This window comes from Cupressus sempervirens, chromosome 9 (genome assembly GCF_028749045.1).
Source record: "Cupressus sempervirens isolate cs-2001-9-10 chromosome 9, ASM2874904v1, whole genome shotgun sequence".
Classification (NCBI taxonomy): domain Eukaryota; kingdom Viridiplantae; phylum Streptophyta; class Pinopsida; order Cupressales; family Cupressaceae; genus Cupressus; species Cupressus sempervirens.
Genome location: NC_143126.1, coordinates 409380868 through 409452956, shown reverse-complemented (window position 1 = coordinate 409452956; position 72089 = coordinate 409380868). Strand labels below are relative to the sequence as shown.

Sequence of the window (72089 nt, the reverse complement as noted above, 5' to 3'; positions counted from 1 at the left end):
AGGATAATGGCACTTAGTGTATTTGACCTTAGTTTAAGGGTAATGTTTATATCAAGGGGCTCATTTAGAAACATGTAACAATTAAACCATATGGTAATGGAAAAGCTCAATATAGGAAAATGAATTAAATGAAATAAATAAGTTTATGAGAATGCATATATAATTGAACATGATGTTAAGTACGGAGGGTTTAATTAAATTAGTGTTAAGATTGTAAATTAGGATAGTTGGATGTACATATAATAGGGTTAATATGAAGTAAGTTGTCGGGATGATGGGATTGGAGAATCAAGGATAAGGATGGATGGTGGATTAAAATAATAACTCAAATCTAGTTTTATCTAGTCAATAAAGCACATTGATAGATAAGAGTTACTAGATAGAATTGAATGCATGACAAACCTGTGTAGATGTTGGATTTAATGTCAAGTTAATTTTATATTTGGCTTGAGGGAATTTTAGTTAGATAATGAATGTTGTGGATTCGATTGAAGATATTAGTAGAATATCAAAGTTGATAGAATATATATACCAATTTGAAAATGTAGTGTAGGAATAAAGCATTAGTTAGCTAGTATGTAGTAAGGGTCAATAGGCACGTCATTAGAGGTAGCTCGTTAGCTCATGTACCCTATGTATAATTAATGATAATATGATTCATGTACACCACATTTTACTATGTTAGTTGCATGAATTGATGAATACATATATGTCAGAACAACAAGGTATGTTATATACAAACCTTATTTATACGCTTGCACCTAATCCTTGCATAAACAATTCATCTAACAAATTTAAATTGACACACTCAATATGATGGTGTAGTAGGATGTGTTTAAATACATATCATGAATTATTATTGAGTTAAGTACTTTGAATTGGCCCTTAGACTTACTAAGAGTTCCTCATTTTATGTGCTTACTAATTCGTACTATGAAACTACTTTGAATCTTAACATGCTTTGATAATAATAATATTGATAGTGAGAAAGTGAGCTTATGGTGAATAGTTAGATGTAATAATGTAAAAAGTAAATGTAATAGTATAGTAATTATAGTAATTAAAATAGTAAATGTAAAAGCATGGCAATGTAGCTAGATTAGTTAGTAGTTGATGAGCTAGATAGTTAGTAATTGTCTTTTGTTAGAGTGAGTTTAATTTATGTATTGAAATAGTAATTTTTGTGTTTAGGAAATTGTAGTGAGTGCTAGTTTGGTGAGGAAGCAATGTTGATAGAATGCATAAGGATGACTAAATAGAGTAAAGAGGGAGAAAATGACTCAGTATTGGTCCAATCTTTGAGAGGACCTATAACCAATAAGATATGGATGCAAGCACATGATACATGTTTGGCACATAAAACAAATTGTTTATTCCATAAGTTTTGTAACTAATGTGTTAAATGATGGATACTATCAATTCAAGTGGCCCCTTCTCCATCATGTAGGCTTCGAAGCTACCTTTGGGGCGTATCTTTTCTAATTTCCAATGGTTAGATCCGATATAGTGTGGTAGATAAGTGCACATTTCCTTATTTGACTAAGGGTGCTCATGTGATGAGTACTAAATCTAAATTCTCTAGATATGTGTGTTTAATCAATTAAGATATACTACACTTCCACACCATATAGTAATTGTCACATTAATATATATTGTAATGATTAATGAATGTGTGTACATTGGTAATGAGGATAATAAGTAATTCTGATCCCCTTCCCTTACATGCTAGAATCATGACCTAGTCCATATGATACAACTGACAGACCCTAATAGAATATTAGTATCAGAGGCTTGTTAGGATATGAATTACCTCACTAATTTATGAGTGTTGTATCTTGAACTTGCTCGTTTGACTCGTGACGCTAACTTGAACTAGACTATCATCCAATCTATTTGAAAACCACTTGTGACCAAAATGTTAACACCTTCACACTATCCACATGAGTCTTGAACTCCTATTCAATGATAACCTTGTTTTACAATATGTAATTTCTTATGCGACTTCATAAGCTACAAAAAAAAAAAAAAAAATTTGTGTTTTTACTAGTAAAATTTAGGGTATGACACATGATCCACGATAAATTGAACAATACTAGATACTAAATTAATATGTATCTCATTGTGCACATAAATGACAAAAATATATATCAAAATACATGTATCCATAGAAAAAATTTTACACAAATATATATCAAAGATCATGTATCCATAGACAAAGTACTCAAATATATATCAAAATACATAGATCCATATACAAAATGTGGTTGATCTTGCCATCAGAATGTGTATAATATCAATGTTTCTGTATACAATGTGGCATATGCCATCTCAAAATGTTTCATGATGCATCCTACGAAAACTATACTATCCTAGAGTGCTGGTGGATGATCAAAATGCAACCTCTTCGCTGCACTAGGTGGATCAGATTCCTCCTACATAAACAAAAAAGGAAAACCCAAAGTTAGACTACTAAATTTATATGATTCTACATATCTAACATTGAATTACTCAAATGCATAATGATATTTTCCGTAATGGAGATTAATACTATCAAAATTTCATAATAAATACCTCTCTCGTTGACCTCCTGTGCCGGTCAGGAGTCCTCTCATATGCCCTCGGCAATGCTAGTACCTCTCTGATTGTGGATTGTATATGTTCAAATACCTTTGTCAGATGAATCTACACTTTAAACTATAACATTATAATTCATAGCATGCTAAATTTATAACATATTTAATCACAACTTACTATTGTAGGCTCCTCCTCAGGAGTGAGTAGCCGCGTCATCAAATCTACATAACTGTCCTATTGGACCTCATGTGCACTAGGAGTCTACTATGAGATACAAAATAGTAGTTGTTAATATCACGGAAATTAGTTTTGAATTTATTTATGAAGATAAGTGATGCAGGAGCATCCCATGCTCATCAGGGGAACATTGAAGATCCAAGGCATTACAGAGGTCATGGAATATCTCTTGAAGTCAATTGGGCAATCCTTGCACCAATTATGGCTGATGGAAGCATACAAAGTTATAATGTTGGACTCATATGTGGAAAAAAGTTGTAATTGGGCATGAGATAGGATTTTAGGATTTCACATGGTAGATGAGTCATTTGATAGGTTCATGTAGGTTGGCATGATCATATCTTGTCATTAAACAAGTCAAAACGTTCTAGAATTGAGTTTTGGGGTTTGAACAAGCAGGCCCTGGTTTTTAAGCCATTTTAAGGAGGGTTTTGAATTTTGGGTGTTTATGAGTGTGACCAAGACCTATAATCTTGAAAATCCTTTGATTTAGATCATTAATAGAGACTATGAAAAAGGATTAAGTTAGATTGCAAGTTTGAAGGGTGCTTGCTTTGTAAAAGTGGTCTAATTAGGCCTAATTCTGAGACAAACTGCCCTATTTTGTACAATCTTTTCAAAGGAGCAATATCTAATTTTTGGATATGTTATAAAAATCAAAAAAGGGTATCATAAAAGCTAGTTTATTTTCTTGGTGTTTTGGAAAGTTTGGGAGAAAAATTAAGAAAATAGGGTCCGCTAATCCAAAGAAGAGAATAGCCTAGTAAAGAGAAAAACTGGTCTCTTTTGTATCTACTAAAGATTTGTGGGTTTGGAAAACTTAGAAACATGTTGGTTGAAGTTTTTTAAGGTGTGTAGAGGTGGAGGGAACACTTGGTGAATGCAAATCCAAGTTGGGAGTCTTTGGTGGCATTGTGTGCATTTGGGAACACCATTGAAACATAGGGGTTGGGTCCATATTGTGCTTGAATTTGCAAGTTTGTGGTTAGATCCTCCATCCTCTACATCAAATGGTATCAGAGCATCAACAATGTCTTTTGGGAGTAGATAAGTTGTAGGTTTCATCATCATAGGAGTCTTTGTCATCCTTAGTGTACTGGTCCCTTTGTTGAAGCCTTGGTGTGTCTAATTCCTCCTTGTGTGTCCCAGAGTTGAAAGGTACATAAGTGGTGTCTAGAGATTTCTTGGTGGGGAAAGAAAGAGAATCAATGAGTTGGCCCTTGGGAAGGAAGAAAACTTGTTGTGAAAATGCCTCCTAAAAATCAAATGGCTAGAGAACTTGAAGAATTGAGAGAAGAGTTGGCAAGAGAGAAAAGAGAGAGGAGAGAACTTGAAGCATCTAGAGTGAGGGAAGAAAGACAGATGAGAAGAGAGAGGCTGAAACTTATTGCAAGGATAGAATCCTTAGAAAAGGAAAGGCAAGAACCTAGAGGAGAAGAGGTTAGAGGAAGAAATCATGGAGAGAACCATGAAGAAGAAGAGGTTGGTAATGCAAGGCAAGAGCATGAGACAACAGATATTCCTGAAGAAAGGAGATTTATGAGAATCATTAAGGCAGTACAAGGTAATGGTGGGAAGAATCATATTGATTTTACAATATACTAGGGTAAAATGGATAGTGAAGAAGTGCTAGGGTGGATAGAGGCCCTTGAGAACTACTTTGATCTTGAAGACATAGAGGCAGATAAGAAGGTAAAAGTAGCAACAACAAGACTGAGAGAACAACACTCACTTGGTGGACTAGTGTTCAGAATGAGAGAGAGGAAAGGTGGTGTAGGGCACCTAACCTATGTGGCAGGGGGGGACAAGTATCTATGTTGCCGGACACCTTACCACTCCATGAAAGCGAGGATTCAAGTAGATTAGGAAGTTGGAATAAAGGTTTGGTCCATATTTTACAATTTGGTCTATGTTTTGTAATAAAGGCACATGTAAGGCCCACAAGCATTTTGGTGTGGTTATAAACCAAGTGACTCCATGGGACCAAAAGGCCTTAGAATAGGGTATTTAGAGTCTAAACAGTATTAGCAAAAAGTGGTTGTTTGTTTGTTTTATGGTTGGGAACGCCTATATGGTTGTTCCAACAGTCATGTATACCTTTATATATGTCATATGTGGTCTCATTTGAAAGGGGGAGATCGGAGTGTACGGTGGTTTGGAGAAAAAACAATAAAAACTTGAATTTTTTGGAAATTTACTGGTAATCGCTCGGATGTTACCTGGTACAGATCTGTACAGAATTTTAATGATTGCTAAGTGTATGAAATAGTTTTAGGGGTGAGTTAGGAAAATTTTGGTTTTGGTTTGACTCAAAAACGAGTTGGGGTTTAAAAGTTATCTACATTTTAGTAGAAGGTGGTCTGAAAAGCCTTGTTTCCTAGACCCTTCCACAAATGCATCCCTAACTTGCATTCCCATCGGTGGGACCCTCTAAAACTGAGGGATATGCAAGTTAGGAGACTAGGCAACATAATGCTAGAGGTTGGAGGCCTGGAGAGAAGCGAAACTATTTTTCCAAGTCAGCCCTAGGTCAAGCAAGCCCATGTGCTTGACTGATTTTTGCAAGGTAATTGGTGACAGTCATGGCTGCAGGCACTTCTGATCAGTTTGAGTGTTGGAGTTGGATGCATTGACTGTGTTGGAGATTTCCTTAAGTGTTTTGGGTCTTGGGAACCCACCTTGCCCATTCTTCCTTGAAGCCCTAGCCTAACTTGATCAACTAGGCCTAGGTACCAAGAAGCAGTTTGGAGGGTGTTGGAGCAAGATCGGCCCAAAAGCTTTTGGATTCTTAGTAGGTGCCAAGAAGGGTGTTTGGACCTATGGAGAAGTCCCTATGCTATTAAGGGATACTAGGAGAAAAGTGCAAAGAAGCTAATTGGAAGGCTACAATGTTTGTAGGCCTAGAAGTGCAAAGGTGTGTTGGGAGTTTGGTGGAACCAAAAAAATTGATGATTTTGGGTTAGAATAGTATGTCCATGATTGTCTCCATTTTTGGTGACAGTTGGTGAGGCTTTTGAAGTGGGATTGCCTTGTTTGGCTTGGAGGTTGAGTATACTCGGAGTGGGTAAGAGGACTTGTGAGAAGTCCTAGAATCCTAAGTTGGATTGTGACAACCATTTATTGGCTTGTGGAAGGTAGTTGCTGCAGACTCTGCATCAAAAGGGGATTGAATAAGATTTCAAATTGGGAGAGAATGAAGACCATGGTAAGAAATCAATTCTTGCCATCTGATTTAGCAATCCAAATTTAAAGATAAGAAGGAACAATTTGAAACAGAGGGATATGGATGTCATGTCCTATACTGAGAAATTCCATACCCTGAGTATTAGGGGAGGACTGGAAGATGAAGATGAGAAGGTGGCTAGATACATTAATGGCCTCAAGTACAATATTCAAGATGAAATAGGATTGAGTGTACCAAGGACACTTGGAGAATGTTTTCAGTTGGCAATCCGGGCAGAGGAGAAGTTGAAAAGAAAGAATGAGAGGCAAGAAAATCAGAGAGGAGGTGGAACAATGAGAGGAAGAGGTGTAAGAAGTCAGTTTGACACTTCAAACAATCAAGAGAAAGATAAAGGAAAAGAGATTACATCTGAGACAAGAGGAAGTTTCAGGGGAGGAAGATTTGGAAGTGGAAGAGGTAATAGTGTTTTCATAGGTAAATGCTTCACATGTGGAGGAGTAGGCAATCAATCCTACAAGTGCCCAGAGAAAGGTGTGGATTTTAGGAAGGAGGAAGGAGAGTCACCTTGACCCAAGGAGAAGAGGAAGAAAAGAAGTACGATAATGCAGACCCTGAACTTGAAGGAGAATCTTTGATGGTGAGAAGAGGACCACAAATGCAATAGCAAAAGGAGACCAGACCATCCATTTTCAGGACAAATTGCATGAGCCATGGTAGGATTTGTAAGATGATAATAGAGTCTGGTTCCTTTGATGATTTAGTGTCTTATGAAATGGTAAATAAACTAGGATTGAAGAAGTATCCTATTGATGGACCATATAGGGCATTTTGGGTCAGTGATGTACAAAATATTCTTGTAAGGGAGCAAGCAATAGTGGATTTCTCTATAGGAGAATATAAAATATCAAGCTATATGTGATCACATTCTAATGACATGCTGCCATGTAATCCTTGGAAGGCCTTGGCAAGCCTCAAGGAACACTATTCATTTTGGCTCATCAAATTTTTATATAGTACACAAAGATGGTGTGAAGTTTAAGCTAAATCCTTTGATTGGTCATGATGAGGAAAGAGTTATTTGTTTTGGCAAGAAAGAGTTTGTGGACTTGTAGGAGCAGAGGGAGAGTAAACATGATATGACAGATCTGCCACTGAAGCCATCTCTTTTGGTTGTGAAGGATGAGAATGTTCAAGACAAAACTCAGAATTATGCTTACAAGTAGACAATGACAGTAAAAGGAGTGATGATAGGAAAAGTATGGTGTCCTTTGGTGACGAGAGTGAACAAAGAAGTGAACATATCCATTGAGGATAAGAGACAGGGTCAACATGACCTCAGACAACAAGTTATTCAGCCTTTGTCAAGGATAAAACATGACTGTTCACAATCAGCAGGCAGTAAGTTTACCATGATTGGTAACAAGGATCCAATGCTTTTTGTTTCTAATGATTTGTATGCAAGTGTGCAGGGTAATACATTGCAGGTGCAAAGTTGCAAACATCCCTCTAGAAGGATGGGAGGAAAGAAGATAGTACCCCTTAACTCTTGAGACAAGAGTTTCTTTGAAGGTGGGGTGTTTGGTGCAGGGGCACCTATTAAATCATCTAAGAGAGCCTTGGTACCAGATGAAGATAGAGGATCAAAGACATCATTGATTGTTAATTGGGATATATTAAAACCAATAATAGAATTATGTAATAAACAATGTACTTTGAAAGACAAAAGTCATAAAAGTCCTAGTAAGGACCTACGGGCAACATGATGTAAAATGGCCAAAAGAGCCATATGGGGTAGTCTTAGGATAGTTTCATACTTAGTTGCATTTAATAAATCCATATGACCAATTTTGAGTCAATGGAATAGTTTAGAAAGTTAGGGAATGCATAAAAACTATAGTTTGAAATTTGAATTTCAAATTCAAACAGTCATATTAGTTTTGGAGGGAAAGTAGTAATTTGGTATTTGTTTGATTAAATAAACCTTTGTAACCAACTTGGTCGGTTGGACAAGTGCATAGAAGCCTATTTAAGTTGTAATGAACATATGCAAGACATGAATCATTATTGGTATGGAAAAAACCACAGAAATTGTACGAAACAACAATCATACTTTCCTCTGCATCAATAAGAAAAATAAAAAATAAATGATACTTATACATACAATGGGGCTCTCTGTGCGAATGGAAATCCTTGATGATCTAGGATGCCGAATCTGTATAGGCTCATCGCCAGTAGCCACACCCTATATACAATAAAGTATGTAATTAAATGAGATTACCACAAACATTTTACAAGAATGCATCGATATTTAATCAATTAGAAAACATCTAATTACCTTTCCTTTGTCAGTGCATGGTGGCTCACCCCCCGCACTTTGTCCCCCTAGGGCAGGTGGTATCTACAAGATAAAAGAAAGATTAGCAACCATATACGCTACAATATCAAATAGAATAAAAAAATGTGAACACAACATAATGTACTGTAGATGTCTCAAGGCCAAATGAAATGGCCGAGAGTGTAGCATCGTCTATCTATCTGAGCTCCTCCTCAGTCATCAACTAAACATGAATGAAGATCACATACATGTAAAAGTCAGTATGGCTTAAAAATTAAAATTACTCTATTATAAAAATTAACTTTAAATCACATATGTCATAACAAAAAAATGTATACACCAACCAACACCGAAGGAGTCCATGCCTCTGCATTCCCCTCCTCTCTCGCATTAGGGTCTGTAGCCTCTACACGTGCATCTGGTGTATCCTTGTCTAATACAAAATGATACTCAGGAAGATCACCTATGGGACCCAGGCAAATATTCTTGCATGTAATGTAAGTGTGAGGCACACAAACATGTGATGAGCTAGCCGATGATGAATTGGCACCAACATCATCAACACGAGGAGGTAGGACTGACCTAGCCTGAGATATCATTAGGCTACTCAGCCTATGAATGGCTCTGATGGTCTGAGAGCTAACCTCTGCCATAATATCTGGATGCTGCACTCGAGGAGGGGGGAGATATCAGGCGGGGGGGGGGGGGACAAAAGTGCCAAGTTTCTTCTGCTGGGAAGAGGGTCTATCCTGAGGAGCTCCTAGTCCCAAGCCCATGTTGGGCTTCATGCTCCAATAGTTCACTTTAAGTTTCAACACAAATTTTTCATATAATTTTCTAAGGAAATAAAATGGTATTCTAAATTTCCATGGGGAGGGATATCAAAGACCATCCACCAGCGATCCCAAAAATTTGCACGTATGCCGTCATTTGTGCACCATTTAATCGATAGTTTAGTTTTTTTTGGGTCAACTGGCATACCCGTTTTTGGGTTAGCAAAAAGGCTAGCCAAATCATCTTTGGTTATGTTGAGGGTCGCGACCTCATCATAATCCAAACCATCATCAAACATCTGGTGCATTTCATCATGCCAACGAAGAGTGGCATTTTGTTGGTTCATAAGGGTTTCAATGTTATCCACTATGGTGTTTAACGTGGATAACATAAGAGCCAGTGCAGGTACATTATTATATGTTCTATGCAAACCTCTCAACTCGGTGAGATTTTCATTTATCAAATCCTCGATTCGAGGAGAGTTTTGAGGAGGTAGAGGATCATTTGGTGGAGGGTTTTGTGGGGATACTGGATCATTTGGTGGTGGGTTAAGAGGAATATTATTCCCTGCTTCAGTGTCATCATTTTGATCAGCCATTCCTATTGAATTGCAAAACGTAATATATATTAATTTTTTTTTTCTAAATTTTAACCATTTTTGTCAAAAAAACCCTAGATTCAACTAAAACAAACAAAATCATGTTAAAATCTATTAAATTAAAGTTAAAAATGAGTTGGGGGAAAAATAAAATACCAGATATCTGATATCCGATCTCGTATCTGATATCTGATCGCAATGGCAATACTAGCCCCAAATTCGCGTAAAATGAGGGCCCACGGGTCTGTGATTTTATTTAATCCAATGTGCAGGTATCAGATATCTAATACTATATCGAATATCCGATATGGCCCAATAAAATATAATGAGTACAATATATATAATATAACATATAATATATAATATATATTACATTTTATATATTTTTATATTATATTTTATATATATTATATTAATTTACTATATATTATAATATAAAATATTATACTATATAATAATAATATTATTATATTATATTATTATAATATATAATATATTATACTTTTTTATTATATATTATATTATAAGATATTACTTTTTATTATTATATTATATCTTATATATATATTATATTACATTACTATATATTATAATATATTAAATATTATATTATATTATTATAATATAATATGTTATTATAATATAATACATTATAATATTTTTATTATAGTATAATATTATACGATTATAATATTTTTATTATAGTATAATATTATACGATTATAATATAATAATAATATTATTATTATATTATAGTATAATAATAATTATAATAATAATATTAAATAATATATCATACTATTATCTGATAATAATAATTATTATTATAATAATATGAAATAATAATAATAATAGCGGTATAATATTATTACTCTAATTATCAAACATCCGGTCACATGTCAGATATCCGATATTATCAAATATCCAATGTCAAATCGGATATCTGATATCATATCGGATATCCGATAAGGCTCGGCTTTACCTTCCAGGTTTGGTTCCTAGATAGGTGAAAAAAAGTCAGAGCGAATTTTGAAGCGCTTTTAGGTGTCTTCAAACTCTTTTTTTTTCACATCACCACTTTTTGGCACACCATGATCCTGCACATACCCATATATTAATAACACACACACACACACACACACACACACACACACACACACACACACACACACACACATATAACATTATTATATTTAATAAAAATATTACGTTATTATATTTAGTAAAAATAATAATAATATAAATTATATTTATAGATTATAATAAGAATAACATAATATATTATATGTTATATCTTTACATTACATTATTATATATATATAATATATTATAATACATATTTACATGGTAATATAACAAAAGTAATTTATAAATCATAAGCTATAACTCTTAAATCCGGTTTTCCTTTCAAAATGGGTTGGGATTTCAAATTTCTCACCAAAATTTACCGAGCCATATCGGATATCCAATTTCAAATTGGATATCCGATTTGAAATCAAATATCCGATTTGAAATAGGATATCTGATTAGGCTTGGTATTTACCAAGCCTACCCGGTCAACCCAAAAGACGTGTTTGAAGATGGTTTTAGTGATACTCAGACTTCGGGTAGCTGTTTGACAATGTTATTTTGATCAAAATTGAATGAAACAAAAAGTCTTTTTTAATATCGCTTTCGAGATTCCATCGATATAATTTCTGTCAAATTCTGAGTTCAATAAGTATTTATTAGTTAATTATCAATGAAGATTATTGTAAAGTGCTGATTGATATATTGATTAAAAAATAGCTATAACTTTCAAATGGTATAACATTTTTTAAATCTAAAAGTTGTGTCACATTCTATGCTTCGCCTAGTATAAGAAAAAAAATTTGGTAAAATTTTCTATTAGTTAAGGTGGTCAGACACGAGACTTTTTTTTTCCGAAAAAGTTTTGGTAGAAAATTCATATTTAATTATTTATTTGGAATAAAAATACCAAAAAATATGTGTCACATCTAGGCATGAGTCTACTTTTCATATCTATAATTATATTAAAAAAATTATTATCATTTGATTTTGTTTAAGGTGGTCAGACATACACCTACTTTTTATTTTTGCCCTGAAAATTCAAACTTTTGACCAATCAATTATTTTTTTCTGCTGATAAGGCCTAGTAGTTTAGAAACTACATTCAATTTCCTATAGATTATTTTCTTACAAATTTTTGATATAAAGTCCATAACCACTTTAAAATTATGAGTCATGTTGACATAACCCTGATTTGCTGATTTTTCACTACCACTTAAGGCCATAGTTTGGTACACTATGATCCTGCACATACCCTTGACATCTTTGGGACTTCAACATATGCACATCTTTACTCAGAGAGAACATTTTTCAAGAATTCTTGGTACCTGTGCCCTCATGTCGGTTTAAGCTTTATTAAAGTCACCACTCTTATTTCATGGCATCTTATGGTTGAAAATAAAACATCTATTTGATTCATTTTTCTTAGAAGAATATGATGGTGTACCATATTTATATTTTTCTATCTCACAATATATTTCATCATGCCTCTCTTGTGTTCTTTTTATTTGATAAGGCTTTTGTTCTAACAGTATAATAATAAAAAAATATCCTCCTTTCTTTTCTTTAAATAAATATAGCATAAAATTAAACATCAAAGTCATTATCTTAACAAAATCATAATGTCTTGAAAGTCTGATATGACTTTATGTCAACCATCCTAATAGTGTTCAAATCTTGAAATGAAAAAAAGTGTCATTGCATCATTATTTCCATAATATTATTGTCCTTGTTAATCTCCATCAATTTTTATGTGGTTTCTCCATGCCCCTCCATGTCATTTAGCACTATCCTTTTCTTTGATGATGTTTGCATTCATTTGACTCAATTTGTGATAGAAAGAATTCTCTTGAGTTTTTCTTATTCATATTTGACATGTTGATCTTGTTCATTAGTCAACTTGTTTTGTTAGTACAAAGATATTCATTCACTATCTTGTTAGCAATCTGGGCTCAAACCCTTGTGGGAGCCACATTTACAGTCACTTGCTAATCAAAGACACCCGTTATAGTACATGAAGAAAAATTAGTTTTAGACAAATAAATTGTGTCTATTATTTTGAATTATGTATGCAAGTGTGGGGTAGATATATGAATTAGGAATCATCATTTCTAAAATCCATTGCATTTGATTTATTTTTGTTACACTTTAAAGATGCATATAAGAGAAGAAACATGGATGTAAAAGTTATGAGGACACCACACCCAACACCAATTAGCACCTACCATTCATTAAAGCATTGGTTAGCCCCTTTTGATATGTTTACTTTTGCTTTTACACATGTATATCCTTATCACAAATTCAAAAGACATTGAATTCTTTATAGCTAGTTTCACAGGTTTTGCGTAACATTTGTACAATACTTTGATAAATAAACTATCTTATTTTTCAAAAAAACTTGCATAGTTTTACTTCTATGTTGTATTTTTTTTTTCATAAAATACAATAAGTCATTTTTGGATTCAAAGTTATTGAATATATCTAGAAAATCAAAAACCGTAGGAATAAGAAAAATGCACCTTTTTCTTGAAAAACTTTATGGCTCTTTCAAAATTGATCCATGTGAAAATTTTGGTAACAACACACACACACACACACACACACACACACACACACACACACACACACACACACACACACACACACACACACTTTGGTAAAGTGTAACCTTGAGGTGTCATGAACAAGATTCCTTTAATTGAGACATGTTGTGATATAACCTGTCAAAGTATAACTTCCATATTTTTGCTACGGTTGTAAGAATATCAATATGTGAAAACTCTATTTGCATTGGTTCTTCACTAGACAGGTGCTTCAACTAATTGGCCAAAAATCACTTGTCCTTTGATTGCTCATCTATCCACATACTCTATAGCAAATTCATTTATAATAATTGCCTACTTGGCTAGATTTCCCATAAAAACAAATTCACTAAGAAGATACTTAAGAGGATCTATCTTAGGGTAGTCCAACAATAGTGGGTCAAACTTTTATTTTCTAAATTTGACATTGAAATTATTAATATTTTAAGGAAAAGCTTCGCATTGGACACCTATTGGTGCAAACCCCTTAGTAGTTTGAGGATAATGCAAACTAATGATTTTTAGCATTTTATGTTTACATTTTGAATATATTTCTTTGAAAATTTATGGAATTTATTTTTAACTATTTTCCCATCTCCTTCAAAGACTATTTTAAAATAGAAATAAAAAATTTAAAGGAGTGATATTCACTTGATACTAAATACCATGCTTTTTTCTAAAAAGGATAGAAAGTGATCTTTTGAAGTTTAGATTTGTAAAATTGGAGTACTCTAAATCTAATTTTTAAACTACTAGATTTTTTACAAAATGGATATAGTTATATTTATTATTTTGCATATCCCTTTGGTATGATGATAGTTAAGAATCATATCTGGAAGTTGTATTTTTTTTGTAATTTTATGATGAGTATTTTTTTTGTTATGAATTATTCAATAGACTTTATTCTAAAAGTTTGGTACCTGTTTGTGTATTGAGCATAACTTGCATCAAACTAATTGGAAATAGATTTTTTTAAATGTATATATAATCAAGTGTAGAGAACTAATATGTAATTTATTTTGAATTTGGTTTAGTATATCAAAATTTATTAAAAAAATGGTAGATATATGTCTGTGAGGAATGTCAAAGGAGTGGTAAAAGTAATTAAAGTTTACAATGTTAATGTTGTCCAAAAAGAACAAATTATATGGTTAGAAAGCTAAGAAGACATGTAAGATTATGGTGGTGATGTTAGAGATGCGTATATCACCATTAGCATATCTAATGAGGACAAAGACAAAAATTCATCTTAGAAAATGAAAACATGTCTAAAGGAAAACAAATGGAGGAAAAATAGTCTCCCAAGCCTTTGAGTCATTTCCATAGTCTATCATCAAGCCATAATGTGGTTGAGTTATGGATATTAAAAATGCATTCAAAACCTTATTAGGTTTTGTATTACTACTACACAAGGTTAGATTGAGATTGAGAGAGAGAGAGAGAGAGAGAGAGAGAGAGAGAGAGAGAGAGAGAGAGAGAGAGATAATTGAGGGATCACCCTGATTACTAGAATACCCTTCATTTTTTGAACTATAATCCCCACTCTCTATCTCCCTCTCCTCATTGTCATCCTTCCCTTTCTCTGAAGAACCTTTATCATCCTTCAAGGCTTCTTCAAGTCTGATATCCATCTTGCTGCTCTTAACTCTACCTTCCTTTTACTCTTCTTAATTTCTTTTTCTTCACATAATCTTCATCACCTTCTAAGTCACTTTTGACTCAATTTTCATACCCTCTTCACTTATCTCCTTTAAAATCTTCACATTATAAGTTTTTAATTTTTTTCACACTGGTATTATCCAAAGTGCCATTCCATGAAGTTTTCTTTCTTTTCCCCATCAAAGGAGATGGCTTCATAGCTTTCTCCTTACAATGTTCTTCAATTGGCCTTTTTGTAATTAGTGGAGGTTAGTTTGAATAAATAATTACAATGCTATTAAATTAATTTTCTACTTTAATTCTATTAGTTTGGTATCATAAAATTTAACATCCACAATTGTTGGAAATATAAGGTAAGCAAGGTTACTAATAGGGGAGGGCTGAATCAGGAACCAATAAAACTTTATCTTACTTCACCAATTTATCCTTCATATAATTTTCTGATCTAATTGTATGCATGAAAGAATGAAAGCAAATAAACATTCATAACAATTTAACACAAGATATGGTGACCTGGAAACCTTCCAATTAGAAAGTGAAACTAGGCTGGGGATGATACCCACAAGCTTTAGTACTATAGTATAGAGTTAACCTGTTAAGGCTTGCAATTGACCACTTGTGGTGATATACCCTGTTAGGAGCAATAAGGACTATGAGGTCCACCTTGTAAAAGGATTTACAAACATACAATGAAGTATGCACTCAGTTAAGATATTTATATGACTAATATCACAAATCAACATATAATTAAATACAATAGAAACTAGAAAAATACAAGTCAATTATGCATACATATAATTTTATTATACTTTCCATATATGTATGGTCTAGATATTTTTTGTTATCTTTATTTGACTATGGTTATTAACAAATATAATTCTTTATTTGACTATGGTTTCCTTAGTTTCCTTTCTAACTTCTTCATAATTTCCTCCCATTAGAATAATAGCTATTCTTTTGTTCCTCAAAAAGGGTTGAATGCCCTTCAAAATTCTCTCCAAGTCATTCTTTGTGCTAACCTCATACAATTCATTAATCATGATCTCTCTTAGCTTAGAGTCTTCTTCCACTAATCTTCTTTCATATTTAACAATCTATTGTGTAGATCTTCTAGGATCTTTCCTTGTATGCTATCAAATATTTTATTTCTCAAAATCATATTCCTTACTATGGCATTTTTTGTCTCCTATCGATATTACTACACAAACTATAATATTTATTCAAGTGTACAAAGTTGCCATTTTCTATAATCTACATGTTCAAATTCTCTTCCTTAGGTTTCCATGTGTACTTGCGTGTAGGTGTTCATCCTTCTTCAATCGCTTGCTCAACTGGCTTGTCTATAGTTTCTTCCACTGATTACTCTGAATCAATCATCTAAATTGTCTCTCTCCTCTTTCTTGGTCCACTAGTGGTCTTCTTGACCCTTTTCTTAGTGGTCTTCTTGACTCTTTTCTCATAGACAGTGAATGATTTCCTAGCACCAACTCAAGTTGCTGGTGTGATATCACTGAGCATCATACAGTGTTAGAAATAAGCAATGTGAGTCATCAAGAAACACTTTCAGGAACACACATATGATATAGAAGATGGCTGATAGCTATTTAACCAAATATCTATGGGGAATACGATAGGTCTTAAGTTCTACGCATGAGAGGAATGTTTGAAATTCCCATGAAGACCACTCGTATCATGACAGTGAGAAGAATAATTTTGATGCCTTAAGTCAATTAGATCAAAATGGTCTAAGGAAGAGAAGTTTTAAGTAAAGGATGGGGTTTAGGTAGTTCTAGATATTCAACAGAGTAATTGAAGCACAATGATTAGAGTGTTACAGTCAAAGCTTTGAGATGATACGTTGGTAGGTGTCAAAGCCAAACCACCAAAACAAGGAGTTTTGTGAGCAATACAATGAAGTTCAAATTCCAAGGCAAAGCTGACTCAGATACTCACAACACTTACAGATCAAAGAGCAAGCACAAAAAATATCACTAGTCATAGCTGAAAGTTAGAAGTGGATATGTCTAAAGTCATCTCTATTTTTGTTTATATATTTTGTAAAGAGGTCAACTTTAGAATCAATTTTGGTTTTGGTCAATGTCTTAACTTTTTACAACTGAAGTTAAGCAGTGAAAGTTAGAGTTGCTTACAAACTATCTTTGGAGTAGTCAAAACTCTAACATTTTGAGTGGTTACGACCTGAAAGTTAGTTAAGCTTGAATGTCTATAAATTGTAGAATCTCAGTGTAATAGAGGACTTTTTGGACTTGGAGATAGGGAACACTTATATTTTAATAACAAGGTAATTTTTGGAAAATGTGTACAATTGTTGTTCTTGTAATCAGTCATTTCTTATATTCTTGGAGTTAAGAAATAAAAGAAAGTACGTTTTGCATTTTCTTTTCTACTAAATCTGAATTGTTAAAGTGTTGATTCATCAGTCTGAATATTTTCATGGTATGGTGTAAATATTCATGAATCACTGAATTTACATTGTATTGATGATAGCTCTTAAGCGTAGTTCTTGTTTGTTTTCATTAGTAGTCTACATCAATTTTATAGAAACATTGAAGTCATGTGGTGTATTCGTCATCAATAGTTTCCTTTCTATAGTTTAAGTTGTAATCATCTTTATTTGAAAAATCAAAAAACTTATCATTGTCAATGTTCAAGGGTGAACAAAGTCAGTTTCAGAAGTAACTATCATAGTGACAAATCTGTTTACCAACAATATTTTATTATACTCAAAAGATTATATTTCCGATTCATATCCCTGGCGTATCTTGATTTAAGTGAACTTTTTTTTTTTAAACTAATTGAATTATAGTCTACAGACGCTGTTAAATGTCTTAATATACTCACAAAATTATGTATTCATGTAATTTTTTTGCAGATGGCTGCAGAATACAAACTGAGCTGGACCATTTTATATATTTTCATTGGAATAAAAGTAAATTCTCCCAAGCTTTATTTAGGGCTTTGGCAGAAACATGTCTCTGCACTGCATAATAGAAACATTAAATCAAAGTTTTGTTCTTGTTATCGATAATAGTCATTTATTGACCAGCTTGCAAAGGCACATGGCAAATTTGATATTGATTTCCTGTTTACAGGAGTGCATTCCCTGCACTGTGTAATAAGAGCGCTAGAGCAGTGTTTCGTTCGTTTTAATTTGCTAAAAAAAAAAACAGAAATTTATTTCAGACATTATACAATGTTGAAATTTGTATATCCTTACATATCAAGCTGTAATTTGCCGTGATCAAAACAATTGGGAGAAAATTGAAAAAAAAGGTCATATAGAACATAATTTCCGAGATATGCTTTCCATAAGTCTGTCAGACAGGGATGTAAGTATGTAAATAGGCACAAATCATCTTGACCATTAAGGATAATATTTGCCAAATAATGGAAAGAAACGTGAATAATTTCATGAACAGATACAGAAAAGGCATTACAAATTTACATATATCAGCAAGTTAGCGAGAAATCAAGCAATTCTCACATAGAACCTCCATTAAAGGCTCGTGTCATTAGAAGTTTTCAATGTTCTGTTACGCGTAGAATTAGAAATAGGGCTTCCATATTGCTGTGTGGGCAGATCTCCTAGTTCGATTATTTGAATCGCTCGTTGCTTCTTGGCTGCACAAACGGGAAAAAGATTAAAAAACACTTCTTTAGCTCAGTTCACGTTTCATTCATTAGTAGTACATAATTTTAGCGTTTCATAAGAAACAAGGTAAATACAAACCCTTTTCTACTTGTTGGTACCCTTTTTGCAGCCTTCTCTTAGATGCTTCCACTTTCTCACTTAAAGATCTCTCATCCGCTTTGCGCTGTGGAAAATTGGTACAATTTACATGTATTGTGCTGTTCTTTCGATCTTGTGCATTTTCAGAACGATCTTCCTGTTTTAACTTTCCAGAATGATCTTCTTCAGGGAATCCATTTTCAGTATGATCTTCCGCTTGAGAGGAGGCGCGAGAGAAAGAAGTGGAATTGGCAGCACATGAAGAAAGTGTGAAGAGCGTGTGGGCGATCATGTCTCTTCTCTTTCTCAATTCATGAGGGCAATCTGCAGCAGCAACAGAAATTGCGGCATCAATCACACTAAATATATCACACCCCGTGCCCTCAAAAAACTTGCGCCATTTTTCCATGGATCCCATTTTGTTCTCTCTTTATTGAACTTCAATCTTCTTCAGTTTACAATAATTCTTAAGCCCCGCTCAATGCTTGCAGAAATCGATGCGGGATCGATTGAATGCAATTTATGGAAAAGTTGGCTTAACATCAAGTCGATGGGAGTCGGGACGAGGAGTCAGATTCAATGCAATTTATATTTAGGTGGTTCAACATGCAACTCCAAGCGAAACTTTCTTACTATCAGTTTTTAGAAAAATAAGCTTTTGGCTCTTTTTAGTAGTTTTAAAAAAAAATGTTAAAAAATGTTTTGCTTTCTTCTGTTTTCACATTTCTTGTCTATCTTCAGCCTGTTAAAACAATATAGCTATATTGATTACATGCAATTTTAGTTTTATTTATAAATTAATACAGTTTTAAAAAAATAACATAGAATTTGATTGGTTTGTAAAAGTAGAGTCATGATTGATTATCATTAAACATGTCAAGAAAAATTTGGAATTTGAGATGATTGGTATTTAAAAATTTAGTGTAATTTTAGTTTTTAATTATTACTAGCTTATATATACCTATATATATATATTATGCCGAGAGTAATTGTTCTCGAGGCGCCTATTTTTATTTAATCTCAAGGTTATTTTATAATTGGGATTTATGAAAAAAAATAGGCGCCTCGAAAACGATTACTCTCGACGTAATATATATATATATATATATATATAAGCTAGTAGCAGTCGCGGCGCAACAGATAAATTATTTTTTAATTTTTCTTTTTTTGATATGGTTAGTATTGATTTATTTTTTTCTTTTTAAATTTAGTTGTATAAACTTACTATAAAATTGTAGTCATATAAACTTAGTATAAAATCATTCTTCAACATTTTAAAAAAAAATTCTATATATATTGTTTATTTGCATCACTTTGATTCAATCTTATTTTACAGATATTATTAGGTAAATTGTTATATTTAAGAGTAGAGTTATGGTTATGGTTAGGGTTAGAAATAGGGTTAGGGTTAGCATTAAGATTTAAATTAGGGTTAGGGTTACAATTAGAGCTCGAGTTAGGGTCAGGATTAGAGTTACAATTAGAGTTAGAGTTATGGTTAGGGCTAGGGCAAGGGCTATTTTAGGATTATGACTATTTTTAGGGTTAGAGTTAGGGTTAGGTTTAGAATTAGAGTTTTGAATCAAGGTTAAGGTTAGAGTTAGGGTTAAGGTTTTAATCAAGACTAAAGTAAAGGTTAGGGTTAGCATTAAGATTTAAATTAGGGTTAGGGTTAGGGTTAGGATTTTAATTAGAATTAGGGTTAGGATTACAATTAGAGCCAGAGTTAGGGTCAGGATTAGAGTTACAAATAGAGTTAGAGTTGTGGTTAGGGTTATTTTACGATTATGACTATTGTTAGGGTTAGAGTTAGGGTTAGGTTTAGAATTAGAGTTTTGAATTAGGGTTAAGGTTAGAGTTAGGATTAGGATTTTTGTCAAGATTAAAGTAAGGGTTAAGTTAAAGTCAGAGTTTTGAGTTAGGGTTAAGGTTAGAGTTAGAGTTTTGAGTCAGGGTTAAGGTTAGAGTTAGGGTTTTAGTGAAGATTAAACAAAGGGATACGGTTAGGATTAGAGTCTAATTATGGTAGAGTTAGATTTATAGTTAGAGTTAGAGTTAGGGGTATGATTGGGTTAAGGACTAGGGTCAGTGTTAGTGTTAGGGTTAGAATTAGAGTTAGGGTCAGGGTTGGAGATAGGCGTATAGAAAGGGTTAGGGTTAGAGTTAGATTTAGGGTTAAAATAATTTTTAGGGGTAGAGTTAAAGTCCAATTATGGTAGAGTTAGATTTAGGACCACAATTAGAGGTAGAGGTAGGCTTATAGTTAGGGTTAGGGTTAGGGTTGGAGTTACAAAGACATTTAATATTATGATTAGGGTTAAAATAATTGCTAGGGTTAGAGTTAAAGTCCAATTATGGTAGAGTTAGATTTAGGGCTACAATTAGAGGTAAGGGGAGGGTTATAGTCAGGGTTAGGGTTAGGGTTAGAGTTTCAAAAAGATTAAATATTATGATTAGGGTTAATGTTAGAGTTAGGGTCAACGTTAGAGTTTTGAGTCAACTTTAAGGATAGATTTAGGGTTAGGGCTAGGGCTAATATTAAAGTACAATTATGGTAGAGTTACATTCACGGTTAGAGTTTGGGGTACAGTAGGGTTTCAATTATGGTTATGATTATGGTTGGAGTTAGAGAAAGGGGTAGAGAAAGGATTAGATTTAGGGTTATGGTTAGTGTTAGTTTTACATATTGAGTTAGGGATATGTATAGAGTTACATCAGGGTTAAGGTTAAGGTACGAGTTTGAGTCAAGGTTAAGTTTAGAGTTAAGGTTAGGGTTAGGGTTAGGGTTTCAATCAGCATTAAAGTTAGGGTTAGGGTTAGGGTTATATTATAATTATGGTAGAGTTATATTTAGAGTTAGAGTTAGGGGTAGGGGTAGGGTCAGTGTTAGTGTTAGGATTAGAGTTAGGGTTAAGGTTAGGGTTAGGATTGGGGTTAGGGTTAGGGTTAGGGTTAGAGATAGGGTCAAGGTTAAGTTTAGCATTACAATTAGGGTTAGAGATAAGGGTACATAAAAGGTTAGGGTAGAGGTTAGGGTTAGGATTAGGTTTATGGTTAGAATCTGAGTTAGGGTTATAGTTTGAGTTAGGGGTAGACAAAGCATTAGAATTATGGTTAGGATTAGAGTTAGGGGAGAAGTAGGACCACGGTCAAAGTTACGGTTATTGTTATGTTTAGAATTACATTTAAGAGGGTAGCTCGTTCTCCTTACACATGCCTATTAGCATAATAGAACAATATAAGGATTAAAATGTTCCTTATGTAGTTTTATAACTTTATTAGTTACATTTATAAATATAAAATTAATTAATGTTAATTATGCTTAGCATGAATAGTGTACAATGAAGGAGTACTAAACATTATTGAGGTAATGATTACACTTAAAATGAGTATAAAATGAATATTATGCTTTAGAGTGGGTTAATAGTTAGAAATAACACATCAATTTTATACATAATTTAATGATCAACATATTAATGATATATTTCATGTAAAAGCTTTAATAATACAAAAACAAAGGTCAAGAAAAAGCATTTCAAATATTTGGAAGTATAGTTGAGAAGAATTTGAGATAAAAAGTTAAATCATTTATTTATTATTTCGATACATAGATGGAAGGAGAACAATATCTCCTAATACAATTATCTGGATAAAGTAATAAGTGAAGATTTGAAAAATGTGAAATCATCATATGGACCATGTGTATAGCTCTCCATAATGATGTAAGTACATCACATATTCTTCAGATATTAAAATTGTATTACGACCTTTGTTTGTAATATGATCATCATAGACCTCTTTCATCATGGATGGAAACGCATCTACTTTTGCAGATGTGTTGCATACATATTTGGCAACATCTTCCATCTCCATTATCTCTATCTCTTGTACATGATCAATAGATAAAGCTGCATTCTGAAGTGCTTCTACCATAGTTGTACAACACTATTTAATTATGCGTGCACACTTCTGAAACTCTGTCTCAAAAAAATGATTTGACTGTACAGAAGAAGTTGGGCTAATGTCGACAATGCTTGATTGTCTATTAGAGGCTTCCATGCCTGAAAAAATTGAATCTGCAAGCCATCGTCATGAGAACAAACTTCAACTTTCATCCCGTTATTGAAGTTCATGTTTTATTTATACCTTCAACATTAACAAAATAAAAAAACCTTTAGCATTAACACAATAAAAAAATGAGTATTTCATTATTTCCTTATAAACATATAAATCAATCATCAATACAAAGTTAAATATTTGTAAAATGTTCATAATAAAATGCATGGTTACATAAATATAAACAAAGTAATATTTGTTATTCTATGAAGTATTTACATTCTAATGTGTCAGTATAAAGATTAATGCCTAAAATTTAATATTTATTCTTTTAAAATTGCATATAAAAAAGAAACATAAATTAAAATAAATATATGGTTATGCAACAAAATTAAAAGTATAAGTCTTGTTTTTCTTATTTAAAAATAAATAAATTGGTATTTTAATAAAATATTTGGAAAATGGCGGCATTGCCATCCACTTTTCAAATGTTAATATGTAAAGATTAATTTTAATCTAAATGTAAATTACAAAACTGTTATAATTGAAATAGTAATCTAATTCAGAATGATACTCTAAATCAATATACTACTCTTAATGAAAACATTAGAAATATGTTGAGATATAGTTAACATTATAATAAATTGCTTACTATTATAATATTTTAAAAATGGCGGCATTGCCTTCCATTCTTTAAAGATTGATGCCTAAAAGTTAATATTTATTATTTAAAAATTGCATGAAAAAAATAAGCATAAATTAAAATAAAATATATGGCTACTCTAATTTTCAAGTAACAAAATTAAAATTATAAAATTAAGTTTTTATATTTAAAAATAAATAAACTGGCATTTTAATAAAATATTTCAAAAATGGCGGCATTTCCATCCACTTTTCAAATATTAATATGTTATGATTAATTATAATCTAAATGTAAAGTACAAAACTATTTTAAGCAAAATAGTAATCTAATTTAGAATATTAATATACTAATCTTAATAAAAAACTATTATAAATCAAACTACTTTTGTAAATGAAAATAGTAATCATTAAATTTAAAAATCACTTTTTTTAAAAATAAAATATATTGATATGGTGACAGTGCCATCCATATGAAATATTATGGAAAATAAATTCAAGATTAATCTAAAAAATACATTGAAAAATATGAAAAACAATAATGCATGAAACATGCAAATGTAATTTTGTATAGAACAATGTAAAAATTAAGAAATGTCATATAACAAATAAATTACAACTAAATGTAAATAGTGTTCTAAATGGAGATAATAATCAAAATGCAAAATAAAACTTAATAGGGAAAAAAAATTTAACAAAAAGCTTAATAGGGAAATTTTTTTTAACAAAAAGCTTACTTTGCTTTTTGGATCTCCTTGTTGATCTTCAAATGTAAAATGCTTTTCTAAATGATGTATCTCCCTTTCTTCTTCCCAAAAAAGTTTGCTCTACCTCTCAAGAGCAATGAAAGCTTTACTCAAACCCTATCTTCTGCAAATCTATTCTTCTACGAATGAAGAGCAAAAATGAGAGAATATGAGTGTTTTATAATCAGAGAAAAAACTCTTCATCTCCCACGAAGAAACTATTCAATTTCCACTAAAGGAACTCTTCAAATTCCACATCTCCACTCCTCCACTCTACAAAATTAAAATTAATTACTAAAAAATGCCAATAAGACAATATTGCACAACGAAATTAAAAAAAAGTGTCTCTACATGTCGTTATCTGTTTTTTTCAAAAAAAAAAAAAATTTAAAAAGTACATTAACCTGCCACGTTATCTGTTTCGTTGAAAAAAATATTAAAAAATAAAATAAAATGGGGTGACAGGCCATCACTCCCGCCACCCCATGGGGCGTTGTTTTATGTGGCAGTAAGACTGCCTGTTAGCGGTAGCACCACTGACAAGCATGTCAGGGGCGACAGTAACTGCCGCTGACAGGCGGTCTTACTGCCTTACACCGCAGCCCACAACTGGCATTTTCTTTCTGTAGAGAACGCCTCTCGGCGTAATAATTTAAAAAAAGGTACAATTTATTTTGAAAACCAACAATTTGATTGATTATTTTTATTGGCACATACAATAAAAATAGTTTAATTGATTATTTTATTATTAAATAAAGTTATTTTAATTTTTTTAAATATATGAATAATATATTTTTATATTATATATTTATATTAATTAGAACATTTTAAAATACAATATTTAAATTATAGAATATGTGCGTGTGAGATATATATAGGCGAAACATTATATTTATATTTATAATAACTGGTTCAAAATAGTTCCGGGAGAAAAGAATTAGAAAATAGATCAAGGAGGTTAAGTGAGGAAAGTAAATAGTTAATATAAACCCCGTCAATACCTAAATTAGACAGACAATCAGCTAAAAGATTGCCTTCTCCATAAGTATGCATGATGTAACATTCTCTCTATGAGAGACATAAATATTATATATATTTCTATTTTGATAGGTCCCATTGGGGGGCATTTACCACATCAAGGTTCACATCAACCAATTGGAGGTATGGGATATGGTTTCAACTTTGTTGGTCTTGAAAATCCAACAAGCTAGACTTTAGCTGGAGATCTGCTATCTCAACTGGCTAATTGACTCAGGTAATCATGTATATTTGATGGCTTTTGTTTGATAGGTAGGAAATACTTATGGTTGTAGAAAGCTATGGGAAATGATTTTTGAACATTTGACTAAATTTTGTATTAATGTGTTATTTTAGTTGCCTAATCAAGGATTGAGTCAAAGCCTATGGAATGGGAAATTAAATCATTTTATGGGATGTGGATGTTAGTATCAAGGAAGATATTCTTTGGTTGTAGGCATCTAATGTTTATGGCAGTGAAATTGGAAATTATATAGGCAGTTGCATGATAGGCTTCCAATCTTATATGATTGCTCTATTTTGTTATCCCCACTTTCTTCAAGTTGAAATGCATGTTTAATAGGTAATTGAATTATGGTATATGTCCTAGTGTGAAGTGTGTTCTATTCATGTTGTCTTTGATTTTGATTGACTTTTCATGCTAAAGTGTCAGATGATGGACTTTATTACGTAGTTACTAGAACTGGTTAGTTTTCAATCAAATTTAACTTGATCCAGATTTTTTGTACCAAGCAAATTTGTCCAATTCATCCTTGGCTTTTCAATTCCTATACAAATTTTAGTGAATTCTTTCTTGGGTTCTAGATTTCCAATTTTTATGGATCTCCTAAAAAAATCAATTTTTTGGACTAGGTAAAACATTGAATTGATCAAACCTGGTGGTTTTGAACCTTTAATTTTTTTAACATGGTACCTATGTTTTGTGAATTTTGATCTAAGTAATGTGGTATAGCTTTGTACCTGCCCTAGATTTTACACTTTCAAGAAAGAATTCAATGGTTTACTTATAAGTGATTTATGCCTTGGGTACCCAGAGGTTCTTGTAGCATGTCTAATTTTTTTAGTCTTATGATGATGCTTGATATATATCATGATTATTTGTGGTTCCACTGTCAGTTCCTTTATGTACTTTGATATTTGCAACTCTTTGATTAGGCCTTAGATTATTCCTTGTATAATGATTCTTACTGGGACAATATGCATATCCTATAATATTGGCTTGGCATTAGACGACATTTCATGGAGGCAGTCAATAAAATAGTTCAAACGCCTTACCTATGATTCCACATTTTGCATGCATGTGATAATTTTAGATGACATAATATTTGGAGGTAACGATGAAGCAAGTGATAATTTTGTCATAATATACTAATTTAGCTTGACCATACATATACTTTCTAGACTTGTATGGTCTAGAAATTATATGTATGGTCTAGATATTTTTTATTATACTTTCCTAGTCAATAGAAACTAGGAAAGTACTAATTTAGTACTTTCCTAGTTTAAGTCACCAATATTTAAAGATATGGTTATAAGATTAAAAAAACCAAGTCTAATGCCAAGCCAATATTTTATTGGTTTCCTCTAAGTTATATGGTTTCCTCATATACCCTGATTATTAAAGATAAGTGATTGATGGTTAACATTGGAAAAGACTCATAAATTATCACTTGCTTCATCATTACCTCAAAATATTATGTCATCTAAAATGCAAAATAAAATTATATGTATGGTTTAAGTTCTCCTTTAACAAATATCTAGACCATACATATATGGAAAGTATAATAAAATATAATTCTTTATTTGACTATGGTTTCCTCATATACCCTGATTATTAAAGATAAGTGATTGATGGTTAGCATTGGAAAAGAGTCATAAATTATCACTTGCTTCATCATTACCTCCAAATATTATGTCATCTAAAATGCAATGTCATCTACCCTAATTATTGATGGTTTCCTCATATAGCCTGATTATTAAAGATAAGTGATTGATGGTTAACATTGGAAAAGAGTCATAAATTATCACTTGCTTTATCATTACCTCCAACTATTATGTCATCTAAAATATTATGTCATCTAAATTATCACATGCATGCAAAATGTGGAATCATAGGTAAGGTGTTTGAACTATTTTATAGACTGCCTCCATGAAATGTCATCTAATGCCAAGCCAATATTACAAGATATGGTCATCTATCATTTTACACTCACAATGAGACCAAAAAAACCAAACATAAAGACAAAAGGGTTATAAGAGTATAACCAAGAGAGCCTCACAATGAGACCAAAAAAAAACAAAAACCTATAATTGTGAGTCAAAGTAACACATGTCTAAGAATGCACAAAATTAGTAAAACCCATAATTGGTCCTACTTAACCAAAGAAAAATTGGGATCTATTAAAACCCTATCAGAAATACTAGAAAGTGTGATAAGAATCAAACTGCCCTTAGATTAGCTTTCAAATGGGCCATAGAAAGGAGGAAGAAGTGCACTTCTATCACTACATTCAAGCAAGACATACTAATGGTCCACAATGCTCCAAACTAGAGAAAGAAACCTTTATTGCTAAACATGAACAATAAACCAAGCTAGAGATCTAAGACAAACCCTAGAAGAAACCACTGATAAAAACCACAATAAAGGCATAAACAATGGACCCACAATAGTGGGTTACACTTTTTTGGCTAAACTAATATTGCATTTTTTTCTTTTTAAACTAACTTTCAAATGAAAATTATCATTTAATAGTTACAAATCTAAGGATGAACCATTAGGGGCATTTCCATTAGTTACAATTTTTTTGTTTTTTTTAGGATATGGTCTTCATGTTAAGTTAGTATCCAAATATAATTTAGTTACAAATATTTAACTCTTATAACCCTTTTGTCTTTATGTTTGGTTATACTTTATTATACTAAATTATATTTAGTATGAGGAAACCATACTAAATATAATTTAGTTAATTTAGGTTTGTAATATGTGATGCCTTAATAAGTTAATATAATTCTTTATAACCAACTTTACTAGAAATTTCTTGATGATGACAAATTATTATTTCCTAAGTTAGTTTGACTCCAATAGTGCTTTCGAAGTTGAGAATGAGTTAAAGCTCCCCAATAATATAAATTATAATATAACTAATTAAAGGAAAGAAGAGTCACTCCAATAATATAAATACTTATTAAAGGTCAAGCTTAAAGATGCACAAGATTTCATTCTGAATTTGAAAGAATAGATTGAGAGCACTAGAGTAAAGAAGAATGAGTTACATGATTAGATCAAGGATGATGAACTAGCTTCAAGGCTTAAGAAGGAGAATGAGATTCTAAAACATGAGCTTGGAATTACAAATTTGAAGATATGTTACAAGATGAGAAGAAAAGTCAAATAGATTTGAAATTTTTGAGAATGTAGATCTGAAATCTCAACTCACTAAGGTTACATTTGAACTTAAGACTATAGTGTAGGTCTTTCTTGATTGGTCATTAACGAAAATACCATTGTACAAAAATCCTCTTAAGGAGGGTATTCTTATATGTCCAAAGAAACCAATGTGAATGAGTTCAAAGTTATTTTAAAATGTGTTCGCCACAATGAGAGGTCCCTTAAGAGTTATTACCTAATGCACAACCCTTATATATTCCATCATGTTCAAGGTTTAATTAGGCAATGCTATAGCTTGTTTTTCTAAGTCGGGCATAAATTTGAAGATGCCCTATCCTTCTATGCCATATTTAATGTTTAATAGAAACATCATGAATGAAAGATCGATTTTCAATATTATAAAGTTTTTACAAACATCTATCTCAAACTACTATTGTCTATACATTCTTCACATTGGAGATCTTATGCTAGGCAAGATCTTTCCCATCCAAGAAAATGATTCGATACTGTTTTTCTTACATGAATGAGATATTAGGTTTAGGGCTTCATTTATTTTACAAAATTTGTTGTTGCATTAATCTCTTATTCATGTCTTGACATTGGTTTAGGGTTTGCTAACAAGCAAACTCATGAAATATGTTGGAACCAATCATTTTTCATCATGAATAGTGTGGCTAGTATTAATTGCTCTTTCTTTATGCAGTTTTTGTTCATGTAATGTTTAAGTATCTACTCTACCATAGGTCTATAGAATTTGTCTAAAGAAGTGATAATGATGAAATTAAAGATTGTTGGCAATGCATTCAACATCTTCAAAAATGAAAATTATCTTAATAAACCTCTACTACTGATCAAGCTGTGAGGAATCTGCTAACTACTCCTAAAATTTGATATTGATGTTTTGAAAGAACCTTCCAAAATTTTAAGCAACCTCCTTGCCTACTCCCAGAGCTAACTAGTGTGGAACTTTGTATTGAGCACACAAGAAGAAAAATCAAACAAGAACAATTGAAATCACTATAAATCATTGTTACAAATCAAAATCTTTTCCTTTAATTTCATGAAGATGCTCAATATACTAACTATTAAGATGATTTTCATGAAGAAACTCCCCAATAAATTTTAAATATTATTTAATTATTTATATTATTGGAGTGAGCTTCTTCTTTCCTTTAATTAGTTTCTATTGGAGTGACTCCTATAGAAACTATTAATCTTGTTATATTTATTAGTTTTAATACATAATGGCCCTAACTCACACCTCTTTAACTCTTTTCCATCTTTAACACTATACATAATTGACTTGTACTTTCCTAGAGAAACTATTTTTTGACAAAATTTATGTATGCTATCTACATGTGGGCATGTTTTCAACTTTTTTAAAACACCACATTTATCACAAGAACCTTTGAAACACATAGCGTTATAATAAATATTTCCATCATCTCATGTGCATAGTGTACTTGTAATAAACTCTCTCGGAAACTTTGGAGGTTCTTATAGATCACATTCCTACAAAACATTGTTAATGTGCAAAGTATAACATATAAAATGATAAATATTAGTGTCTTTAGTATGTGATTTTGAACCAATGGTTTGATATGCATCAAAAAGGTTTCTCACAGTGGCTCTTTCACTACTATTTTCAAATGATGGTAACCCCAAAATTTTCATCATCTCTCTAAATTTCAAAAAAAAATCATTTCAATAACTACTTGACATCTTCCACTTACATTTAATTTTTCAAAATATTTATTCCATATCTTATTAACAATTCTTCTACAATTTCTTTCTAACATTTTATCATTCATTGGCCTTAGAAAATTTTCATCAATGTCAATTAGAAACTTTGGCTTTCTACGAACCATTCTAGGAGGTGTAGACAATGGTACATTACGTACATTAGGTGCATTGCATAAATTAGGTGCATCATGAGCATTAGGTGAATTAGGTACATGAGGTGAATTACATGCTTCACATGAATTAGGTGCATAAGGTGAATATGGTTCATTATGAAAATTATGTGAAAGAGGTGAAATGGGTGCTTTCTCTTAAATTTCAATTGGTGTGTGCTCTTGAATCTCATTTGCTACATTAGGTGTAATAATTTCGATTGATTTGTGCTCTTGAAATTCATTAGGTGAATTCATCATTTCAATATCAAATGGTGCATTCTCACTAGTCACCTCATGTGTGTTTAATGCTCTAGCTTGACATAATCTCCTCATCATACGATCTACCTTTTTTCTTTCCTTTGTTGCCTCTTGTACCTTAATTGATCTTCTCTTGTTCTTTCCCATTATTCATAACCTACATATAACAAAAAAATTGCATGAGCATAAACTCAAAAAATAAAATAATTCAATCATTTTCAATAAAGATAAAGTTATAATGATTATAAAGTATGAACAAGACACTCAAAAACATAAAATTTTGATCATTTTAAAGCAAGAAGACATAAAAATGTGTACCTATAGAAAAACACCCCATGACACAACAATGCGACTTTGCAATAACTTGAAATGGTTGTTAAAGAAGTTAATATTTGTATACTGTACAAAATGTGTGTGTGTGTGCGCGTGCATGTACACGCGTGTGCACAGGAGAGAGAGAGAGAGAGAGAGAGAGAGAGAGAGAGAGGTTTTTGAGTGTAGTCTCTAAATATAATACCCCATATTCAAAGACACACATATTATATTTCATAAAATATATATACTACAAATGAAAGGATTCCACAGGGGACATGTGTCTCCATTCCCAAATTGTGGTTTTTGTTCTATTCTCCTATTGATATTATGATCCTTGTCTTTGGGATAGTCTCTTCTCCTTATTTTTATCCCTCATGTTGTTATGTTTGACATGACTATCTTCCTTGCTAAGGCCTATGGAAGTGTCATTTGGATTGGTTTCTTGCCCACTAACTATCTTGGACATCGTGTCTTCATAAATCTAGTGGATGTTGGAATTATCGTCAATTAGTATTATCCCCACTCAATTATGGAATTATATTATATGGGTTAATATTATATATTTGTTATTACCATATTATAGATTAAAATATAATATTGTAGGATTAATATTGTATTGATTAACATTTATATTATACCAATATTAATACTTATGACTATTAATTTTGAAGTACTCTTTGATCTATTGGTATTATATTTTTATCAATCATTAATATTATATTGATTAATACTATAGGTTATAGTGTAGATCAATTTTAATGGTTAATATTATATTGATTAACACACACACACACACACACACACACACACACACACACACACACACAGAGTAATATTGGAAAATAGATTCACAAGAATACAAGCTAGGAACTAGATAAATTCTTTTGATTACATTAGAATACGAAGTCAAGTAGAGATAAATATGATAGACCAACTCTTTTTCCAAGAGAGTCAATTTAGTATCATCCTTGGAGTTTATTTTCCTTTATTTCTCTAAGTGGTTGTTTGAGTAATTTTAAAGACTATGCAATTGAGATCTGAGCATAAATGAATGCTATTAACAAGTACATAAATTGAAACTTTCAAGGCATAATAAACATGAAAGGATAATTATGTGGTGTACATATATCTAAAATCTAAAATGAATAAGTTGATCATTATCAATCATAGTGTCGTTGTCCAAATGGATGATTAAAGATGTCATTTTAAGGCATGTTCCTTGAAAGATCACTCAAAGATTGTTTATATGTATCCCTAAAAGACATTACAATAAGGAACATTTTTTTAATGTCCCCACTATTAGGGTTGGTTTGAAATACTAATGCTTGCAAAATAAATATTATATTTAAATACTAACAATTATATATATACTATTCTTGCCATAGTTTTGGCCATTATCTCATTATCATTTAGCCATTTATACAAGGTTACTCATCTCTCACACTAGCACGATAACAATTTATACAAAGATCTCACTTCTTGCACTGGCCCTATAAGATTCCATCAATTCCCATCTTAGCCATTTAGATAAGGATGACTTATGACTCTATATTGGCACGAAGCCATTTATATAGGCGAGCAATGTCCTTATACTGGCACTATGGGTTCTTAATCATTTTGTAAGAAATATATCTACTAAATAATTAATTAACTTATATTCATAAGTATCACTTCTTAAACCAATACCAATAACAATACCTTAGCAATTTCTTGTATTTGTTATCTACATAAAATGGGAATAATAATATAAGCAGTATATAGTATACATTATCTTAGTCATTTAATAAAGAAAATATACTTACCTTTGTACGTGCAACCCGATGTCCCTTTACCCTTATCGATAATTGTGGCATAATTCTATAGCTTGTGTATGGGATCATATATGCTCAAACACTTCCGATGCTAATGGCCTTGTTCGATGTGCACTAACATATTGGTGGGTCGTCTACTTAACTATCTCCCCCATCTGTATTGTTTGAAGACTTCTCAGTCTACGTCAACCCTGCATTACAACTTGTATTCATACTTGGGCAGCAATCACTTCCATGTCACTATGTCAATGGCACTTCTGTACTTGGATACCGTATAGTCCTCTCTTTTCTTCATCATATGTACACTTGTATGTGAGTCCACCTTGCCTATGTGGCATCACTCTTTCCATATTAATTCCTATGTTTTCTCATTCACGGGTGATTTGTAAACTACCAATTCGCCACAGTGTGGTTTATAGATCTTCATGTTAAGCATACATAGGAGCCAACATTTCTTGGAGGGCTAAAATTCTTATTGCTTAGCTAAGAACCAACTCTCACCAACTTCGTTGTGAGACCGGACGTTGGAAGAGGCCAAACGAGGCTTGGGAAGAGAGAATTTGCAAATTCAACAATTCTGGGAAAGTGGAAACTGAATAGCACTTTATTTTAGAATGTGAGGCCTACAAGAGTAGTAGAGATAAATTTGCGGACACTATATGTGACAGTTCTTGGCATAACCTATTCAACAAAGAGTACATTGAGCAATTGGGTGGACTCATCATCATCCTGCACAAGAAGCAAACATTTCTACTTAAGTCTGCTTGGGTTGTCTTGCTGTCCCATAGGCTATTTAAGGCCTCATGGACATTAATTTTTTTATCTATCTATCTATCCCCTTATGTTTTTTTAATCTTTTTAGCTTATATACTGTCCATTTATTTATTTAGTGTCACAACTATTGATCACTAGTAATCAAGTAGCAAAGGGTTACGACCGTAGGTGACTCACTCCACATTAGGAGATTAATATCTTTTCGTTAGTCAATTGATGACAGTATAGAATTATTAGTTTATAAACATATTTATTTATTTATTAGGAGTATTTATTTATTATAAATGTATTCTATAATAAAAATATTTAATAATGGAGAAATGTTTTGATTGATATTTAATCAAAATAACAATTATTCTATTAGGAAAAGTCATTTTGTGAATTAATATCAAATTTCAATATTAGTGGGGGGATATTACAATTTCAAAATAGGACATCTAAGTGAAACATTATAAGTACAAGTTACAATTTACAATAAAATAAACATTACTGCTCTACCGATTGTTCTCCAACCTACTATACTTCAGGGTCTGCCCCCCTTCTGGTTGATTTTTAATGCATCAAAAACATCACTTCTCTCCAAGAGTATCAAGAACAAGATACTTCACAATCGACTTTGTAGTTTTGAGTAAGGATTTAGCAACAACTGCCAACTAGGATTGAACTTAAAATATTTGCATCTTGAGCTTAACATTGTAGTTTATTTTCACTTTTAAGGTTTTAGCAAAAGTAGATTAAGTTTGTAGGAGGGATAGGCATTAGAGAAAACAAATTTACATCTTAGTATCCAAATATACAACAAAATGTGTTAATGAGAGGATTTCAATGACAGGTTTTGCTTGCAATGCAAACCTAAACTATCAATTTCCAACTTAATTTGTTGCTGAAGATAGCAACAATAAAGATATCACTATTTGTCAAATTTGTTAAACATGTTTGCTTAAGAAGAAAATATGTTAAATGGATTCCAGTTTGTGATAGAATATACACTTGGTAGAATGGGTAGAGAAGTAGAAAATGACTCTCTCGAATAGCAACATTAAATTGGAATATTTTCTATGAAAGAAAATGTCTATTAGAATAGGAATAGAAAATTAGGAATATGCTTGAATTTTGTTTTGTTTGGTGCAACAATTGGAATAGGGAAGAGGAATACATATTCTTATTTTGCCCCTAAAATGAGCTTATGTCCATTCCATAAAATAGCTATAATTGGAATAGCCATTCCTATTCTCAATATGCATTCCTATCCTCAATTTCTATGCTTGCAGCCAAATAGGCTCTTAGCTTTAGCTTCAAATTTCCAAAAAATAAAGTTCAATGTGAAATAGTTGGACTCAGACCAATTCACTCATTGTTTTAAATTTAACCCTGGTTATATTTGGATGAAAGGAAGAATTTTATCAGATTTCCACAATCCATTTGAATATCTCCCAGTGTTTGATTTGATTATTTGTATTTTTTAACATCAACGTCTCAAATCACACTTTGTGATAAATGAAGGTGTGATCCAAAAAATCGATGCTAAAAAATCATATACAACAAAATCTAGGAGCACAAAAAGATAATGAAAGAAAAAGGTTAACAAAAAATAAATATAAGAAATATATATTATTCATGATAGCCCCCACGAATAATAGAAACTATTGCAAAAATATTAAAGAATAAAATTTTTTTATTAAAGAACTAAAGGAACAACTTCAGAGGTTCTCAATAAAATATTAGATAGCTTGAGTGGAAAAATATTAAAGAATAAAATAAATTTATTAAAGAACTAAAGGAACAACTTCGAAAGCTCTCAATAAAATATTACATAACTTGAATTTGTTTACCCCTTTTCAACTTAATATGAAGAACTATATATCTCTATGTAAGTAAATTTCTTAAAATATTATGAAAAGTAAGATCCACCTAAATGACAAGACAATGATAGACACTACTAGATTCTTTATAAAATACATTTTTCACTAAATATTAAAAATAAAAAAATATAACATATTTTAGCAAAATTTTCAATATCTATTCTTCCTGTCCGCGACTAGGGGCCTACTGTTTGTTTGAGTACTTTCACCGACATCTGAACTCTACACGTTTATGAACCTTCCTGAAAATTCAGTGATGCCTTTTTCTTCGATTTCGTTCACATCTCCCGCATGGAAAAAAATTCGTACTGTTCAATTTCAATAATTCAGCTGGTCACAGTCGTAGCCGTGCCATTTACTTCAACTGTAATATTTTCTAGTCAATAGAAGTCGTGATCATTGGCGCCTTGCAACGAAGTTCCTCTCAAGAAGCATTAGACTCCCTTCTTATCATTTATATTTTTCGACGGAATTGTCGGGCTCTGTAAGTGTCCAAAACAAACAGAGTTGGTGGTATTTTTGAATTTTTTCTGTTAATATTGCAAATTCCGAATATTTCTTGAAGGGGATAATGATTATATCTTTTGATCAGAGGGCAAAATTGAACAAACCCAAATGAAATTCTCACAGACATTGATCTGGACCTTGACGGGATTTCTGCTGTTGATGCCGATTTGTTGGGTATTTTGCTGTCCAGAAGATGAAAGAAATTCTCTCTTGGATTTCAAGCGTGGCCTTCACGACCCCTCTGGTCGACTGAAATCGTGGAGCAATTCCACGGACTGTTGCCACTGGAAAGGAATCCAATGTGATAATGTTAGAAAGCATGTTATTCAATTGGATCTCCACAATCCTTTCAGCAACAATCCGGAGATGGGTTTACGGAATTCAACCAACGATGCTCATCCCAAGATCTTTTCCAGATCACTTTTTGTTAGGAATCCTGGAAAAGACGTTATTTCTCCATTGTTCAGTCTAAAGATGTTACAAGTCTTGGATTTGAGCTACAATTCTTTCAGTGGTGTTGCTATCCCTCAACAGCTCCCCACTCTGAAATATTTGCAGTATTTGAACTTGTCAAATGCTGGATTCGTGGGAAAAGTCCCAAGGGAGTTGGGCAACATGTCCACCTTGCGCCACCTGGATCTTTCAACTAATTATTACATCTCGTCTTCCTCCATTACAATTGGTGGCATGCAGATGTGGCTAGGAAACTTGAGGAATTTAGAGGAGCTTCTGCTGGACGGGGTGAGTATGGCGCAAGTGACAAGCGATGAATGGAGCAAATCAATCTCCGTCATGTACAATCTCAGGCGTCTTCAAATGTCCAACTGTGAGATCTCTGCCCCAATTCCCCCTTCTCTTGGAAACCTTACCAGTCTAACCCACCTCCAACTTGGTGGCAATTCCTTCTTCTCCTCCATACCTGTTCACTTACAAAACCTTTCCAACCTTGTTTCCCTCAAGCTTAGCAACTGTGAGCTCAATGGCTCCATCCCTTCTGCTCTGTTCAGCCTTCCAAAGCTTCAAGAAGTTGACTTGTCTGCCAATTTGGACTTGGGAGGGGATCTTTCAAGCATTCTGCCGCCATACTCTGCATCGCTGAACAGCCTTGTTCTCACACAGACAAGTGTAGGAGGAGCAATTCCAGATTCAATTGGCAGCATCTCCTCATTGACACTCTTGGATCTCTCGGTTTGCTCTGTTCAAGGTAAGCTTCCACCCACTGTTGCAAATCTTACACGACTTGTAATGTTGGATATCTCAATGAACAATTTAAAAGGAAGTCTACCCCCGTTTGGGGCTAAGCCCCATTTAGGAACTTCATTTCCTTTGGCCTATGTCGATCTTTCATACAATCAATTGCAGGGCCCCATACCCGCTATGTTGTTTAGTGCATTTGAGAACCTCCGCCATGTTGACTTGAGTCAGAACCGATTGAGCGGCGCCATTCCATCCCCTAACACGAATCTTACGTCCCTCACATGGCTTGATTTGAGCTACAATGAACTGACGGGCACAATTCCTTCCGTCGCCGAAGTAAAGTCCCTTGTTCTGCTCGATTTGAGTAATAACCGCCTGGCTGGCAAAATCCCGGCTTCCGTTGTTCAACTACTTGAACTCGGTACTCTTGATCTAAGCAGCAACTTGTTGACAGATGTCATACCTGACAGCATTTCAAATCTCTCTAAATTGAAGGTTCTTTCCCTATTCTCTAATCGGTTAAATGGGAACCTTTCAGAGTCTCATCTTCGTAATCTCTCTAGTCTGGTATATCTAGACATTTCGAACAATGATTTAGCTGTGAAGGTCAGCCCGACTTGGATTCCCCAAAACTCGTTTAGAACGTTGAAACTAAGATCGTGCAACATGGAGGGTGAGTTCCCGGTCTTCTTATTAACTCAAACTCAAATTTCCGATTTGGATTTGTCGGACAACAGATTATCGGGTAACATTCCTGCGTGGGTATGGGATTCCCTTCCTCTTCAACAGCTTAACTTGTCTTATAACAGTTTTACAGGCGCTTTACCATTCAAGCTAATGGAGCCCAAAACATTGAAGATTCTGGATTTGCATCACAATAACTTCTATGGTCAGCTTCCGCTTCCTCCTCCTTCAGTGATTGTGTTAGATCTCTCAAAAAATCAGTTTCATGGATCCATTCCAGCTGAAATTGGAAAGAATGGATTTAGTTACTTGTCTCTGTCTCACAACATTCTGCGTGGCAGCATTCCATCATCAATATGTGAAGGGTTGTCAATGGAGATTTTGGATTTTTCATACAACAATCTCACCGGTAAGATTCCTCCAGCTTTTGTCAACTGCAGCTCTCTTCAAGTATTGAATTTGGAGAAGAATAGTTTCGACGGTGAGTTGCCAGTGGAGTTGGGAAGCATGGCCTCGCTTCAGACACTGAAAATCGGGGGAAATCGTATAAATGGTAATCTGCCAAGACTTGCAAATTGTACGCAGCTGCAGATATTAGATATGGGGGACAACAGTCTGACAGGGAAGATTTCTTCAAATTGGATCCTAGAGCTTCCGAATCTTAAGATCTTGATCTTGAGATCAAACAGATTTGAAGGAAGTGTACCAGCTGATATAAGCAAAGTACCTTCTCTTCAAATATTAGACCTTTCAATGAACAGTTTTTCAGGAGTGATTCCGGACAGCATTTCAGAGATGAAGGGCATGGGAAAGGACTCGCTGAATAGTACAATCTTTGAGTTTGGAAACATAACAGGTTCAACATATGTAGAAAAGATAGTCATTAGAAACAAAGGAAACAACATGGAATACGTGAGGATTTTGAGATTGGTAAAGTGTCTTGATCTATCAAACAATAGAATATCTGGTCATGTCCCTGAAGGCATAGGATCTCTTACTGGTTTGATCATTCTTAATTTATCAATGAACCATATCAGTGGTGCTATACCTGAGTCCTTGGGAAACATGGTACAGTTGGAGTCACTTGATCTCTCGCAAAACCAACTGTCTGGAGTCATTCGCACTGAATTGCAATCTCTCACATCCCTGAGTTACTTGAATCTGTCGTACAACAATCTAAGAGGACCAATACCGCAAGGGGCACAATTTGCAACATTTGAAGCATCGTCCTTCTCACATAATCCAGGTCTGTACGGCTTCCAACTGAACGAATCAGCCCCGCCATCGGCAAAGGATGAAAGGAAGCCTAAGAAGAAAGAAGGGGTGAACAAAAACAGGGGAATTGACAGTTTTATTGTTTTGATGGGGATGAGCTTTGGAGTGGGCGCGGGCATAATTGTAGTTCCTCTGTTGTTTCTGAAGAAACGCAGAGAAAAGTTCTTCCAAATGTTAGACACTGTATTGATGTGGGTTGTTGACTTCATTGCATTTGAGAAACTGATTCCTTGTGACATGTTACAGAAAGCAAAGCTTTCAGACGCCGAAGACATAGACCATTCCAAAGAAAGTAAGAAAATAATACGCTTTTGCGTACGTTGTACTCAGATTGACAGAGGGGCTGAAAATACAGTCCATACTAAATGTATATGCCGACAAAAATAGTGGCATCGTTTAGTCTATAGATTAGGGTGGCCATCATAAACATAGCGGGGAGATGGAAGTTACCATTTCATTCTTTTCAATGAATGCCAATCTCCTACTCTTCGCATTGTCTTCCTTTATACAATTCTATAATTTTGTATTGTTTTAATAATAAAAAATTTGTTCGCATGCTTTTGTGCATGCAACAATGAGTAGATAAGATTTCTTATTTAATTAATCACGCAGTTTCGCAACATAGAAATTTACATACAAAACTTGACAAAAATGTCAATTAAAAAAAGTTGTTTCTATTTTTAAATTTTTTGTAGGTTTGTTGCCACTTTTTAATTCTTTGTAAATTTGTTGGAGTGTATTTTTGATTGTTTCTATTTTGAAACAAATTAACTTAAAAAATGTTGATTTTAAATTGCATATCCTAAGAATATTTCTAAGTGATTGTAAAAAGAAAAAATAAGTTAAGTTGATATTTTGACAACATCTCCAGAAGGAAAATAAACTTTAAGAGAGCAAAGCTCCCACCCTGCAATGATAAAATTACAAGAGTTTAGAACTTATAATGTAGATAAAGTAATAACAATATAAGGAAAGGCAAAAATAAATATTATAAGTGTTCGTTTTAATTCTCCATGCAAACAAATACATAATATAGCTAAATAAAATTTTTAACTCACTTTTGTTAAATTATGTATTGAAATGGAAAATATAAAGAATAGTCTTAAAGGAATACAGTAAAACTACCTAAGATCCTATAACATTATTCTTTATTGTTTTTCATTGTAAATAAAATATTGATAATAGACTATTTATTTCTACATATTACATAGTAAATAAAAATTTCATCAATAACTTAAAATAACGACTTAAAAAATCATTATAAATTACTGATATTAAACTACTTAATATTTATATAAAAATTTACAATATTCACAAAAATGGTATTCTATTTTCATTCAAATTTATTTGATATTTAACTTGTTTGAGAATAAATAAAATTTAAAAATTAGATTTAGTGAAGGAATAGTCTAAAATGAAATAAACGTATACATCCACTCTAAATTATTTTATTTCTTTATACACATTGATAATTCATTTAATTTTTTGAAAATGAATTATAAGTTTAATGTTCAACATATTTTGAAATTATTTAAGAGAATAATGACTTCGTTGTGGTAATCTATCTTGAAAGTTAAAATTTATATTGAAATAATTTTTTTTTCTTGGAACACCAATACTACATATTATAAAAAATATTGGTTCCTCCATCTTTTCACAAAGATTCCAAACTTTTCTCTCTCCAATTGCTCCCCAAAATAATGGGTAAAAGAACAAACGTGTGTCACCTTTTATAAAGAAAAATGATCTCAGATTGCAACTGTTCAACTTTAATGACATAAATAATGGTATTTATGTTTAGAATTTGAAGATGATGTAAACTGATGAAATGTGTACAATTGGATGAATTTTATGCCTATAATTTTTATATATTTTTTTGAGTAAGAAGTTATTTATTCTTTTAAATTTTGAAGTCCCTTTTTAAACTATTTTTTTCCTCCTGTCAAAACTTTCCTACCAAATATACACCTTTTTGAAAAAATATTACATATTCCTAAAGAAGACTCTCTCCTCTAGAGATAAATATAATTTTTTTTTTTTTTTTTGATATGACTTACTATTTTTTTAACCTTTTTGAGGGAGCGTCTTTTGAAATGTTAAAATATTGACTTGTAATATTTTGAAATTATAACATATTATAACTAATCAAAACACTTTGAAATTTATATAATGATGATATTGAATTTGAGATCTATAAAAGGGTATTTTTAGTTTTTGAAATAAATTGAGTTTTGATAGAAAAATGAGATTTGACCAAAACAAGTTTTGGTATCTTAAAAGATTTGTGCTTTCACCCTAATATATATATATAATTTTAAGGACTTAGAGTGAACAAACAGTTACGATAAGATTCCCCTAAACTCTAACACATAGGGTTCCAAATCCACCATTTACTATAAAAATGGTTTACAAATGATATTTATAGAATCAAAATTTACATTTTTTCATCTCTAGCACCACCTCGAATCGAAAGACCTTATTTAATTGTGAATTGAATGGTCTTATCCACAACCCCTATTTTGCAAGTATTATGTCTGAATTGCTCATCTCCAAAATTCTTATAAGATTGAATAAAGTGGAGCAAAGCCTTATTTCTTTTTGTGAAGTAACAAGAAATGCATACACACTTACCAAGATGCCAAGCCCGTCATACAAAGATTCCCTTGCACATCCTGTGTAAAATATTCAACAATATTTCACATACCTTGAAAGTGGCACTTCTTCCATTGCAATAAAACACCACTAAATCAATGACAGTTTCAATCAATTATGTAAATGGTATAGCAACAGTAAGACTATAAAGCAAAAATATAGTACCGTTGCAAAACTTGGAATGCCATCCACTATTGAATTTAGTGCTACATTTACCTACAATCACATTAACTCATATTACAACCCAATTTAGATATAATAAATAAGCAAAGGTGAATGTATTTCAAACTCAAATTGTGGAAAGTTTTTTAATCAAGGAGAATATTATTTGATTTTTAGAAAATTTCTATAAAAGAATAAAGATTGTTTTTTTTAGAAATTTCTCAAAACTAATTGTATCTGAAAAATCAATCTAAAAATAAAAAATGAATGATACTAGAACATTTCCGTCAAGGCTAACATTTTGCCAATGAAAATTTATGAAAACCAAGAGCAAAGCTCCCACATATAAGCCTAGCGGCTTAATTAATTATTTTAAATTGTTTCAATCTTAATATTTTTGTCATACAATCATTTAATTTCTTGTAGTTAAGTATGTTTAAATTGGAATAATAGTGGGTGGGTGACTTCTTGGTAAAATTTGTACAAATATCATCTAGATGCAATGAGTGCTAGGTGTTTCATTCATTCTCATGAGAGATGGATTTTTGTAAAGCACTATTCATGAAACATGAGTCAATTCATTTGACTGAAAAAAATGACATAGTTGAATCTTAATAACAATATTACAATTTGCATTTTTGTGGAAAATATCTCTTACTTATCTATTAAACATATTCATTTAGACCAACACCCTTATGTCTATGAGTTTCTCACTCATTTAAACCTAACTTTCTTAGTTCTATAAATTTCTTTTTACATATTATAAAGTTATTAAAATGTGTTTATAAAACTTTATGAAGGTAATTATAAACTTAATTATTAATTTAAAAATAAAAAATATGTATGCTTATTATTATTAATAATTATTACTTTTATATATTTTATGATTTACAATCAAAATTTGATTTCCATAATTGAATCAACACCATAATTACTACATGCATGTTCTACTTCTACTTCTCTTAGTATGGTTTAAGGTTTGAGTAGGTGTTGTTAGAAAGCACCAAAGCACCATGGGGAGACTAATAGTTTGCATATTAAAAAATAAATAAAATACTTGATGCTTAAATACAAGATGCCTATATGATAAGTTAATTGTACAATATATATACTAATATAAGTGTTTCAATGTACAATGTGAATAATATTCTTATGCTTTAGTCCATTTTGATTATTTGATGTGATTGAGGTATTACTTGTGAATGATCTAATATTTTCCTTAAATGTGATTGAGGTATTACTTGTGAATGATCTAATATTTTCCTTAAATATAAGATTTATAGTCAATTATCAAATTGATGTATCTGACTTACAATACTATAGGTATTCAAACTTGTACATGAATTCTAGAATGACTAACAAATAATTCACATGTATTAGAATGAGTACATGATAGAATCAAGTGAGAACAATTATTCTTGAGTGTCCTTATATTGAGATATGTGTTCAATCTGTTCATGTACTCTCATATATGTGCGCGTATGTGTGTTGATAAAATGCAAGTCAATATATTTTGTATATGAATATAGTAGAAGTCTACTAGTGGTCATTATATCTAACCTTTTGGACTCACAAATCTTAAACAATACATTGAATTTTGATGATTTAAAAAAAAAAAATCGTGTACATATGCGACTTAGTTGCTTATGACTATTGTTCTAGTTTCTAGATAGTGATGACACATGTTGTTGTATATGTTATGCATCAAAAGGTCAAAAAGTGGTTATTTAAAGTGTTGCACAAAACTTACTTAGAGATGTCCTAATAAGACAAGAACTACAACCACCACAAAAAATTTGCCAATACTTAAATATTCTAATAGTTGGGCAACTATCTCACTAATTGTCCAAGACTTCTCACTACTATAGATTTGGTGAACAAGGAATGAATAATAGTGCACATTAAATGATGATCTTCTAAATATTTGTTCATCATTGACTTTGAACCAAAGTTTAAGAGAAGACTGGTCAACTAAATATCTGATTATGAGAACGATTGAAAGAATTAAGATAAGAGATAAGAAGATGATCTTACAACTATAGGCATGACTTGAATCTAAGTACCTCATTTAGAATATGTCTAATACGATTAGTTTATAGACTAAGATGGGATTAACCACTAGAATTGAATAGAAACATCAATTGAACCAAGAATGCACGCCCACACGCATAAATGACAAGCTGAAAACTTTAACTAAATGCACCTATGGAGTGTAAGCCAAAAAATCAACAGTTCAAAACTCTACAAATATATTAAAACAACACTCCAAACTAAACAAAATTGCTAAACGCGGTGAAAATCAATTTATTCAAAGAGAGCCTTTAGGCCCCGTTTGGTTGGGGAAGATAAATTTGTGCCATACCCAGAATATCTTATAACCAGGTTTTCGAAAACCTGGTTTTGTGGTTTGGAAAGCCAATGGTCCGTTTGGTTGACACGGAAGATGAATATACTGTGGACCCCACAATATTATTAAAAAAACTGTCATAAAATTCAAAACCTGATTTTAATTTCGAATTCCACCTTTTTGTTGGAAGAAACTTCTTCCAATTTTTGACCAAAATTGGAAGATGAAATTGAAAACCAAGTTATAATTTTAACCAACCAAACACCAAAGTTTTTTTGCAAAACTTGGTTTTACCCCTGATAACCCGGTTTTGACCCTCATCTTCTAGCAACCAAACAATGCCTTAATCGTTGAACATCTTCACATTTCATGCTGTAATCCTAGGTAGCCTTATCTCGTAAAAAGCATAAGCGTAAGGGACACGCAAACGACTAAAATATGATAAAGAGTGTTACCCACTGAATTGATTATGTCCACAAAGTCGCATGATTGGATGAGCGAAAGAAAGAAAGAATGGAGACAAATTGACTTGAGAGTCCCGATGAAATTTGAAAGGCCCGCTAGGAGTTTTATTCCGCGTAGAAATCTATGAGAAAATCGAGTCTACTCTACGCGTTTCTGACCCGTCGACCCGTCAATGCTTTTTCCTGCGGTCAATCCTTTTTTCTCACATCAAAACTCTTTTTTTCTACGGCTTTGTTCACACCTCGCTTTTGAAAGATTATTTGTAATTCAGTTTCAATAAATGATTGTTAAAAAATCTGGTTGACATCCATTTCTGTATAGATTAGAGGAGAAAATTGATCCTTTGAGCCATAGTTGTGTGGTACTTACTAGTACTTGCATCAAAAGGAGGTGCAAGGGTGGCCGATAGAGTTTTTATTTGAAGATATATATAATAGAAGGAAGCATATAAAATTGACATTATACAGATATTTATTGCACCATTAATAAATAAATAATAGATTAATATTGTATAGTTTTTGTACTTGTAGAGATTTTAGAATGAAGTATACATCATTAATATGTCAAGAAACAAGAATGTATTATCAGGTAACGAAAAACTCGGAATATTGGACTAAATGTTCCAAGTTATAGATGCCCTCAAAATGTCAAGTTATAGAAACCAACCCTTAGAATAAATACAAAGTGTTGGAGCTTGTTTGGCAAAAACTACAAGCTTGGAGGCCTCAAAAGAATTGGGTATAACTACAATGCTTTATTGTGATGTGTAACCAAGTTGAAAAAATCTACTGAAGGTACACTGGATTTGTAGTAAAACTAAATATTTCTTTGTAGATACTCTTTTTCAGCTTTATCCAATTGTTCATTAAATGAATGCCACTCTTCTTTACATCTTTCCCTGACCTATAAAAGTTAATTCAAATTTCACAAGCTATACAAATGCAGTAGAACTGAAACATCAAATGGTTCTTGGATGCCCTAAAAGAAACATAGAGATTTATTGCAAGTGTTCCTTACTCCCATCCAAGCTGCCTTGACCTCCTCAGCTTAGCCCTGCAAAGTCCACCACAATAGACAAATCACCATCAAGAAATGAGAACAAATTGAAGTTAAAAAACCACACTACATTTTGACTTGAACCTTCTGTAAAAGAGCAACCTTCCCCACAACAAATTTCAATACTAAACAACTCAGGAGTAATAACAGAATTTTAAACCCATAAGCAAGCACAAAAACAAAATTTCGTGGATAAGGCTCATAGTTCCCTGGCGAATTGACTTTAGCATTAACATCACATTCTTGCAGTGCCAGGTGCCAACATGTGTTAGGTGCCAACATGTGTTATTAAATAAAAACCAGATTGGAATAAAACAAAGTTTGAACACAGTTCTCTTTGGATCTAAATAGAAGGATTATAACATTGTGAACATAGCCACATAGGAGATAATTCCCTTGAAAAGATGCAAAAGAATATTCGTTGTGTAGCATACAACTAAAGTTGATCTCATTAAATACATAAAGCACACATTTATAGGATGATCCATTGTTAGATTGACTTCATCAGTTAATTCATAGAAAAGTAGTAAATTGTAGCAACATCTTCCACAGTTAATAGGAGGAATTGAAAGGTTACCTGATTTCCCAATGATGGGACAGTTTTGCGTAAAATCCACAATGCATCAACAACTTCGATCTTCTCATGCGCAGGCTACAAAACCAAGCATCAATATGTTACTTTTCTTCTAGAGAGTCACTATCCCTTTATAAATATTAAATAACTCTGGCAGTTTATCAATATCAAGCTTTCAATATAAGTATTCGAAGGGCATAATCAAACACTTCATACTCAGAATATTTCATAAACCAAAAGAATTACTTCAGGTCAGTCCTTTGACAAAGACATGTAACACTTTTAGAGAAAGTGAACCTAAATATAGCACATCATTCACAAACATGAATTTGCCCCACATAAGTGCTCTGTGCAATTGATTAAATCTATGATATACATGAAAAAGTATCTCCAAGCCAATTATCAATTTATCAGTGGTTGATTGTTAGAGCAACATCACAAAAAATCTTGATTACCCAAGAAAACCATTCAACAGCTAAGCAATTTCTAACTCTCCAAGAGAATTGTCATCGCAAATTTAAAAAGTAAAAATAAAAAAACAAAGCTATAAAACCTGTAGAAACAATGAGCTCTACAATTCAATTTTGCTTGTCACTAAAAAAACACAAATCATGGTATGCGAACAAAAAATGTACATTTTACCATATGAAATGCTTGATAAGACCTTGGACAAAAAACTAATGAGCTTGGGACCTCCAAAAGTATGAATTACTACTCCATAATTAACAATGAAAATACATTAAACAAGGGCATGTTAAATGCCAATAGCACCAAGTAGCCTTAGATATCTTGAGTGAGTGATATTCATAGCCTTATAGCAACAAATGGCCTCAGGTAGTTTTAGCTAGTGATATTCAGAACTTTATAGCACCAAGTAGCATTCAATTTAATTACAAGTATTTGATAGAGCAAGTGTGAGAAGTAGAGTAATTGTTCCTATATTCAAGTTAGCCAAACAGGGGACATTGCAAAAAATGAATGAGTTAGGGAACTACCAAAGTTGCTTTGCAGGAGGGTGTTCCAAAATTTAAAGCACCTCTTTAGCAACCTATTTTTGCTTCCTCTGTTGTTTGATTCCCGCAACCAAGAATGCAACCAAATTATCAGAAAAGACACCAAGAATCAAGCCTCATTCAAACATAATGCAAATATATGATCAACACACCCTATACAAGTTTTGAAAGAGGAGTGATCTATTATGACAATAACAATTAGTCCTTAAAGTATTTTATGAACAACAGTGGGGGCTTGATAGGTACTATTTATGTGATCTGTTTGTGCAAAATGTAACACTCCCAAACTCATTTGAATCTCCTTCTATATTTACATTTTGGTAAAGCATGAGAGATAGTTTATTATCTCAATCTTGGCTACAACCGTCTATATGGATATGTACCTACGAGTTGGAAAGGGATGACAAAGATGAGATTGTTGTCACTGAAATATAATTAGTTGAAGGGCTCTTTGGCTGAGTGGATTTGGGAATCAAAATATCTACATGTAGTGGATTTGTCAAACAATCTATTTTCAGGGCACATTTGTGGGGTAGCTTTGACACTCTCTCAGGCAATGGCTTCACCAATTCAGACAAAACCAATGCTCACTTCATTTTCAAGGGTCACCAGTAAGATTTCCAACATCTTTACCGAATTGAGGGCTTCATGGACTTATCGAGGAATCAACTTAGTGGTAAAATTCCCACACAATTTGGCTTGCTCAAAGGACTCAAAAGTCTAAACGTTTCTTCCAACAAATTGGCTAGCCATATTCCTCCAGATCTAGGGAGTTTGCCAATTTTAGAGTCCCTGGATTTATCAAACAATATGCTAGACGACACAATTCCCAAAGTGCTAGCCAAGACTAACTCCTTGGCAATCATGAACATTTCATATAATAGACTCTCTGGAATAATACCAGATGGTAAGGTGCTCCTCTCTTTCTTTCATGCTTTTTTGATTATTTTGATATTATTTAATTATTGGAAGAATTGCAAAATTGAAGTACAGATAAATTACTTTATTGATTTAATATGATGGTTTATCTATGTTCTAATTTTGTCCTCCTTATCTTGAACTTGTAGGAAGAGAAGAAATACTTGAACTAAATCTACAAAAAACCCATACAAAATAAATGCACATTGTAAAATATGCCCACCTTACACTAAAATACCCAAATGAAATGGAATATAGCTCAACTTTAATGGCTACTCTTAGGGTATGAATCCCTATATCAAATTTTTCAAAATGACTAGTTTTATTTTTTCAGATTCCTACATGTAACAACTCTTTATACATTTTTCTTACTCATTAATATTGATACCAAAAAATATATAGGAACAAATCCAAAAACATAAATACAAATACAAATGTACTTACACAATTTGATGATTGTTCCAGAGAAGAGAATATGTGTGGTAATCCATAGTGGGATCAAACCAGAGATTGTAAAATATGCCCATCTTACACTAAAATACCCAAATGAAACAGAATACAACTCAACTTCTAATGAATACTCTTAGGGTCTGAATCCTTGTATTAGATTTTTCAAAATGATTGGTTTTATTTTTTGAGATATCTACATGTAACAACTCTGTATAAATTTTTCTTACTCATTAACGTTGATACCAAAAAAATATACAGGAACACATCCAAAAACATAAATATAAATGCAAATGTACTTACACAATTTGATGATTGTTCCAAAGCAAAGAATATGCGTGGTAATCCATGGTGAGATCAAACTAGAGCATGTGTCTATGTTCTCTATTTTTAGTGCCATTGACATATACATTGGTTTGCAGAACATATGGCTGCCCACTTGTGTTCCCCAAGAACTCAAAATCCAGCTCATCTCTTGTTAGAAAGGGTTTCAAACCATCTACAGGTCATAAGCAATGCAAGCACCATAGTCTCTCAGCCATTCATAATCACTGACATTACTAGCGTACATTACCTATTTGTAAATAAATGTTTGAAGATTTTACAAATACATCAGATTGCTAAGATTTCCAAAGGAATCAGTAACATTTCCTTCAAGATTGATCATTATTTGATAGAGATAAGATTAAAATGCTCTTCACTAGCCCAAGGTTGGGGGAAATTTTCCTTCTAAACAGATTGTTTTCAAGAAAGAAATAGTTGACCTTAGAGCAATTTGCAATGGCCAGTAAAATGTCACCAGATAATCTATTGCCTGAGACATCAATGTAGACTAGAAGCCACCATGAAGAAGAATTGAATTTAAGCCTACTAGTTATATTGTTTTCACTCAAGCTCAACAACTATAGATTTTGAAGCATGAGAATTTGTTGTGGCATCTCTCAGGAAAGATGTTTGTATCCCAAATGCATTTCTTGCAAACTACCGAGATTGCCCAACTCGGCAGGAATGCTTCCAGAGAAATGATTGACTTCTGGTTGGAACACAGTCATAGTGATTTCTCTGATAAGGACCAACGAATCCACCACATACTTAAAAATTTATCAGGTGTGCACTATCAGATACCTAAATTAACCAGTGTGACTTATTCAGGTGACTATGATATGCACTCATGGAACAAGGAATACAACAAACTAGAAATAGTTTTAAGCATGGAAGAAACTGTGGAACCTAGTTAAATTTACTGGTTATAATTCCTTCATCAACACGGAAAAAATAACTTTCATTCTTGTAGGTGATTGTTGTGGGACTCAATCCCAGGTACTTGTAGGAAATAAGGCAATCAGCTTAGCATCCAAAAAAAAAAGAGACGACAAAAAATATAATAGAACTGAGAAGTTCCTGCCATATTCCGATCTTAATGAAGTCTTGAAAATTCAAAGGGTCCACAACTACAAATTGTGCAGTGATGGAAAACAGGTAGCAACACGCAAATTCTTCATTTTCGTCAAATTTCCCTCAATAGGATTTTCGTCACGGTGGCTCATAAAGCCTTTCATCACTTTCATCAAATCTTGAAGTAACTCTTTCAAAGTTTCTTCCAAATATTCCTCCTTAATACCGACGTGCTCTGTAACCCTCGTCTTTGTCGCCTCCATTTAGAAGGTTTGCCATGTTCATATTTGGATAAACTCTTTCAACAGTCATGGTAATAAAAACAAAACAGAATCCCTCAACCTTATCCTACTGCTAAAGAGCTGCCAAAATCTCCTTGGGGCTGTATATACAACTGTCTTCTTTTTTACTGACTAAAATCAATTACCAACAAAACTTTCTGAGATGAGACAATTCCTAATTGCAAGCAATCTCATAGGAAAAGCCTATTGGCTAATTACACTTCTATTATTAGACTATAGTTTTACATAGTCTTTTTAGGCATTAGTTTTGTCCTTGAAAATTGTCCATAGTGGAAAGAACTCATCTAAAACTATAGTCTAAAGGAATTTTGTAATCAATATGACATCAAAAATGTAAATTACTTTTTTGCTATTAGTTAATTCTATTTATGGTGACAATCTTTCTCTTTTTCCTCTCGAAATATTAGAATAAACATTTATTCATCACTCATTTTTATTAAGTATTTTTCTTGCATCATGTAAGGTTTTGCTAACATCATGCATGTATTATTATTGACATGTCTTTTGCACATCATTTTAAAGCTCAAATCCCATAACCATATGCTTCCATGTGTACTTTTGCATGTTAATTTTTTACCCATGCAATTTGAGTTGCTACCGTTAATCTCCTCTCCTCTCCTCTCCTCTCCTCTCCTAGAATTGAAATTTGATTTCAAGTGATTTTCATTGATTCAATTTTTTTTTAATGATAAATAGATTTTTTAGCAATCATTCAAATGCTAATCCCATATTCGGTACAACCAAAAATGGATATAAGGTAGCTCAAGCACAAGGAGAGATCAAGAGGAACATCTTAATTAAGGTATACAAATCCGAAATGTTCACCAATAAGTAAATATTATATATGCATTTGGTATGTGAAATAGGTTATCCATGTCATGCCAAAAGTCATGCTAAGTAACTCACCAAATTTAAATAATTTTGAGGCTTCATTGAACAAGAATTTATTTTTGTGAGGAAGTAGATGATTTTAAAGAATTAAGTAGGCTACATAGTTAAAATAATTGAATCACTCAGTATGACTTCTATGGTCTAATTTACCTATCTTGGATGCTTTGCCATAGCTTTGAACAATGTGTCTATTTTTGCATGTCTCAATATTGAGATCATCATTCTATATGGAGTGATTATTATCACTGCAATATCTAATAATAGCTTATTTCCAAAAAAAATCATAATAGGTACATTTATTTGAAGGCCAAAAGAATTCTTCGAGGTAGTGCCTAGGTATAAGAAATCTTTTGATGATCTCAAAATCAAAACCCACTAAAATTTTGGAAAATAGTTTTCTTTCATTCCTCTAGCTTATATAATTTGTGTTAGTTGCTTTCATATAGTCATATTATTTCATCCTTAATATGTCATGTCATAGTGTAAAAATAATAACAATGACAATGTAATGTCAATTATAATTGGTTCCAAGCAATATGACCATTAAAGAAAAGTAAACATGTCAATAGTTGACATTTTTTTTTCCCTAAATCTTTTTGTCCACTAGGCATCTTTCTTCGATTGGATACAAATCCTTTTGATATAATAAGTCACTCTTGATCAACCTTTCTAATCAATGCTAAATACACCTAATAAAATACTTTTGTTAAATCAATACACATATGTTGGAGTAAAAGTCAGAGAAGAAGATAAGTGGTTCATTGGGAAACAAGTTTAAAAGCTTTCTTTTTTTCTATTAATATGTTGTTTGGAAATGCAAGCTATATGCACTATTCTACCATATGCTATGAAGGATTTGCAATTTAACTTCAATTATTTTGTCCAATTTACACATGATATACTTTTGTTTTAATTTTGTTCAAAGACATAATAGGATTCTATTATATGTTATTTATGTAAATTAATAATAATTATGGTCTAAATTGTGTGTAATCAAGCATAGTGGCTAAGAGAATTCTTGGTTTCTTTAAGAATGACAGAGGAAAGACTCATTCCTTTCATCACCTTCATGGATAAAGGGCATTGTGAATTCTTAGCCAAAGCATCTGGTATGTTTAGTTTACCCAAACTCTCATAAATAAGTATCTAATTGACTAAGGAATGAAGCATGGCTTAATAGAATCAAAGTGGTAGGAGTTGGATGCTAAGATGGGTGAACTACCTTAGTCCAACATTTTGAGGTGATTCATGATGTTGAAATTTCCCTTCCAAATTTTTATAACAAGAGTTTTCTTGGGTTACTAAGGGCTTTAAAAATCTTATTATTATTATAATCATGTATCATAAAGAGCAATGGAATTTGTAAGACATAAACTCTAAGAAAAATCATATTAATGCAAAAAACCAATTTTGTAGATTTTTGTAAGTCATGCTTGCTAATTTTTCCATTATTTTTCAGTAGTTTTTAATGTGATTATATCTGGTAAATAAAGTAATTTATAGTGAAGGTTGATTTCTCTTGGTTTAGGGTTTAATTCAATTGGAAGATGTATGAAGCATATGTTAACATAAGTTTGCAATACTCGATAGTATGTGCAATAGTCTTCCCAATTACTATCAACACAATGTCCCTTGGTATGTGATGTAGGAACATCTTGAGTATAAAGGCAATCTTGCATTACCCAAAAATATTTATATTTCCTATTTTTGGGTTTTGTGTTTTCAATAAGGGCTATTCCTATACAAAGTTGCTATTTGTGGTAGCTTGCTAGTTTTAGTAAGTTTTTATTATGTGCTCATATAGTTCTAATCTCATATATGGTGGTTCATCTTTGACATATCAGCATATTGGATGAGTTTTATTGTCATATCATATGTATTAGTGCAATTATTGTAAATTTTTGCTATGAATTTTGGCTATCCAAACTTTAGGTCCAGTGGTGAAGGCCTAAGTGGCCCTAAAACGAGGTGAAACCTCAACTAGTGAATGCTTGCATGATGAACTATTGTAGATCGCTAGTTGAGGATTCCATAGTAAGGTTACAATAGCCCACTGGGTCAACAACTTGCTAGTTATGGTCTTTAGAAGTGGACCTATTCAAAAATATAATTTGTAAATTGTCTTAAGTCAATCGTATGTAATAAAGTGTAATGAAATGATATAATATGAAGTTTGTCAACCTCAAGGGTTAGGGTCTATTGTTTAGGGCCTTCTTGGGTAGTAAAAAGTGTCTATATAAGGAAGGGCCATAGGTTGTCTAGGGTAGTTCAAGATGATAGTTGTAGCTATGTCTTGTAGACTATTGTAAGGGAGACACCCATGTGGGTTTGCATATTGTAATTTTGCATTTGCGACGATAATAAGAAGCCCATAGGTTGTTCTCTCAGTTTGTGGTGTTCTTTGTTTGTGTTATTTGTTTTGGTATTAAGGGGATCACCCTTCATCAAATCAAATGATATCAAAGGGGTAGTTCTTGAGTGTGTATACGGATCGCCGATTGGGAGGCAATTAGCACCAAGATTATAGTTTGGACTGAGCGTGTGGACAGATCATCAATTGTGAGTCAATTTATAGTAGAGCTTAGCAGAAGCATGAAAAATGCTTCCACAAAGAGAGGGTAGTGGAAGAGCTATAAGTGTTATGTTTTAGGGTTTTAGAGCCCTCTAGAGATAGATGCAAGTGTTGGAAGAACAAATGCACAGAGTTGTATATCTTGTTGTAAGAGACAAAAGTGAAGATGAAGAAGAAGAAGAAGAAGAAGAAGAAGAAGAAGAAGAACCAAATGTTAAAGAAGAAAGAGTTTTGAACCTAGAATAAGAGAGACATTTTAGGGTCATTTCCAAAATTGGAAAAAGACCTAAGTTTGAGGTTCCCACATTTTCGGGAAATCTTAGCTTGAAAGAATTGATCGATTGGATCAATGAATTGGATGAATACTTTAAGTATGAAGATATTGAAGATCTGGATAGGGTCAAATTTACAAAGGCCAAATTGAAGGACCATGCAAAGATCTAGTGGCCAAAGGTTTAGTTGAAGTGAAATAGAAGAGGGAATGAAAAAATCACAAGATGGGACATGATGACAACTAAATTGAAGAGATTTGGCTTGGAAAGTTATAAGCCTATTGGTGCAACAATGATAACTGGTCACAAATTATCTAGCAAAGGTGAGACACCTACAGTTGAGCAAAAGAAGTGCAGATCCATGTTTAGAGGCTTGCAATATCTGACTCACACCAGACTAGATATATAAACGTAGTTTGGATTGTAGTTAGATTTTATTTGTATCCAATGTTAACCAACAATGACTTATCTTTAATTTATCCAAATTATTTTCAACAATATATTACAAATCAACATAGAGTAATAGGAATGTATAGTTAATAACCAGATAGACATGATAAATACATCCAAGAAGAGTCACTCCAATAATATAAATAATTAGTAGCAAGAGCATTGATGGTTAACATTAAAGGATTCATTATGACAATAATCTACAAACATTAACTTATGATTTTTATCAATGAATTAAAGATGGAAAAGAGTTAAAGAGGTGTCATCATATACTAATTGAGATTTTATTCAAGTATCCAATGTTAACCAAAAATCACTTATCTTTAATTTATCCAAATTATTTTCAACAATATATCACAAATCAACATAGAGTAATAGGAATGTATAGTTAATAACTAGTTAGACATGATAAATACATCCAAAATTACACTGGATTTGAATAAACAAGCAAACTAAGTTGAGGAGTGACTCACATTGGGGAAATGCCCCCAGTGTGAGTTGTAATATGTACACAAAGTGATAAGAATCATAATTAAGTAATAATTAATTCTATTACCATAAAAATTGCCAATATTCTAACAATGTGAGACTATTTTGGAAAGTAAAGTCAGTATGCCTCTATAACTTTTTTTCAGGCTCAAAAAAGCATATTGTTCATAGAAAGTCAGAAGTTATTTGTGAAAAATAAATCACAGACTTTAATATTTTTTCTTGGCATGAACCAATGTCGAGTGATAGACTTGCTCAGCACAAGATGGTGCCAAGTGACGGGAGGACAGTGTCGAGTAAGCTCGACATATGAAGGAGTCGAGTGATTCGACACTTAATTACAAAATAGATTCAATAAAGAAGCTATGGAAGTATGTATTAAGGACTATCATTGAATTCGGTGATTCGACACTTAAGACAACTTTTATGAATTCGGTGATTGTTATAAGGATTTTATTAACTTAAACATTAGATGATTGACATAATGAATTCTTTAAAATTAAGAATGAGTTAATAGAAACTATCCTTTCCATCTGATACCAATTGAAACTATTATTTGACAAATTTTATGTAGATAGCATACATAAAATTTGTTAAATAATAGTTTCTCTAGGAAAGTACAAGTCAATTATGTACAGTGTTAAAGATGGAAAAGAGTTAAAGAGGTGTCATCATATACTAATTGAGATTTTATTTGTATCCAATGTTAACCAACAATCACTTATCTTTAATTTATCCAAATTATTTTCAACAATATATCACAAATCAACATAGAGTAATAGGTATGTATAATTAATAACCAGATAGACATGATAAATACATCCAAAATTACATCGGATTTGAATCAACAAGCAAACTAAGGTGAGGAGTGACTCCAATAGAAATTATGAGTGCTAGAATAGGGTGGACTTGCATCTCTAAAACTGCAAACACTAAATTTCAACTAGAATAATACACAAGAATATAAACTCCACAATTTGATTGCCAATGATCTCAACCACCTCCTATAAATAGCTCCAAGAAGTATCTGGAAGGTTTAAATGGGCCAACATAACTTTAATTATTATCTTATTACTTTATTTTATAATTAATTAATTAATGAAAGTAGTCCACATGATATTTTTAAATTTGGGACCAATTAATAAATTAACTTAATTAAATCACTTTTAGTTTATTGGGGACATTACATATTCTATGCATTGGAGGCTTGCTTTATGGGTTTCTCGAGCGAGGTTAGTGAGTAAATGATTTTATGGTCCAAGAGAGTGATTATATATAGTATAAGTATGCACAAGGAGATTGGTTCAAATTAATTGTAATGTGAGTGAAGGTACAAAGACTTCTCTCTTGCCAATGAAGATCGCATTTTAACAATTGTTCCATCAAAGATGTCAATAGACATATTTACCTTCAAAATGGATTTGATGAAATTCCAAAAGGCAATCTAGGGACATTTAAAGGTCAACTCAAGCCTTATCAATAGGGGGTATATACTTTGGCATTTGTGCATTGGTTATTTGTGTAAAAGGGGAGCTTCTTCATGAAATTAAGAATGAGTTAAAGAGGTATGACTAATACCTCTTTAACTAATTAAAGGAAAGAAGAGAGCAATGAGTTATCATGAGTTAAAGCTCCCCAATAATTAGATGATTGTCATAATGAATCCGGTGACTTAAACATGGAGGCAGTCACATGTTACAACTCACATTGGGGCTCCTTATAACCAAACACAAAGACAAAAGGTTTATAAAAGTATAACCAAGAGAGCCTCACAATGAGACCAAAGAAAAATAAAAACCTATAATTGGGAGTCAAAGTAACACAAGTCTAAGAATGCACAAAATTAGTAAAACCCATAATTGGTCCTACTTAACCAAAGAAAAAATGGGATGTATTAAAACCCTATAAAAAATACTACAAAGTGTGATAAGAATCAAACTGCCCTTAGATTAGCTTTCAAGTGGGCCATAGAAAGGAGGAAGAAGTGCACTTCTATCACTACATTCAAGCAAGACATACTAATGGTCCACAATACTCCAAACTAGAAAAAGAAACCTTTATTGCTAAACATGAACAATAAACCAAGCTAGAGATATAAGACAAACCCTAGAAGAAACCACTGATAAAAACCACAATAAAGGCATAAACAATGGACCCACAATAGTGGGTTACACTTCTAAACTAGTATAATTATGATGAATCCGATGATTGTCATAAGGATTTTATTAACTTAAACATTAGATGATTGACATAATGAATTCTTTAAAATTAAGAATATTCGGTAGCTTATTTTTGCTAAACAAATGAAGAATGAGTTTGAGATGATTATGATAGGAGAAATGAAGTTTTTCCTAGGTTTGTAGATTGTGCAAAATAGTGATGGTATTTTCCTTTCACAAGCGAAGTCTTTGAAACACTTGTTGAAGAGATTTGGCTTGGAAAGTTATAAGCCTATTGGTGCAACAATGATAACTGGTCACAAGTTATCTAGCAAAGGTGAGACACCTACAATTGAGCAAAAGAAGTGCAGATCCATGTTTAGAGGCTTGTAATATCTGACTTACACCAGACCAGATATATAAACATTGTTTGGATTGTAGTTAGATTTCAAGATGATCTTAAGCAATATCACTATGTAGTAGTAAAAAGGATATTCAAATATTTGAAGGGGACACCTGATTATGAAATATGTTATGAAAAATTAAGTGATTCACTCTATGTACATATACTAATGTGGATTGGGTAGGCAACATGGATGATAGAAAGAGCACTAGTGGTGGAGCATTCTTTCTTGGAGGAAGATTTCTTTCTTGGCTAAGCAAGAAACAAGATTGTATGTCATAGAGTATAGCTAAAGAAGAGTACTTAGTAGCAGTAAATAATTGTAATCAAGTGATGTGGAGGAAGTAGATGCTGAAAGACAATAGGATAGAATTTTCAAAACCTATTATCATATACTATGATAACACAAGTACAGTAACTATGTCTATGAATCTTGTATTGTATTCTAAAACTAAGCATATATCTATTAAGTATCATGTTTTGAGAGAGAAGGTAGTAGAAAAAGAGATTAGACCAGAGTATGTGAGTACTAAAGATCAGATTTTAGATATCTTTATGAAGACCTTTCCTAAAGATACATTTGAGTACTTGAGAGGTATGCTTGAGGTTATACCCCTTCCTACTTTAGAATAGATGATGCAAAGATTGCATCTATTGGAGTCACTCCTCACCTTAGTTTTCTTGTTGATTCAAATCCAATGTAATTTTGGATGTATTTATCATGTCTATCTGGTTATTAACTATACATTCCTATTACTCTATGTTGATTTGTGATATATTGTTGAAAATAATTTGGATAAATTAAAGATAAGTGATTGTTGGTTAACATTGGATACAAATAAAATCTCAATTAGTATATGATGACACCTCTTTAACTCTTTTCCATCTTTAATACCATACATAATTGACTCAAGTACTTTCCTAGTTTCTATTGACTAGGAAAGTATAATAAAAAATATCTAGACCATACAAGTCTAGAAATTTGTAATGTCCCTATTTTGAAGGAGTTAATTATTTATAAAGTTATCGATATAAAACAAAATATTACAAGGTAACTTTATATTTAATTAAGTGATATATCTTATTAGTCACTAAATAAAATAATGTTCTAGAGGTTGCTGGAAGAAGCAAAGAAATAATTAAAAAAGAAGGCCGACCTATCGAGGAAAAAAGAATAAATAGGCATTGAGGGCTCATTTCCTATCATCAAGTTTTATTATTGATTTTTTCTTATGTGCATTGTGGAGCCTAGGGTTTCTACAAGTAGTCATAATTGGCCATTGAGAACGAAAACTCTCAATTGGTACGCAATTTTGAGGTTGTGAAAGATCACCTAAATTATTGCAACTGTGGGAAGGATATTTCAGTCCTTTCACTTGTGCTTAATTGCTAGTTTGGAGTTTCCAGTGGAGTTGCACTTGTAGACACCTAAATTTGATTACATCGCTTTGGTAATCCTATTTAGTTATCTCTAAAGGCATCATTAATTAAATGCTTATTTAATTAATCCTTTGCCATCCCCTAGCTGATTAATTTAATTAATCATCTATAGTCCTAATTGATAAATCAAATAACCTATTATTTATCAATTAAATCCTATTCTTCTATCTAATTCCAAAATCCCCATTTATTAAATAAATCTATTTGATAAATAAAACCCTCAAATCTAAAAGCCCCTAACTTATTCCTAAATCTCCCTTTTAGCCTAATCCACCCCATCCACCCATAATAACCAAGCTTAGCCACTAACTCACCCACCCTCATGAATGCCATCCACTTGCAAATCTCTAACATCCCTAATCTAATCCTAAACCCAAGCCTAATCCACCCCCTAATGTTGTCACATTCCCTAAGCAAGCTTAAGACTTTCTTAAGCCAAGGAAAGTCAACAATCTCAACTCCCTCCAAAATATCCCAACCACCCAACAATGAATGCTCTTACAAAAGCCATAAAGAATCTTAAAAGCTCTTACAAGCCATAATGAAGGGTCTTTATGAAGATATTATCCTTTGAGCCTCCTTTGTTGACTCATCCTTCCCCTTTCCTCCATCCACTCACCTTGTGACATGTGTCACTCCCTAATTGGTGCTAAACAAGCACAATCCATGTGCTCCCTTTTGAGTGCATCCTAGCCCTCCTTAAGCTTTCATCTTTCCTTCCATCTTAGCCCTCCATCCCTCAAGCCCTTAGCCTATAAATTGAATCCCCTCTCAAGCCATTTCATCACAATCTTGGAGCTAAAGTTATAATGCCCTTTTGAGAGCCAAAAGCCATCAACCATACCCTTATGATGCCAAATTGAGAGCTCACAAAGCTAACAATTTTCCATTTTCCATCTCCATTGAAGCTAGTTTTTTGGTAACCTTGAGCATACATCCCAACCCTTAGACCCATCTACCAAGAAAGGAGCTAAATCCTATTGGGAGAGTCCATTCATTTGGCTCACATTTCCAATTGGGGTTTGCTCTTTAGTCTCTCATTTATGTTATGGTTTATATGCTAGTTAATGCTTTTGCTTTTGAATAGATTAGTATTACTTGCTAACATATTTCTCATATACAACACTTTTACCATATCATTTTCAGCAGTCAGTCTCCAGTATTAGATCAATCCAAGTTCTTCATTTTAGTTTGTAGTTGTAACAAGTTCTCAATTATATACAGCCAATTAGGGTTTTCCTGTAATGTGCCATGTCATAATGTTTTGGTGCTAAAAATTTCCATATCATTTGTAAAAACATTTGGTTTTCATTGAATGAATACATTGGCACTATTATTTCCTTATTTCAACAATATACTTTAGTAGTGTATTAAATTTAGGGTTTTGTTTAGTGGCCTATTGGAAAGGGTCATTACAATGGTATTAGAGCTAGTTTCTTTCTAGCTTGATAGGGGTTATCCAACCAATTTACACAGGGAACCAACATAACTAAGAATATGGCTGAGAGACGTTCTCAAAGCCCATCTAGAAGTGTGCGAGATGATGAGACTTTATAGCATCAGGAGAGGCTTCTATAGTCAATAGAGACAAGTACACAGGTAATGATGGTTATGATGCAACATTTGATTCAAGAAAATAGGAGAAATAATCATGATACCGAACAGGATGATAGGAGCATAGCAGGATCACAACATAGGACATAGTTTGGAACAACTGATAGAGCCGCATGTCCTACATTCAGGGAAGAAACTACAATACGCACACCTAATGCTATGGTAACAGATATTGTAGATGAACTTTGACAAGAAAGGAATGAGTGGGATTTATTACCAACATATGTACAAGATGGGTGGACATTTGACAGGTACCTGAACTACAGAGCTACCAGGCAGAAGCAGGCAGATAAACACAGTGAGTTGCAACAGGTCACCAACAAGTTGGTATTACCCACATTTGATGGCAGTGGAAAAATGACTGCTCGTGCTTGGATTCATAAGGTGGATAATTTCCTATCTCTGAAGACTATGATAGAATTTGAAGTGCTCAAGTATGCCACTTTACACTTAGATGGGGCAACACATGATTGGTGGACACTTGGCATGATCACATTGCAACACAATCAGATAACCACTTATCAGGAATTCGTGGATATATTGATAGAAAGGTTTGATAAAAAAAATCTTGAAGTTTATTTCTAGGAGTTAGCCAAATTGAGACAGTCAAGAAGCTTAGAACAATTTATCAATGACTTCCAGAATCTTGCAGTGATGGAGCCTAACATTTTAGAATGGAGGCTAGTCATTTTATTCACAGAGGGATTAATTGAACCACTCAAGGGGTGGGTAAAGGCTTTTGATCCTCCTACATTAAAGGAAGCCATGAAGAAAGCTCACAGTATGGAACTTGCTGCTCCAGCAAATCGATTTAGTTCAAAGGGTTCTTCATCATTTAGAGATAACAAAGGGGAATTCAACAAGGGTAAAGAGAAGGTTAGTGACTCAAAATGAAAGTCAAGTGTACCCTTGGATAAGGAAACACTTAATGACCTACGTAGGAAGAAGCTATGCTTCTTTTGCAAAGGTCCCTATGAGTTTGGTCATGATTGTCCTATGAGGCCTAAGGGGAAGGCTAACCGGGCGATGTGGGCTTACTACGAGGGTTTAGATTCAAATTGCTCAAAGCACCATGATGAGGATCCTAATGGGGCAGAGGGTGAATAGGAGATAGATAGTGTTGAGAAAAAAAAGGTTCCAGAGTTACATTTATAATAGGCATGTCTGTCTAGTATTCAAAGAGAGGGATCTTTCAAACTCTTGGGAGTCTTGGCAGGGTAGAAGGTTATTACTCTATTAGATACAGGTGCCACACATAATTTCATTGATGCATGATTTTTGGAGAGGCATAGACTCATTACTGAGGAGTTTGAAGGATTGAGAGTCAAGGTAGTTGATGGATATACTCTTCGTTGTGATAAGATGCTGTGAGATCTACCTTTGCATCTAAACAACTATGAGTTCAAGGCAGACTATCATATGGTCAACATGGGTGACATGGACATAGTACTTGGGATGCAGTGGCTACATTCTTTGAAGGAGGTTACTCTAAGACTAGAGGATATGGAGATACGGTTTGAGGTGAATGGCAGGACTCATGTGCTGAAGGCTATTCATAATGGTAATGTCAATACTATCTCACTTAGACGGATGGAGAGATTAGGTAGGCATAATAATATAGAGTGGGTGACAATATGTGCCTCGATGCCTACCCAGGAAGAGCAACATAAGACTGAATATCATCAAGATATTCAAAAATTGAGAATCAAGTATGAGAAGGTTTTTAGTGAGATTCCACTAGGCAGGCCACCAGATAGAGGCATTGAGCACATTATCGAGCTGGAGGAAGGTGCTAAGCCCATCATGATCACACCATACTGGCACCCAAAATGACTCAAAGATGAGATCAAGAGGACCATCAAGGAGTTGCTAGCAATGGGACACATCAGACCAAGTAAGTCACCTTTTGCATCTTCTATTGTTTTGGTAAAAAAGAAGGATGGTACTCTACGAATGTGTATTGATTACAAAGTGTTGAATAAGAGAACTATAAAGAATAGGTATCCCATCCCATGCATCAATGAGTTGATAAACGAATTGCATGGGGCTTGTTATTTCACAAAAATTGATTTGAGGTTAGGCTATCACTAGATTAGAGTTCAAGAGCAGGATATTGAGAAAACTGCTTTTAGGTGTCATTGTGGGCACTTTGAGTTTGCAGTCATGCCTTTTGGTTTGACTAATGCACCTGCCACTTTTCAGTCCACTATGAACAAGGTCTTCCACAATCAGTTGAGGAAATTTGTGCTGGTGTTCTTTGATGATATTTTGCTCTATAGTAGGACATGGAAAGAACATTTAGAGTACTTGGAGAGAGTATTGAGCATTTTACAGAGGGAGTCCTTGTATGCCAAGGAGTCCAAATGTGATTTGGGGTTGACAAAATTGTTGTATCTTGGACACATCATTAGTGCAGAAGGAGTGCGAATGGATCCTGAAAAGATTCGTGCTATTGTTGATTGGCCACCACCAGAGAACCTTACACAATTAAGAGGGTTCCTTGGTCTATGTGGATTCTATTGCAGGTTTGTTAGTGGCTACTCATGACATGCAGCACACATGATAGATTTGTTAAAGAAAGGGACATTTGTGTGGACTTGGGAGGCATAGGAGTGTTTTATGGGGTTCAAGGAAATAATGACTACATGCCTAGTATTAGTAGCCTGATTTCACGAAGCCATTTGAGCTTCAATGTGATGCTTTTGGAGAGGGAGTTGGTGCTGTACTCATGCAGGACAAGCATCCTATAGCCCATGAGAGTAGTAAACTCATAGGGCCTGAGAGATCATTCAACATATATGATAAGGCGATGTTGGCCATCATGCATGCCTTGGCCAAATTCAGACAGTATCTTGTGGGCAACAAATTTTGTATTAAAACTGATCATAATAGTTTGAGGCACTTTTTGGGATAGTGGGACCTGAATGATCATCAATAGAAGTGGGTGAGTAAGTTACAGGCATATAATTTTGATATCACATATGTTAAGGGGACACATAATATTATTGTAGATGCTTTATCCCATAGGCCACACCTCACTTCTATGATTCATATATCAGAGGATTAGTGAAACTTGATTGTAGCAGAATATGCCAAAGATGCATGGGCCTCTGCTATAGTGGAGGGAACAAAAATCAACACTAGATACACTCTCATAGATGATTTGATTATTTACAAGAACATAATTTACTTAGTCCCAAGATCGAAAGTGAAGCAATTGATTTTGAGAGCATTCCATAATTCACCTACAGAAGGCCATCCTAGGTATTTCAAGACGTACAAGTTAGTATGGGAACGATTCAATTGGAAGGAACTTAAGGTTGACATTTTTTAGTATGTGCATGAGTGTCATGTTTTCCATCAGAAAAAACAAGAGCACACTTATCCAACAGGGCTCCTACAACCACTTCCTATTCCTAACAGGAAGTGGGAGTGCATCTCTATGGATTTTATTATGGGCTTACCCAGGGCCCAGGGGTGCAATTTTATCTATGTGGTGGTGGATATGCTAAAAAAAATATGCTCCCGTCTTCCCTATTGCTACTACATACTCAGTATCTTAGGTGGTAGAGGTCTTCTTCAGAGAGGTTTTCAGATTACATGGTTTTCCTCAGAGCATTGTGAGTGATAGGGACAGTCGCTTCATGAGTCACTTTTGGCAGGAGGTATTTCAGTTATGTGGTACTGAGCTTACACCTAGTACTAGTTATCATCGACAAAATGATGGTCAAACAAAGATTGTAAACAAATGGGTGGAAGGGTATTTGAGGAATTATGTGGCAGATCAACAACAAGCTTGGGTCTGATGGATATATCTCTGTGAGTATTGTTATAATACTACATACCGTATGACTATACAAATGACACCCTTCATGGCACTTTATAGTTATGAGGCACCTAGTTTCTTAGATTTTTTGTTGGGAGACAGTCGGGTACCCTGTGCAGTTGAACTATTATAGGAAAGTAAGGATATAGTTGCTACTCTCAGAGACAACATTGCTAGAACTTAGAACCAACAAAAGTAGTATGCAGACAAGAAGAGGACTGAGCATAGCTTTGAGGTAAATGATATGGTTTACCTCATGTTGCAGCCATATAAGCAGTCCACTCTCAAGAAGAGTGGAGTAGAGAAACTCAAGCCACGCTATTATCAACCATTCAGGATCATTAGGTGAGTTGGTGAGGTGGCTTATGAGTTAGAGCTTCCTGCAGATAGTAGAGTGCATAATGTGTTTCATGTATCACACCTCAAAAAAGTGTTGGGTCAGAATGTGATGCCTTCTGCAGTATTACCTCCCTTGGATGATGAGGGAAAATTGATCTTAGTGCCAGAATCCATTATGGATAGTAGAGAGAAGTAGCTTTGCAGGAGAGTAATCAGAGAGTATCTGGTTAAGTGGAAAGATTTACCTATTGAAGATGCTACTTGGGAGGGAGAAGTGATTTTTTAGCATCCAACATTAAGATTGCTCGAGGCCAAGCAATTTTTTGTTTTGGGGGGGGGGGGGAACCTGTAATGTCCCCGTTTTGGAGGAGTTAATTATTTATAAAGTTATCGATAAAAAATATATATTACAAGGTAACTTTATATTTAATTAAGTGGTATATCTTATTAAGTCACTAAATAAAATAATGTTCTAGAGGTTGTTGGAAGGAGCAAAGAAATAATTTAAAAAGAAGGCTAACCTATCGAGGAAAAAAGAATAAATAGGCATTGAGGGCTCATTGCCTATCATCGAGTTTTATTATTGATTTTTGCTGATGTGCTTTGTGGAGCCTAGGGTTTTAGCAAGTAGTCAGAATTGGCCATTGAGAATGAAAACTCTCAATTGGTATGCAATTTTGAGGGTGTGAAAGATCACTTAAATTATTGCTGCTGTGGGAAGGATATTTCAGTCCTTTCACTTGTGCTTAATTGCTGGTTTGGATTTTCCAGTGGAGTTGCACTTTCACCATATCATCTTCAGCAGTCAGTCTCCAGTATTGGATCAATCCAAGTTCTTCATTTTAGTTTGTAGTTGTAACAAGTTCTCAATTATATACAACCAATTAGGATTTTCCTGTAATGTACCATGTCATAATGTTTCGATGCCGAAAATTTCCATATCATTTGTAAAAATATTTGGTTTTCATTGAATGAATACATTGGCACTATTATTTCCTTATTTCAGCAATATACTTTAGCAGTGTATTAAATTTAAGGTTTTGTTTAGTGGCCTATTGGAAAGGGTCATTACAAAATTATAGCTATGGTCAAGCTAAATTAGTATATGATGACAAAACAATATACTAACTTAGTGAAATTTCCTGATGATGACAAATTATTAATGGATACTAACTTAACATGAAGACCATATCCTAAAAAAATGAAAAAAATTCTAACTAAATTGTTCATCTTTAAACATAAAGATGAACACATCCAAAGAAAGTACTAAATATTAGTTTAAAAAAGAAAACAATGCAATGTTAGTTTAGCCAAAAAAGTGTAACCCACTATTGTGGGTCCATTGTTTATGCCTTAATTATGGTTTTTATCAGTGGTTTCTATTGTCACTTAGGTTTGCACCCTTGTCTAAGGCCTATGCACGAGGACAACCTAGTGAAACATGGAAACAACCTCCAAGCTGTGGGACTTGAACTGCGAGGTTGAGTCTCTGGAGAAGGCCGGCTTCCTCTTACTATTAGGGCGCACCTAAGTACTCTTAGAGAGGAAAAGGGAGAAGGAGAGCACAAAAGAAAATATACCTAGTTCTAATCTAAGGAGGTGATGCACCAAAATAGAGTGTTCGGACCAATCTCTGCCTATACATGTGCTACTGAACCAGAATGAAACTAAGGATATAGACATCCAGACTTGCTTTAATCAAATAACCACATACAGATCAGAAAACCAAGATGAATGACATAAGGAAGAAGTTCACTTATATATCATTCACAGGCCAACAGAGATATAGTCATGTAGATTACAGATTTCCACAAAGCAATGGCACAGGCAAAGAATTATTGCACTTTAATACCAATGGCTAAAGGAGATAAATGGAGAATCAGATAGTTCAGAGGCACAGGGGGATTTACACTAGAATTGTAGAGCAATAGTAGAGGAAAATTAGAGAGAAGGTCCTCTTTTAAAATTTACAAAATCTGCCTTTATAGTTCAGGCATAACTGAGATCTTTTCCTGCTGAAATGACTTCGTAGCTACCTGCCATTAAGTCCCGCGGAGGACAATCATGGGGATTTGAAGTAAAATCTGATCTTGCTACCAAATAATGCCTTGAGAAGACAGAAACGGTGCCATAACTACACTCTGACCAGGTAGATGGATCGACTAAGACGGTGGAGTGTCTTTTCATGTTTCGCATTCATTTCTGGTGGTTTGGATTGATCACCGAGATCAGATTCGCGAGATAACCCTCGATTTTCTTTTTTTTAGTGCATGAATCAGCAGAGCCGGCAAGTCAACGTATCCTTGGCACTAGAATGAGCCACGTGGACTAATAGCTTTTTATCCTTTTGCCACCCTGCTAAGTCTTTCTGTGTTGACCACCCTTTATCGAACTAACCGCGCCACCCTTCAAACTGTTATCATTAACTGTGATGATCACACTAACTGCCAGCTGTCAACTGTCAACCTTGGCCAAGCTAGGAAGACACATGTTAGCAAGGTGCTATGTCACCATGGTATCCACCATGTAGCTTCCAATGGCGAGATAGTGCCAACCATTGATCGACCTTAAATCTGACGATCGTGAAGACTCGTCGTACCACTATACTGTTCTTTCCCTAGGCCCATCATATCTGGCGCCACCTCAGCAACCACACCACACTCGAATGACACCTAGCAATACCTAACAGACATACCTTGGTGAGACCTGGCCCCGCTGATCTACGTGGTGAAAGGGCGCTATGTCGCTATGGTAAAGATCGCGCAACTTCACCATAACGACATGGCATCTTCCATCGATCTGACTTAATCTGACGATCGTGAAGACTCGTCATACTTCACAATTTGCTTCTCTACTTTTGGGCCCGTGAAATGCTATCAGCACACCTGGCATCACCCTTGAGGTTTATGAGATAACATGGTCCCACCTGACATGTTTCATTGAGGCGCTATGTCAGCATGGTAAAGATCACGCAGCTTCATCATAGCGAGATGGTGCCTATCGTTGATTTGAACCAATCTGATGGTGAGCAAGATAGATCATCCCCCTCAATGCATCAATAAATAGGAACTGGCCACATACCAACTGACTGAAAAATCCTCACTGACATCTGACAGAGCACACTGAGACTTACCAGAAACATGGCAAGAGGGCGCTATGTCACCATCATATTCGTCGTGTAACTTTTAAAAAGTGACATAGCGCCAACCATCGATCTTCGTTGATCCAAGGGTGAAGAAAGTTGTGTGAAACATCAAAAGATGGCGAGGCCAACCCTGCTATTGTCAAGGTCCACCGAGATGGCGATGTGTTGGAACTTCAATGCGACCACCCCTCCACGTCACCCACGGTTCCACCATGTCTTTGGCTAGCTGGGCACTATGTCGCTATCAGAAAACTTGTGAGTTTTTTGATGGCGACATGGCACCCCACTGGCATTTCTCGTCTTCGATGTGTGAAACTGACTACCTGCTGTGAAACTTTTCTGACCCGCCAAAGAACCTTGGATGACCTGCAAACTGGACCCATTGGACACACATCGATAGGGCGCAATGTCACTATGCTATCCACCATGCAACTTCTGAAAAGTGACATAGCGCTAACCGTCGATCTCCTCAGATCTGACGATGGAGAACCTATGGGCTGCAAAAACCATGTTATAAGGCTTGATCACTTAGGCATTACAATAATATTAACTGTGGGAATTGGCCGTTGAACGGGCTGGACATTTGAAATTTGAATCTTGGCAAGGCAAAAAAATGATAACATTTCTGACGACTCACAAGGGACACAAGCCTACTATGTGTATGACCAGTGGCCTCATGTATCCATTGGGCTATGGAGTCAAAAAATGGGTTTGTGCATACCTAACCCTACCTGTGAGAGATTAAAACATGAACACCCTAAAACTCTACAACTGCAACTGGAACCGAAACAAACTTCCTCTGCAAACTGAAACACCTCAAAATCTGCTACCTCATAGGAAGACGGCTATGCCCGCACACTTCTTGAAAAGAAGGAAACAACAGAAAGAAACTAAACTACCTATATACAGGAACTCGACCCTCATCAAAAGCAAGCTTTGAGATAAATCCCATTGACTAAAATGGGAAAAACTTTGCCGTTTGGCCTGCTCAGCTAGAATGCGTTAGCATGTTTGCAACTGGCAATCAGATAGGGGCCACTCCATAATGCATCAAATTTGGAATGTCTTCCTGGTTTTGCTCTATCTGAATCCCATTTTAGAACTAAATCTCCTTCTCTAAAGGTTTTGACCCTAGCCTTCTTGTCAAAATTCCTCTTCATCTACTGTTGATGTATCTCTAGGGTTTGCATAGCTTTATTTCTCTTCTCTTCTAGTTCCATTAGCTCTTCCATTCTTACTAACATGGCACTATCTTCAATTAATTCCAGCTAATGGGCCAACTCCAAGGATGGAATTCTAATGAAATTGGGAGTCTGGCCTCCCTACCATATACCAGCACAAAAGGTGAATTCCCAACAGATCTCTTGGGTGTTATCCTATTAGCCCACAGAGCAGTTCTTAATTTCTTATGCCAGGCCCTCTGATTGTCCTCTATTGTCCTCTTCATGATTTTGATTAGATTCTTGTTGGAAGACTCAGCCAAACCATTACCCTGGGGATAGTAATTTGATGATGTGCTTAGGTAGATATTGTGGTTCATTGTCCATGCACAAATCTAGGTCCCAACAAAAGACTTAGCATTGTCTGAGATGATAGTAGAAGGAGCACCAAACCTAGATACAATCCCATCAAGGAACTCAACAACTGATGGTTCTGTGGTATCCTTCAAGGCAACTGCCTCTGTCCACCTAGTGAAATAATCAGTAGCAGCCAAAATCCATTTGTGACCTGCACTAGATGGAGGGTTAATGGGGCCTATAAAATCCAACCCCCATCGAGTAAAGGGCTGATCCACCTGAATAGGATGAAGGGGGAGAGCTACAAGCCTCTGTTTGCATGAGAAGAAAGCACACTTCTCACACTTTCTCACATATCTATAACAATCGTGAAACAAGGATGGCCAGTAATAACCAGCCCTCATGATTTTCATGGCTGTTGTTCTTGCATAAAAATGACCACCATCAGGGCCATCATGAAGTTCCTTAATCATCCTCTCAGCCTGATCCTCTTCAATGCATCTCAACAGGGTCCCATTAAAATCCCTCCTGAATAGGATACCATCAATTACAACATAGGGAATGGACTGCAGTCTATATTGTCTTCTTTTAGCTCTATCCAATCCCTGAGGGTATCCATTCCCTGATAAGAAGCTCTTCATATCATTTATCCAGCTCCTTGGACCATTAACATTTCCTTCCTCCTGCTGCTCTGTTAATACCATAGCAGCCTCTTCATCAGAATCCTGACCTGATAACATTTCTTTGCACAACCCTTTCCCTCTTACCAGCTTGGTAATTTGAATATCAACATCATACTCCATTACCTTAGTGATCCATCCAGCTCTCTTTTCACTGATATCTTTTCTTAACAGGAAGTCTTTTACACTGGCATGCGGCACCAACAAATGGATCCTATTGTGGGATAAGAGGTGCTTGAATTTCTTCAAGGCTCTGATGACTGCAAGGGCCTGCTTCTCAACAAAGTTGTACTTATTTTCATATTCCTTAAGCCCTTCACTGAAGAAAGTTATGGGCTACTCCTCATCCTTGTCATTTGTTTGAGTCAAGACAACAGAGATACTTGACTCACCACCTAAAGTGTAGAGGATGAAATCTTTCTCAAAATTTGGGTTCATGAGAGTAGGGGCTAAGGCTATGGCTGCCTTGATCTCTTCAAAACTCTCCTTCCCTTCCTTGGTCCATGAGAAGACCATACCTTTCTTAAGAATAGTTGTAAGAGGTTTCACCATGGTAGCAAGATTAGGAATAAACCTTCTTACAAAATGTATCCTACCAAGGAAACTTTGCAGCCCCTTCTTGTGTTTAGGAATAGGAAGGGCAAGTATTGCCTTTGTTCTTTTGGGATCAATGGTCAGCCCATCCTTGGATACAATGTGTCCCAATAATTTTCCTTGGCTTGTAGCAAAGACACACTTGGCTGGGTTAAGGGAGACCCCAAACTCTCTACATCTTAGAAATACCTATCTTAGATGATCAAAATGATTTTCTACATTTTTTGAATATACAGTTATATCATCAAGGTATACTAAGACAAACTTGTCAATTAATTTTTTAAAGGCCATCTCCATTGCCTTTTGAAATGTGGCACCTACATTTGTTAGCCCAAATGGCATCTTGCAATAAGCATAAGTGCCCCATTTAGTAGTAAATGTTGTCTTATGTCTGTCAGATTCCTTAACCAGCACTTGATTATAACCAGAGAATCCATCAAGAAAAAAGAATCTCCTTGAACCACTGACCTTGGATAGAATCTGCTCCATGGAAGGGAGAGGATGGTGATCTTTAAGGGAAGCCTGATTAAGATCCCTAAAGTCCACACACAGTCTGATTTCTCCATTCTTCTTCCTAACAGGGACTAGGTTGGCTACCCATGATGAGTTCTTGATGGGAAAATTTATATTAGCCTCAATCAACTTGGATAGCTCCTTTCTCATTAGAGGTTCAATGTTAGGATTCACTGGCCTCTATTTTTGCCTTACTGGTTTGGCCTTATCAATTAAATCTATGGTATGCTGAAACAAACTAGGGTCAAACCCTTTTAAGTCATTATATGTCCAAGAAAATACATCATTAAATTCTTGACATAGATGAATGAAGTTTTCTTGCTTAGTTTCAGAACATACCTTCCCCATATTTAGAGATTTTCCATCAACAATTGTAATTGGGGCATGATCATCCTTTTTTGCAGCTAGATTCATTCCTTTGCCTCTTGTTTGATCATCAGGATTAAAGATACTCTCCAAGGTAATGAGACCCTTGGGAAACTTGTTAGAACTGAGATGAATGATTTGATCACCATACTGATCTTGCAGTCTTGACTGGTTTCTATCTGAGAATTCTGCTTCATTCTGCAAGAAACTCACAATTTTCTCATCAGAATCAAACACCTGCCAATGAGTTTTGTTGTCAGGGATGGCAGGACTCACTACCA

The 72089-nt window shown here is 33.7% G+C and overlaps 2 protein-coding genes across 2 annotated transcripts; one reads left to right on the top strand and one right to left on the bottom strand.

Annotated features, from left to right (window-relative positions):
* Window positions 1–18362: 18362 nt before the first annotated feature.
* On the bottom strand, window positions 18363–19185 carry LOC149539018 (uncharacterized). Its single transcript, XM_089799048.1, has 2 exons — window positions 18763–19185; window positions 18363–18653 (listed from the first exon to the last, which is right to left on the bottom strand). The coding sequence occupies exons 1-2, from the start codon at window positions 19178–19180 to the stop codon at window positions 18529–18531; spliced, it is 543 nt and encodes a 180-aa protein (XP_089655174.1). The 5' UTR covers window positions 19181–19185; the 3' UTR covers window positions 18363–18528.
* A 16693-nt stretch (window positions 19186–35878) lies between these two features.
* LOC149539017 (uncharacterized) lies at window positions 35879–39793 on the top strand. Its single transcript, XM_089800384.1, has one exon. The coding sequence runs from the start codon at window positions 36160–36162 to the stop codon at window positions 39592–39594; it is 3435 nt and encodes a 1144-aa protein (XP_089656510.1). The 5' UTR covers window positions 35879–36159; the 3' UTR covers window positions 39595–39793.
* Window positions 39794–72089: the final 32296 nt, after the last annotated feature.

Coding starts and splice junctions, on each gene's coding strand:
- LOC149539018 (XM_089799048.1), bottom strand. CDS start 19,180: ATGGGATCCATGGAAAAATGGCGCAAGTTTTTTGAGGGCACGGGGTGT. Junction 18,654..18,762: donor GTACCAACAAGTAGAAAAGG/GTTTGTATTTAC, acceptor CCGTTTGTGCAG/CCAAGAAGCAACGAGCGATT.
- LOC149539017 (XM_089800384.1), top strand. CDS start 36,160: ATGAAATTCTCACAGACATTGATCTGGACCTTGACGGGATTTCTGCTG.